Raw genomic sequence first — 72,089 nt, 5'->3', positions numbered from 1 at the left:
ACACACCCACCCACCTCCCTCGACTTCGATCTAGATCGGGAAGCCCCGGCCGCCCGCCTCTTCCTCTCCCTCCCGACCACGGCGAGCCCCCTTCCCCCTCCCTCACGCTAGATCCAGGGCATGAAGCCGTGGTGAGCTCCTTCCCTAACCCTCCTCACCGGATCCAGAGGAGAGCTGGTGACCACGTCCTCCAGCGAGGGCATTGCTCCGGGGTGTGGAGGCCGCCGAGCTGCAGGAGGAGGAGCTCCCCTCGCTGCCTCGCCGCCTCGCCGCCTCGTGCCGGACCGCAGCGCAGAGCAGCGTGGCCGTACCATCAATCCCACCATCCACCGTCCTCGCCGTCCTCTCGCGATTTTCTGTTCCTCTGTCGCGCGAGGCAAATCTCCCCCAGGCATTCCCGGAGCCGGCGCCGCGGCGAGAAGCGCGCGTCCCCAAGCCTTCGCTCTCCACGCCGGCGAGACCAAGAGAGAGCAGAGGCGAAGGGCCGGACCCGGCGGGAGCCTCGTCTCCTGGCGATCGGCGCGGCCAGCCGCCACGATGGATTCGGCTCGCCCCCGGAGGGTTCCCAACAAATCCCGCTGCCCGGACTGGAGAGAGGAGGTTCGTTGACTTTGTTCCATTCCCAGTCCATCTCGCCGGCGGCGCGGCTAGTTCTATGTTGTCATGCCACGCGCAGCAGGCCAGAGTCTGAAGCGTGATGCTACTGTTGGATTGCTGGACAACGGGTGCTGCCGCCATGCGTGCAAGGTGTTTGGTTGATTGCCTAGAACTGCCAATAGGGTGTCAGCTGTGTCGTGAAAAGCATTTTTCTGCTATTTTGTTAGGAACCATGAATCTTTAGAGTAGGTTTTGGACTGAACTGCCTCTAGGGTGCCATCTCGCATTGCCTGTCAGTGTTGCATGCAATCTTATAACTTTTATGTGCCTTCATCTTGTATTACTCATAATTTCTCCTTATCCCCTGTTGTCTTGATCCACAGCTTAGGGCAAATTGCATGACAAGAGTTTAAAATGAGAGAGTTCACTTACTCTGGAAGATGAGGAACCAAGGGCAGCCGCCTGCTAATGACATGGTATCTAAATATGGTGCATTTTCCTTCATAACATCTTGTGCAGATCCATGCAACTTATGTTCTTCTTATAAATAAAGGTTATGAACGAGGCTCCTTTACATGTCATCTACTCCATCAGTCCCATAATATAAGAGCGTTTTTCAAGCTATGTTAGTTTGGAAAACGCTCTTATATTGTGGGACGGAGGGAGTAGTTGCCACTTACCAGCACAAGATATTGGTATAAGCTACTGTTTTTGAAAAGGAATGCCGAACTCAAGGTTGATTAGTGTCCAGTATGATACCATTTCCAAACACTTGCAGTGTGTTTCAACCGGCACCCTGCAGTTTAACCATAGATTTTGATAGTTGGTGATATTAAACTTTCTAAGTGATTCTGTTGTTAGAAATTTTCATAGCTCTTTTTTTCCCAGTCTTGTTCATATTTGCAATACTGAACTGTTGTAGTTGAAATATGATGCAGTAACTTCACTGTAAGGGCATAGAATAAATGTAAAGTACTCCAGGATCATGCTATTAAGTATTGTTCCTGATTGCCCACCACATCTCTAATTATTGATAACCTATTCCGGTTCCATTCGTTATCATTATTTCCACAGTTTTTTTTGTTCAAACATATACACATAGTGAAAGTTGGCCACCGTAATAAAACTGAGTACACAACGATATCCTCAACGTCTGGAAGTAAGTCACCGGCCATCTGTTTCCTGATGAATTTTCTTTCTAGCTCAATGTGATTGGATCTGACTACTACGTTCAGATTTACTCTTGTTTTCTTTTCAAATAGTACTAGTAGTCTATATTCCATCTGTGCGACTACCTGTAGCCACTTAAACCGATGAGAATTCTTCAAGCCTACCTATAGCCACTTGAACAAATGTCTATCTCAGATCTGCTCATCTAAAAAATCCAAGTGGAGTAGTATACTGGTAGTATAGTATAATAATATTATCAAAAGGTAAATGCCCTGATTATTTAGCTCTGTCAGATAAATACTCGTCGAAAGTGGGCTCCTATCAAAATTCATTTCCATTATAATCTTACTCATACAATTTTCACACCATGTAATTCTGGAAATATATGCTCATATCTAGTTCTGCATAAAAATTGACAGTATTGACATGTTATAAATAGTTTGTTTGTGTTTCTGTTTATTTTGTTCTATTTTGCAAGGATAAAGTGAAGAAAAAGAAGAAAAGATTAGAAGATTAGTTTTAGGATTTTCTTTTATTTCCTTGCAATTTTCCTTTTATTGGAAACTTGTAAAGACATTGTAATATTCTTACTATAATAAAAATTATGATTTTATTTCATTTTTTGTTTTTAAATTATTTTTCCTTATAGGTTGTTTCCTGTAAATTTAGATTTTTTTTGTTTTCCAAATACATTACTAGTGGCGCATTAAGCCCTTATTAGTGGCGCACCTTCCTTTATTACTAGTGGCGCACCTATAAGGTTATTAGTGGCGCACCTGGAGGGAATACTAGTGGAGCACCGAATGGTATACTAATGGCGCACCACATGGTGCGCCATTAGTATCTGGTATACTAATGGCACACCAGTGGTGCGCCATTAGTAAAATATACTAATGGCGTGACACTAATGGCGCACCACTAATGCGCCATTAATGGCCAAATTAGGTGTGCCATTAGTAGGCCTTTTTCCTAGTAGTGTTGGCTCCGGGGGCAGGGGGTGGTGGTGGACGGCAACGGTTAGGGCAGCGGCGGCGGGCCTGGCTCCGGGGGGGCGCAAGGCGGACGCAGGGGGCCCGCGGCGAGCCTGGCTCCGGGGGCGGCGCGGGCGCAGGGGCGGCGGCGAGCCTGGCTCCGGTAGACATCAGGACTGATGCTGCTGCCGGGTACGACTACGCCTCTGATGACCAGACCTTTTCAACAGAGCTTCGAGGCAAGAACCCCCCCCTGATCATTGTGATATCTTCCATTCCATTCTCTCTCATGCTTCCATTAGATTTTGCTACTATATTTGATTGCTCCTATTGTGATGCATAGCCTTATTTTGTAACCTGCAATTGTTACCTTACTTGCTTATCCTAAACTGCTTAGTATAGGTTGGTTAGTGATCCACCAGTGACTCCTCACCTTGTCCCAGTTGCCTCTGCTCGATGACCGATGACTCGATCTCGATCAACGTGATCGACATCCAGAGACTGACATAGCACATCACTCCCCCCTTAGTTGCTCGACTCTCACTGGTACGCGTCGGTGCTATACAAACGGTTTTAAACCCATTTCCTCGACGGCATTTGGAACCATCATCTAGTGAGTGTAGGCGATTAGGGGGTCCTTCCCACACGACCGAGAAACCGTCGGGGATAGGGACCCTACAGTACTCCTTTTCATTTGTGGTCACATTGCCATCGTAGTCGGTATTCTGTGCTGCTATGTTTATGATGCCTGACCCATCACAAACGGTTCACTATTATAGAACGTGTATGATAAGCATACAATCACACACATTCGCTTTTCACAAACCGTATGCAATAACTAATTAAGAAGGTTAGCTAATCGTCGTACGAGTGTCAGATAGGATTACGAAATGTTGGACCATTGTAACATCGTCGTACACGACAACTATCGCACATGATATTCTGTGGTGCAACGTTTACAATGCATACTTCATTAGAAATAGTTCATGGTTGCGAATCATGTATGATAAGGCAACTATCGCACATGCTATTTTGTGGTGCAACATTTATGATGCATACTTCATCAGAAATAGTTCATGGTTGCGAATCGCGTACGATAAAAAAACTATCGCAAACGGTTAGTTTGCCAGCACCGTTTCTGATATTGTCTGACATCGCATACGCTTTGAAAACGGCAACTGTGTGCACGTTTGCACACGTTTCCTCTCTGTGAACCGTCTCGAATTATGGTGTATATCGCAAATGTTTGTATTTTACCAACCGTGTGTGTCGTAACAACCTGGAGAGCGTAATTTCACCGTAATTTAATTACTTCTATATCAAATTGAAATTGAAATTGAATGTATGCTATAGCTTTATTCATATCCATCAGGTTCAGACAACCAATGAATTATTCCATTCATAGGTAGACATCAAGAATTACGTAAGAACCAAATAAAAAATGATGAACCACAGTTGTATACTTGTACTATTAAAGACGGTAAAGAAAGAGGCGAAATACATTCTGGTTGCTGAACAAGGTGAAGTGGAATGCCCATATTGCGCCCTCCTCCAATGCAGAAGGCACGCATGATTCTAGTCCAACCCCTTGTGATGGCCGACCGCCCACCCTTCACGGTCTTCATGGAAACATCTAGATAATCATCGTGTTCTGGTAGAAATACATTAACCTTTCCATGCCCACCAATCATGTAGTTTGAGAGGTAATCTTTAGTAAACTGCTTTGGGAACAACTGCAAAGGAAAAAAAAATCAGATATTGTCATCTAACACAACTCATTATGGGCAGTAAAAAGAAGGCTGCAGAGTTCTTACTTACCATCCTGCAGTTCGCTGTTGTATTGGATAAAGTGTAAACAAATAGTTTAATTGCCATCTTTTGACCCATTTTACTAACAATCTTTATCAGCTTCCTCACTTGATACTGGTTCATCGATATCTCATTTCCCCATACGTAGAAAGGGTCGAAGCGCGTATCTTTACCAATGACATATGTACCTAAAGCACCAAGTTAATATTAGAAGATAAACACCAATTGCACAATGATGTAGTACAACACTTTTATATAATATCTTATAACATCCAATATACTCACATATTAGATGAATTAACATCTTATATTATGGGCCGGAAGGAGTTTATTGCATTCTTACAAATTATCGGCTGATTAACTACTGTTGTATCCATGGGTTAAAGTTAGTTTGAGCTAGTTCGGGCTCAAATAGCCCTAAAGTATATCTAAACATGAGGGCTAGTTTAAGCTAGTTGCATCTATAACCCACCCAAAAAACTATCAACCCCAGGAGGTGCTAATTGGAGCTAGTTCTCCTAATGCATTTATTGTCAATCTAAGTATCTAATCCTGTCATCCAAACACCTCTTTGGATGGAGTTAGTTCAGCGTTAGTCATGAGCTAGAAACTAACTCTAACCTCTAAGCTAAGTTGAGTATCCAAACAGGGCTGTGTTGTTGTTATTGTTGTTGTTGTTGTTGTTGTTGTTATTGTTGTTGTTCTTGCTGCTGCTGTTGCTGCTCTTCTACGTGTATCTAGACATCATCAGAACATTAGGGTAACACTCTTCCTTGTTGCTATGTAGCCTAGGATTGCATATATAGACATTAAGTACAGTGCATGTTGCTATGTAGCCTTAGATATATTACATATGGCCCTAGTCTATCTATCTATCTATTATATACTTAAAACGATAGAAAACGAACGGTGGTGATTTGACACTCTAAAACTAAGATGTATCAATGGTTAAGATTAGTCAAACATTACACGTCAAAAAACTGAAGTAAGACAAGTACTACACGTCAAAGAGAAAACTCTACCGGAATCCTAATCATACACGCTAGAAAGAATAGGCATGTTTTTCCTAAAAAAAGATTAGACAAGTAGTACAAACGTAAAAAAAAACTGAAATAGGCAAGTACCACACGTCGTACACGTCTAGAAAGATTATGCAAGTACAACACACGTACAAAAAACTGAGATAGGCAAGTGCTACACGTCAAATAAAATTCAACAGGAATCAGTGCTTCCACGGAGGCCCCACCGGAGCCTCTGGTGGTCCAAATTACTGCACCGGAGCCTCTGGTGGTCGAAATTACTTCATCGGAGCCTCCTCGCTACCCCGTGGACGATATAAAGGAGATGAAAGAATGTCATCTGTATTATCCTATCGGGAACATGTCCATGAAGGTAGCCATCGGCAGTGCTTTACCATGTTTACCTGGAGCACTCCACCACAACAACCCCATTCAAGATGGCTATGCTCGTGTCACGGTGGAGGACATAGTCCAAGGGTTTGAGGACCTGGAGATTGACATTGCTACACCTGAAGGGGAGAAAAGACTTGGAGATGTCAAGCGCCATTTCATTCTATGGCAAAAGAAGTTTATCAAGTTTCCAGGCGAGGCGCCAAGGACAACAAGTCCACCCCCCTACGGTGGTGGTGGTGGCGGTGGCGGTGGTGGTGGTGGTGGTGGTGGTGGCGGTTCACCTACACCTCCGTCACGTCAGCCGACGCCGCCCCCCAGTCCACAACGTCCGGCGGGTGATCAGCCGCCGCCCCCCAGTCCTCGTCCGGCGGGTGATCAGACGCCGCCCCCCAATCCACCTCCGGCAAAGAAGCAGAAGCAGTCCTGGATTATTAACCCGGACCCTTATGTACCTAAGACCACAAAGGTACCGGAGCCATCACTGAAGCCTCTCCCCACAAGGCCTTGGGAACGTAGTGCCGAGGAAGTCGACGCGGCCGCGGCTGCTGATTTGGAGAAATGGAAGGCGGACTGCAAGAAGAAAACAGAGCCCGAGCCCAAGCCAGTATTTTCTGATGAGCAAAAGAAGTGGGCTAAGTCATTTTTGAGCACACCGTCCCAAGCCGCGAAGAATCTGCCTAACGACTATGCACGTGAACTTCGCAGGCAGGCACTCATGTTCAAGGAGAACAAAGAGCGGGAGAAGGCCGAAAGTAAAAAAAGCGGGAAACAAGTTGCCCAGCTCGGGGAACAAAGTAAACAATTGATTGCCCCGCTTATAGTGGAAGCCTTCTGTCCTGATGCCCCCGAGATCATACAAGCTGCGGCAGCACAGGGATTGACTGTAACGAGTGCCAGAGAACAAGCGGCCAACTTAGGTATTACTCTTCGTGAACTGTTAGGCCTTGATGAGGCGCCAGTGAAGGAGGTAGTAATTACATATGTCAAGAATGGGCCTCTCGTCGAGCCTGCGGAGGAAAAGGATCTACCTCCACAAATGAAAGGTCTGCTGAAATGGTACAAGGGTTACATAAAAAATAAAAACGCCAAAGAATATATTTATGCGGAAGTTAGACATGAGCATCACTTCAAACATTACTATGTACAAATTGAACTGAGTGAATTGTTCCAGCTTTTCAATCTGCGCGAGCTCGATAAATCTATCATCAGTTGCTACGTTCTGTAAGTGATTTATTAATTTCTACCCCATCTCGTTCATATTGCCTGCACTATATATATGTCCTAACTATATTGTTGTGTCCGCTATTATACATGCAGAATGAAGATTAAGGAATGCAGAGTAAGGAACATCCATGATGTTGGGTTCATTGACCCACACATCGTTAATGGACATGTGTTGGAGCGTTACCCCGCCGACGTGGAGACAGACCTGTGGCAGTTTCTTACAAAGCAGGAACTCAAAAGTGATATTCTATTTCCTTACCATTTTGAGTGAGTGTTTCTGTCTTGAGCACATTCTCTTTTGTTTACTCCATGCATGGTATGTGGCCGGCTAATCGATGAGTTATGCATGACGTACTGTGCATGTATCGTGTCCGCAGGTTCCACTGGATTCTGCTAGTAATTAAAGTTAACACCTCAGAATGTCTCGTCCACGACTCTGTGAATATGGATCCAAAGCTTTGGGGCGGCATGAGAAGAATGCTGCAGAAGTAATTATTTTCATTCATTTGCGCTCTATATCGATCGGCCTATTTCGTTCATTTCCTAATATCAAGTAACTAATTAATAACTCTCTTGTTCATTTAATTTTCTTTGCCTCGTAGGGTTTGGAGACGGTTCGTAGATACAAAGGTCGGTGAATTCAAAAAAGAGCTAGAATTCAAAATGTTAAAGGCTAAGAATGCTGGGGATATTCAGCCACCGGAGACCAATCTATGTGGATACTATGTCTGTGAGATGATCCGGAGATACACCTCTGAGCGGGTTCCGAGTGATACCAATGCTAAGAGGAATAACCTCCGGTGGATGCTTAGTCCAGAAGCTCGCTTCCGACCACTTCAAGAGGAACTAGCTGGATGGTTCAGCAGGGAAGTCCTCCATCCTAAAGGAGAACACTATTACGAGGACGTAGAACTTTATATGCATTAAATCATGTATGGAAACTTGTTCAAAATTGTATATGGTCATCCGATGATATTGAATATATGTTGTATATTCCTCTTGAATTCTTTTTGGTTCTAATTTCAAATTTATTTGAAATTGTACATTCATATGCATGTATGTAGTACCGTAGAATATATGAAACTCCTTCAAAATTAAAATAAAGCACAAAAGAAATAAAACAATACAAATTAAAAAGAAAACAGGTTTAAGGGGGGAGGTTTAGGTGGGGGGGGGGGCTAAAACCCTAAACCTGCGGCGGCCTTTAGTCGCGGTTGGCCAGAAGAACCGCGACTAAAGGTCCTCCGCCCCGACGGCCACCTGGCGCCCACGTGGACGGGCCTTTAGTCGCGGTTCTTAAGCAACCGCGACTAAAGGGGGGGGCCTTTAGTCGCGCCCGGTCGGTCGCGGTTGCGCAACCGCGACTAATGGCAGTTGCGAACCGCGACCAAAGGCCTTTTTTCCACCAGTGCTACTTCTTTTAATTGGTAACATATGCTCGCTGTTGAGATCAAATACATCAGTGCCTACTTCCTTTAACTGGTAATATACGCTCGCTGTTGAGGTCAAATACATGGGTGCCATACGCAGATCAGCTGATGTGCCTCGACTGTATATGGGCAGTCGTTCTGTCCGAGGATTGCGGGGACATGAGGTTTCACTTGAGCGACTCTGAATTTGCCTCGTGTGGCAGCAGCTCTTGGCTAGTAAAATCTATGAACACTTGATGTGAAAACCTGAAAATTTCAGATTTGTGCTACAGACAGTAAAAAAATGTTCATCTTAAAAATGTACATCGTATATGTAAGAAAAATTATCACCATGTCTTAAAAATGTCCATCATGTATTAAAAATGCCTGTTGTGTATTTCAAAAGTTCGTGGTGTGCGCATCGTGAAATAAACTGTTCTTAGTGTGTATTTCAGAAATATTCATCGTGTATTAAAAATGCCTGTTGTGTTTTTCAAAAGTTCATCGTGTGCACATCGCGAACTAAACTGTACTTAGTGTGTATTTTAGAAATATTCATCATGTATCTTAAAAGCGGTCATCGTGTTTTAGAAAAATGGTCACTGTATCTTCAAAAAGGTTCTTCGTACTTTAAATATGTTCATTGTGGTTTTAAAAACAACGTTAACATGTATTCATATTAAATGGTTATCATGTTTTTCAAAATCTTCGTCATGTAATAAAAAACAGCTGGAGCGCCGTTGAGTCGCCGCCGCCGTTGGACATCCGCTAGAGTGCCACATAACCTTCGTCGGACCGCCGGAATAGCCGCCGGAGTACGGTCACGTCATCACCTACCCAATGTCAAATGTGTCCTGAGTATGTCAAATTGATCATTGGGGGAGATTTGTTGGGAACTGCTGGAGCGTCCATCCCCCAAAACCATAAAAATGTTAGTGAGTAGCCCCGATAGGTGATTATTGGGGGACCTTTTTTCTATGAACTTCTGAAGATGCTCTAACACGCATACGACTGCAAGACAATTCAACTGCTTGGTACCCAGCATTTGGCTGACGTTCTACTAAATGGATAGCAAGTTTGGACAGGCATATCAAGCAAACGTTCTCATTTGAACATCTTGGATTGCACGAAGGTACATGTGCATGCGCTGGTACGTCGCGTTGACTGAAATGGGATAGCACTTTTAATAAAAGAGAAATACGTTGGCTGGTAAATGGCAAAAAGGTAAAATACGAGCGAGTAATACACGTTTGCCAGCGTTTGCCACTGATCGCTGCCTAGCCTAGCGCGCAGGATAACGAGCGTCAGGCAGCTCGGTCTCCAAACGGCATTTCGCTACTAGCAATCTCTAAAAAAAACCTCTGCATGTACAAGCCTTTTTAAAAGGAGTACGCTGCTACACGTACATGTTTTTAAGGGAAAATCAAAACAGCTGCATGTACGTGTGAATTAAAGGCACTAATTTTCTCCTACTAATACAGATTGGACAATCCCAAGTTAAAGTTTGGAGGCAGCCATACATCCCTACATTGATAAAAAAACAGACTCCAGTTTCAAAAAGAAAAAAAATAGACTCCTACGCCCCCATAGATACCAGCGATCAGAATGCTGTAAAACATACTCACCCCCAAGTTAAAGTCCCGGACCGTCAAACAAAAAAGTTAAAGTCCCCGGCAGCCATACGTCCCTACTAAAAAAAAATAGTCTCTTACGTCCCTGTAAATACCAGTGATCGGACTGCGTAAAAAATACCGGACAGACTTTTCTGAAAAAAAAAATACCGGTAGGACTTTACCACCTATAGGTACTTACGTGTCTTATTTAGTTGAAAAATAGATACATGCAAAAAATACTTTCCGTTGATTTGAATTATAACGTTCAAGACTATATGATGGAAAAGCTACGTACGACATCAGTCGCGTACAAGTATGTTTTTTTTTTTGCGGGCAACACAAAAATAAGTCTTTTGATTTTTTTAGGGGTAAGTTTTTCTAACAAATGCACATATATTCATATTTGACTTAGATAGCTGAGCAGCAAACTTAATCAGAAGAAGATAATCACAATTGAAAGTACGCTGGCCATGAAATAGAATAAATAAAAACTGAAACTACAATACGACTAATGAGGATGTCCTGGAAGACAGAGGACACAAGGTTTATTGACATGCTATAAAATAGTAAGATTTAGAATAAGAAAATAGTAATATCTAACGTTTGCTGAAAATCTCCTAATAAAATGACGATTGAAAGAAATCAATGAATGAGCAGAGGAGGAGATATAAGGCACTCCCTCAGTTTCACTATACTTTTCCTAAGGCGATCATGGACATAGAGAAAGGAAGCAATAAATACAAGAGACATTTAATGAAAGAGTTAAGATCTTCAAAATCAACGTACAACCAGTCGGGCATTTTCAAATCAATTAAATATGGGTACAAAGTTAGTAAGGAACAACGACAATGTTACTGGTATTCTCTCCACAAATACAAAAGATTTATACCAAGAACCGTTTACATTTAGTGAGACCATTTTTCATAAATGTGGGGGAAATGTGTCTTTAATATAGTATGAACATATTTTATACTATTCTGAACATATTTTTGAAAAAATACACTTTATCCATGGCAAACACTACATGTTCATTTTCAAACTGTAATCATTGAAACAATTTTTTTGTATATTAATTAGATCCTTAACTCACATGATTCTAAAATACAGGAAAGGAAAATCACGTCATTACAATATTGTACCTACTCAATTTGTACAAGGCCGTGGTTGCACGAAAGTTTGTTTGGTTTCCCCATTGGACAAACAAAGGATATGACTAAGAAATCTAAGTGCATGGAAAAGTAAATATGAAATATAGTATGAAGGAAACCTTGGGAAAAAATATAGGATATAAACCTAGAAAACTCATTTTGAATCAAAGATACCATGGACTATTGAATCCGCTTTTTGTACCTCTGCTCTATCCCACGGTGTATTTTGTTCTGATTACTACAATATGTGGCATCATTGATACACATTAGTAGAATGATAATGTAGCATATTACAAAATATAAATTTAGTAAAGATAAATACCTTTAGTTAATAAAGTTACTATATTTAGAATATTTATAATAGTCAAATGCAAAAATAAAAATAAAAAATAATTTTAGTAGTGTGCAGAAGGGTTCTTTTTCTCCATTACATATTAATTTTCCCGATCTTCTATATTTTTGAAGTAAGGCGCCAAGTTGACAAACAATAGGTCGGGGTTGAAACGTTGATTCTTTTTTATATACTTAAACTAAAACATTTTTTGTTGGTTCAATACCCAGCTAAGAAATCATGCAGAATAAGTTATGAATACTATACTTATAAAACAAATTTTCCTATAATTGTCAAGGCTAACTAACTAATATACTACTGATGTAGACATGAGTAAAGGATAAAATATGAATACACAAGATTTAAAACATCTGAGACTTTCGATTATATCTTATATGAAAACAATAAACTGTGGGTTTGCCAGGTATGTATTTTGGCTACCTTTTAGCAACTAAACTTAAATCTTGCCGTGGTACTAAAAACTAAAGATGAAATTCCACAAAAATTAAAAATTGATTAGTAAGTAGATGGAATACAAAGAATTGACATGACAAAATTAACATCGTATATGGTGAGAGCTCTCTCACCAGTTGTGCACAACGACAACTGAGGGGAGACGGGAGGGCCATGCGTGACAATTACAGTGACACACTGTAGGGAAGCTGTCCATCCAGGCAAGCTGAAAGTCAAAGAGCATAATTGGTTTGATGCCAAAACTTGGCATGCCAAATTTTGGCTAGATATTGGTTGTTTGTCAATTTTCGTTGCCAATCTCACAAAAAGTTGCCAAATGTTGGCAACTTCTGATTTTGCCAAATGTTGGGTTGCCAAATATTGGCAATGCCAAATGTTGGTAGCAAACCAATTATGCTCAAAGTGCACTAGCCATTGGGAAGATATAACATAATACCATATTTAAAAAATAAATTTATTATATTTCAAAAAAAATCCAAACAAAATCATGAAATGTGCAGAAGACATGTTCCTACAAAACCTAAACATTTCAAATCCAAAATAGAAATATACATGGAAAAACAGAAAAGACAAATCCACATGTGAATAGTAACATTTCTGATTTTGTTTTTTTGTCACACTATTCATGCTGAATTTGTCTTTTTTATTTCTCAACGTGTACATCGAATTTGAATATGATTTTTTAGGGCTAGTAGACATATGTCTTGTCAACATATATAATTTTTCTTAGAATTTTTTGAAGCATGCAAATTTGATTTTTGTGACATGGTATCATGTGATGGTTGGTATCATAGGATATTTTCCCCTGGCCCATGGTGAGGCGCATCGCTAGGTAGCAGCAATGCAGATGCTGGGGGCGACAACAATGATGAGAGTATATTTGACAAATATCATGAACATTATTATTTTTACTGAAAGACATGATTATAAAGCTCAGCTATTCCTAGTAGAATAGCTCATTCTACAATTTTATTTTGAATGGCTGGTCCATATATGCATGTCAGTAGCAAAATTTGTGAACAATTGACCAAGCATGCATCATATAAAAGTAGTAAATTAATGAGAAAAAATGGTGCGATGCACCCAAAACTGAACACATGCAAAACAACAATCAAATCTGCCATCTCTGTTTAAAGGTCATCACGTAGCTGTAGACCAAACCTGGATCATGCCAATATTTCGCATCTGGACACCGTCGTCATCTCGTCATGCCTGCAACAGCCATCCTTCGCACCTGATCTTTCCCACACACATTCCTACATTTCAGGGAGCCGGCGCACCTGCTCCACCTCGTCACCCCTTCTCTTGCCGCCCTCTTCCACCACGTCCTTCCAGCTTCTCCTCAACCTCTCGCAGCAGGCCCCTATGGACCTCGTGCTCCTCGTCCAACTGCACCACCTGTTGACTTGCTGCCACCTTCTCGTCGATCTCCTCCTCCTTCCCTAGTTAGACGGGATCTCCTTGGAAGTGTCCAACGGCACGCGTCATCGAAGTAGGGTGCTTATCTCGGAAGATGTTCCCATCGTTGCCGCCCACCGACTGTTAGCGCCACCGTCATGCATTCCTATCGTCGCCACAGCCACCACAACCTCTAGCTTTAGGGTTCCTTATGTCAAGCTTGAGATCGATCGAATCGGCAAGCTTAGCTACCGGGTGGAGCGGGCAGCTTGCTTGTTTGGTCTTATTAGCAAGCGTTGGAACTCTTACGGCTACAAGCATAGTACATAGGTGCGTCGTCCATGCACGGGGCGGCATGATGTCCGTTGGACTGAGATTGTGACAAATATTCGGTTATGATTCTTCATTATAATTTATATGGTCTATCTAGGACACATCTAGATGTGTCGTAATTTATAAACATAGTCATTCTTTCGGATATTTTTGGTACTGATCTTTTTATTAGACGAGTCTGTTTATTTTAATTGGTAGATTTAATAAGGGATCCGGTCTGTGTCCAATATTTGCTGGAAAATGATGCAACTCATGGTTGATCGATGACCAATATTTGTGAAGAATATATTTTTGTTAGAGAATTAAGAATAGAATATTGAAAGGCATTACAAAACAATCATTATTTTACACAGATTATTATAAGAATCTTCACAGCCAGCCAGTAACACGACACACAGGAAAAGGCCCAAGCTGGCTTCGGGAGGCCCAGCTAAGGGTCGCTGGATGACGGGATGAATCGTTCGGCAATAGCGATCGTACTAGAACATTCCACCAACGACGTATGAATGGTGCGAACCAACCTGTGGTTGAGATGGTTAGGTGGACAGTGGTATCCCCAATCCATCAGGGTTCAAATGCTGGTGCTCGCATTATTTCTGAATTTATTTTAGGATTTCCGGCGATGCGCATTCAGTGGGAGGAGACGTTCCCGTCGACGACGAGGTGCCTACGGCGACTTCGTAAATTTCAAGATGATATGCCGGCTCAGTCTTTCGGAGGTGCTCATAGGGGTAGGGTGTGCGTGTGTGCGTTCATAGGGGTGAGTGTATGCGCGTGTATATGAGCGCTTGTGTCTGTACTGATGTTAAAAAAAATGACGTACGAACGGTTTTAAAAAATAATTATGAACGGACCAAAAGACCAAAAAAAATGAAGAAACAATCCTCCCTTTCATATTAGGTAAAGTTAAAGATAAAGACTAGCAAATAGGCCCGTGTGTTGCAATGAGAGAAAAAACAATGCACTCCGTAGCCGAATAAGCATGGCTAAACCATGTGAAGAGCGTCGAGGTTGTCCAACAGTGAAGGCCGTGTCAATGTCCATGTCCATGGCGACACCATGCTAGAAACCCAAGCAGATAGAGTAAGCTGTGGGCTGCACACGGAGAAGGCACGGGTATTCGCAAGAGGAGAAAAGGAAGTAGTTACACCGATATAGAGCGGCGTGGGGGACGACCAGCGACGGTCGGGAATTGGGGCCGATGAGGTTGTTTACTCTAGGAAGAGAGAGGCGTTGTAAAAAATATATATTTTTAGCATGGGGGTATGTATTAGAGATGTATATGCAATTCAACTCTCGCCAGAGAGCAACTGATATAAAAATAGCGATTACTTTTCTCACTTGTCGTTCATTGGCTTTCCCAATATCTCTATGCTCCCCCAGCACTTCCATCTACCATCCCAAGTCTAGCATGCTCATCTATGGATTCACTTTTGTGTTCCTCTATTTGTGTAGGCTGCTTGTTGATATTTCAAACAGCTTGTCAGCGTTTATGAATTGATGGAAATTGGTATAAGAAAGCAAGGTTGGACTATTTGACAAAAAAGAAGCATGCAGGGAGCTCCTAGTCAACGCCTTAAGCGCCGGCTAGGAGATCCAGCGCCCACGCGCCCAGCAAGTTGGGCCGGCCCACGAAACGCGTCGGCCAGTGAACTCGCGCGGAAAAATCCCAAAAAAGATATCTGCTACAGGATTCAATCTCAGGCCGTTCGTTCCTTGTGCGACCTCTCTAACCACTGGAGGTAACGTCCTTGAGCGATTTGTTACAGCCTGAAATATGTAATAACACTGCCGAAGCGCTATTTGCTGCACATAATCATGTACTGTATCGCTTAAATTTTTTGGAACAAAATCATGATAAGAAAAAGTTCATAGATTTTGAAAAAAAATCATCATTTTTGAAGAAAAGTTCATCAATTTGAAAAAAAAAATCACCGAATTTAAAAAAAGTTCATCGATTTTGAAAAAAGTTCACGAAACTGAAAAAAGCGTTCATGGATTATAAAAAAATCTACAAATTTCAAAAAAGTTCATCAATTTGAAAAATAAGTTTATATAATTCAGAAAAGTTTGTTGAATTTGAAAAAAAGTTCATCGAATCTGAAATAAGTAAATCAAAGTTGGAAAAAAGTTCATTGAAACTGAAAAAAGTTGAGCGAACTTAAAAAAAGTTCATTGATTTGAAGAAAAGTTCATGAATTATAAAAAATATCGTTGAGCCAGGCAGAAGAAAAAGAAAAAAAGAAAAACATAAACGAAAAAAGGAAAAAGGAATGTTAAACTAAGAAAAAAGGTAAGAAGATGTCGTTCATCACATTGGGCAAGGTGGCGTGATGGTTACTGCTGGTGAGCTTGAAGTAGACGTCCCTAGTTCGATCCCCCGCAAGGATGCTCGCGGACGAACGACAAACATAATGACGAACTAATAATGAGGAAGAAGCGATCTGTGTTATATATACTAGCAAAAGAGCCCGTGCGTTGCAACGGGAGAGAAAACATAACACACGCTTTTAACCCAACAACCATCACTCAAGACCACAATAGGTTCATCTTCTTTATTTTTGCGAGGCATCATATTTGTGTTGCCGCTTATCCTCCTTCTCACCCTCGCCGGCGAAGGTCTCGGTGTTCACACAAAACAAAACAAAAATGTGTTTGACTATGGTTAATCCTAAGGCGTCTCTCTCTCCCTCCCTCTCTCTCTCTCTCTCGCTATCTCTCACTCCCGTGATGAGAAATCTATTGTTTTCCCCTGTGACAATTTTCCGAGGTATGCATGTGTAGTTAGCGATGTTTTCTTCTCCCTATATGGTTATAGTGGGGTGTTTATTTGTAATCTGGATCGCCGCCGGTATGGAAAAAAAGGATCTTGCGCTATAAATTATAAGTTTGCTTCCAAAACAATATTTTAAAAATATTTAAAGGACAAATTAACAACATATTTAGATTTCACACATTTTCTAATAAAATTTCATATATAATATGTTAAAATCGAAGTTACGGTTTAAAAGATATGAATAATTTAGAAAATCATTTGTTTGACTTAAATATATTCCAAAATAATATTTAAAATACTTAGCAGGTAAAAATAATCTCATATTCATATTCTACATATTTTTCTAATCAAATTTCATATATAACATGTTTAAATCGGAGTTACGGTTTCAAAGATATGGATGATTTAAAAAAAGCATTTGTTTGACTTAGATATGATCTGCCGATGAATTATCTAAAACATCAGGGGGGGGGGGGTCGAAAAATGTAAAATAAAGGTTCGGGTGTGACTTAAATCTGGACCGCGGGTTGATTTCATCAAAACACAGGGACTTTTCTGAAAAATGCCATGATGGACGACCGAAACCTAATTTGCTTTATTATTAGGTGTGTATATATAAGGTTCCAGAGTGTGCTATCAGAGTGTGCTATCAGAACCTTTGGTTTGCATCAAGATCCGAACTTCTGTATGGATAAGGTTCCTAATTCTTGCATTATTGGAGATCGCATTTACAGAAGAGGAAAACATGTGGGGCTCTTTCTGGGGCTGTGGATGGAAATGTCAAGCTAGGTTCTAAAAAGGTAAGAGTTATTCGTGGAATGGGGGCAGCTCCTTTATAGAACCTGTCAGCTAGCATGCTCTATTTTGAGAAGGCTATTTTGTGGTTTTGTTTCGTTGCTAGCTTCGAAAAGTTCCATACATCTATATTTTTTTAGTAGGTTTTAGTTTGAAAGGTTTCATTCTATCTGATGCTAGGTTCGGCACCTTTTGCTTCTCCTACTGAAAAGTACTCCGTTTGTTTCTACATCCATGCATAGGTTGTGCATGACTCTGACCGGACACAAAGTAGTACTAATACACGTACTCATCTAGCACATGCAAACTAACTAATCTGAGATTAATCAAGATTATGCTATAACAGGCTAGGCAAACGGCGATGCCTTGGAGAGACCAGGTTGTGGACGCCGACGAGTGCTCAGTATCAATGCAAAGCGGCACCAATACGCTGTTTGATGACGTGCTGGAAGTGTTCTATTATCCAGGGATAATGTGAGTGTCGGTTTTTTGTGCTTTCATTTCCGAGTCGTTTTCCATTTTTTTGTGATGATTTTGATGACTGTCCAACCCCTAAACAGTGAGTTAGAGAACGGCCCTTCATCATGTCTGATACAAAGTCAAACTAGGGCAATTGCGGGCCAACTCAGGTTTAATCATTTTGTGTGCTTATTACTCACACCCGCCAAACACGATAATGTTTCAGGTCCGTCATTGGAGCTCTCAGTTTTTCGTTAATGCCATTGAACAAGCTAGTACACTATCTATCATTGCTTTTGTTTTCTTCTTCCCTTTCTTAGCTCGTTTTCATTTTTGCAAGTGTCCTTTCTCTACTCGTTGACTCTGACATCTCTGAACTTGTATGGACTGACGACTACCGAGTCTCCGTTCTTTGCCACTTCTGTGCGACAGTACATAGACCTAAACATTACCAGCATACTAAGTTCAACTAGTGCCCATAGGCTGTACATCAACGCTAGCATCTACTGACATGTTAAGTTCTAGCTGTTCTATTCCATGAAATCAGGGCACGCCTAAAGACTTTCTTGTTACAAGTGTTCTCCAATATGTGTCGCACTAAACACCGTTCGGTTCTAGCTAGGAAAATCTCGTCGCAAACGTGGCTGATGGACTTAACAAGGAGGCACATGAAACACTAATGTACTGCATGTCAGATCCGGCCGACGCAAGAAACTAGAGGGCAGCACCGCTTCCTTCAGAGAGGGTAGAAAACGAGCATGCGATAATGGAGACGGTGGTTTTGTGTTGCGAGCAAGATGCAAATTTTCTACTCTTTCTTTCTCGTTTTATTCACTGTATCTATAATTTACATCTAAATTATTAACTGTCTCCATGGATAGATTAGCCTTACAAGATACACATGCAAGCCAGTGAAGCGCTATGGTCCACTATTCATGCACAACCGTGTGTGTTAAAAAGAAAACAAGAGAACTAGTACACTGCTTTTGCCACAGATGTACTAGAAAGGTGTCATGTGCAACACAGCACTTAACACAAGGACAGCCATATACAAACAAGACGCCGCAGGACCATTATTTCATGTTGGCTGCAGGTGCACTGTCATCTTTAGAGTTCTAGTCTGCCACTTGTAAGATTACCATTTTGGTACGCTGGCACTACTTTCTACTTTTACTCGTCATAACCTGCAATTGAAGGACCGCGTCACACTGTCCATTGAACAAACACATGTGTGTCTTAATGTTTAACTAGCCAATTTTATTAAACTCTCATCCAATAAAAAAGGTATTGCATGTTCATGGCGCTTCTACATGAGAGACAAGCATGTAAAATATAGTTAAAGCAACTCTAACGCGCTGCCATTTCGTCCGCGTGTGTCCATTTGGGTCAAAACGAACACAAAAGTCGGCCCAACGTCTCGACCCAAAAAGGAGCGTGTCCGCTTTTTGTTCCCGGCCCAAATTTGGGCATCATTTGCATTGGGGCGGACACGAAGAGGGTTGCCCGGTTAATTAACGGAAAACCGGGTTGAAACCGTCACAACAGCCCACACAGGGCAACAACGGCCGACCTGGCCAACCACATAAAGATAGAACTACACTGCATAGAAGAAACACAAAGTCAAGGTCGTCACCAAGTGTCATCGTCACCACTCCTCCACAAGCCAGTGACTCCGACTTCACCACCGACTTCCACCAACAAAGTCCTTGTCGCTGCAAACGCGGGAACCCATGCCAACAGTCGGCCACCGACGTAGGCGCCAGACAACTCCGACTAGGAAAACCACCAAAACAGAAGAGAGATGGGCAGAGTTGGCGCCAACTAACACCTCCTCGAAGACCACTAGCCACTTGCCATCGTCATCGCCTAGGCACCTCCCGGATAGCTCCGACCCCACGACGGCACGATGAGATCCAGAAGAGACCTGACAAGCACGCCGGGTAAGGATCGACAACCGAAGCACTACCGCGACCTTACACCGCTAGCCATCATCATCGTTGCCAAACTGGACACTGCATTGCCACACTACCGGCCGGGCACCTACCTACCGCAGTGTTGTGAGCGTCTAACACATGGAGAGCGCGAACGGGAACCAATGCTCTTCAAGGCGTGCCCCCAAAGAGGGAAGCGACAATGCCGACGCCGTCGCCCGACCCGACCGGGCCTTAGGCTTTCACCTGAAGAGCTGGATCTGAGGGTGTGCAAGGGGGTGCACTCCATGGCGATGCCTCCATGGAGGCAACACGACGCCCACTGACGCCGACGCCATTAGCCGTCCAAAGCCGCTCAAAGCACCGCCCAACATCACAACTCCACGCATCACAACTCCAGTAGCCCACACACCACCCCCAACCCCACCACGCCAGCAGCACCAGAGGACCATCACAAACCACCTCATCGCTGACCAAAGCCAGCAGGCCAGATCCGGCAAGCCCGACTGGATCTTGCGGTCCCTCGCACCTGCCCCGCAATGGACCAGCCGCTGGCGCACCGACGCACCGCTAGGCGTGCAACACCCACCAGGAAGCCAGGGCGGCCCACCCCCTGCCACAACCGAGCGCAGCCAGAGAAGCCGGATGACGCAGCCGGGGCGCGCAACCGAGTCGGGCCAGGGGAGTTGCCTGCCATCGAGGAGCAGGACGCGGACTAGAGCCTCCCTCACCAAATGTGCGCACGGGAACGCGAGGAACTCCCTGCCGCCGTCCTCCCCGCGGGCTTAGGCCACCGGCCTCCTCCGGTGGCGGCGAGGGGGGAGGAGATGGATGGAGCAGCGGCGGCAGTGGCAGGCTAGGATTTCGCTCGAGCCACCGCGGGAGTGATAACGCGGGCGTGGGGTTATGTTTGCTGTTTTTTCCATTCCACATTATCAAGTTTGTAGGTGTGAGTTTTGGCTTCTGATTGTTTGATGTATGTTCTTACCAGACCTTTGTTGAATAATAATTAATAAATATGGTTGTATACATCTACCGATGCAGAGGCCACGGTTTCAACCTCCTTTCTCGAAAATAAGGAGAAAAAAAATAACACACTCGGGTACTGGCAAAATGGAAACGTATCTTGCCGTCTTTCATTGCTCTATCAAAGGACTGTAGATTCTCAAACTTCCTCGTGCCGTTCACCTCTCCCTGTTCAGCTGCGGGACCTTCTCGATCATAGTGGTTTTTACTATAGTTGCTCGGGCCCACTCATATACCGCTTCGAACGTGGAAAGGAGAGCTGCCAGTATACACCAGACAACTTCTGATCCTAGGATTCCAGGAAGTTTGGCCTTTGATGCACAGGCGTAGAGCGTCTAGCATTTTAATAAAATGAGTTTGAAAACTAACGAGAGTTATTAGTGAGATTGTAACACTCCATCTACTAGTTGTTTCCTTCTCAGGCATTAAAGTGGAAGGGTTTGGAAATGGCTGTAGGTGCCTCCCGATGCACCAGGCCAAGTAAATATTATCTTTATCTTTGTTGTGCACCTTGATGGCTTACTCTCTTTCTACACGTCTGGATATAAACTTCTTTTAAACACATGCAGGAATGGCGATGATAGCCAACGGTGGCATATGGATCCTAACTGCATGTACATCTGTTTCTACTTCATGGTTAGTTATAGAGAAATGTGGAGATAATGCGTGCTTAGCTATAGAGAAACGTGGGAAGGAGCGCTGACAAAATACCCAGACAACCTACGATCCCAGTATTCCAGGAAGTAGGTCACATCCCGTTCAGTTTGACATTCGATACACAGGTGGTCACAAGTCTGTAGTACTATTTCACAATGGTAGGCCACACTCGACGCATGTGTCCAGGTTTTCTTCTACCAAACACATTATATTAAACAAAAAATTACATTCAGACCATGCACCTTAACTCTTCATACCTCGTTTTTTAACAAGTATTTTACATAATGATGAAGAAAATAATCATTTTTTCAGCTTGATTGCAATCATTTGGAAAATTCATTGGTGTTTCAGTATACGAGCTGATGCTTGCACGCTTATGGGGGTGCTTTCATAATGAGCAAGTCAAAAATATGTGCAAATAATTTTGCAAAATAAAAAGATACGTGCAAATGAGTGTGTTGCTCCCGCGTGTGGTCTGGGAGGGAACCCTAACCGCCCGCTCGGGTCTGGGCGGCGCATGTCGGTCGATTCTACAGGGGGGTCGCGCTCAAGCAGACGCGCATGGAGTCGTGGCGGTTCGGCAAGCGCAGTGTTCTGGCATGTGGAGGTCCGAGGCTATGTGTGTGCAATGGATTTGGCAGCTTCGACGATGGCTTTGTGGGCTGCTGGTGCATGGATGTTCTTGCCTGTGGTTGTGAGGGAGGGGGTAATGAAGCTCGGGCAGCGGGGCTCGGAGGCCGGACACAACACTAGTTCGGCTTCATGGGTCAAAGCAAAGATGTGCGAGTGTGGTGGATTTGGTGTCTTCAATCTTCAGCATCCACATAGTTGCTTGCGCTGACGTGTCTCACGCAAGGCTGAGGCAGGAACCATGTTGGTTCTTATAGCAACTCTAACGCGCCGACACAAACTGTTTGCGAGTGTCTGTTTGGGTAGAAGCGGACGAAAATGTCGGCCCAAAACGCCGACGCAAATGGACGTCCCTGACCTATTTCGTGCCCAAATTTGGGTCGGGTTCGAACGCGGGCGACGCACGCCCTTGTCCTCCGCATGGCCGCCGATCAGTGGCATATCCACCCTCACCCTCATTATCCTCCCTTTCCCAAAACCCTCCCGCCCACTCGCCATGGACGGGCCGCCGAACCCCGACACAGCTGTCGGCCTTGCATCCACCGTCGATGGTCGTGGAAGTAATCACACTCAGTAGCTTCAGTGGGAGATGGTCGTCGAAGTAATTAGAAGGGAAGCATTTTCATTAGTATTGTAAGGTTGAAGATGGTTTTTTAGACATGGTCATTAAGAAATCAGATGGTCTTTCCAAACGATCAGTGCTAAGAACATACTCTCTTTGGAGCAAACCGGAGGCCTTTGGACGCGATGATTGACTAACAGACGAGACATACACATGCAAACACATATGATCCATGCACTGGCCCCTGATTGGCCCGTTTAAAATTTGATCCATCCATGCATGTTCAAGTACGTACCCATCACATTTCAAAAAAAAAAGGTACGTAACCATCGCCTGGCACTAGACCGATTAGAGTAAAAGCATAGACACAAGAGACTATGTATATTTTTTGTTTCTAGTAACAAATATTATCAGACCGGATCGCGGGTACGTGGTGGTTAAGCCAGCATTAAAGAACGCTGAAATGAAACCGGTGTGCCCATTTGCTAGGTCCAACATCATCATTATATAATAGGGCTCCCCTTGTGCGGGTAAGCATGGTTCCGACTATGCAAACTGGAAGTTCGTATGTAATGTAAACGTTGCGGTGATGGATGCAACGTCTATCTATGTATCGCTCCCTCTCTCTAGACCTTTACCATGTGATATAACATGCATGCACCATAAAAGTTTGCAGGAGTGTCAATTGGGGTCGATGGCTGCAACATCCACTTATATAGAAGGTTCTCGTGCACAATAAAAAGGTGCCCCCAGGGTGGGTGTGCATGGTTCTGATAATGCAAAATGGAAGTTTTACATGTGATGCAAGCGTTCCGGTGATGCATGGTTTCGACAAAGTAAAAACAGAGGTTCATGTGTAAATGCAAGTGTTCCGGTGATGCTATATCTATCTATCTTTTGCTCCCTCCCTCCCTCTCTCCCTCCCTCCCTCCCTCCCTCCCTCCCTCCCTCCCTCTCTCTCTCTCTCTCTCTCTCTCTCTCTCTCTAGTCCTTCAACACCTTATTTGACAAGAATGCTTCATGGAAAAACTATGCGGTACCGAATGGAGTGTCGGTGGGTGCAGCGTCCACCTTATAGATAGGGTTCTCGTTCACAAAAAAAGGGTGCCTTCCTGCAGGTATGCATGGTTCTGACAAAGTAAAATAGAGGTTTCTGTTTAATGTAAGTCTTGCGGTGATGCTATGACTAGCTATACATTGCTCCCTCTCTCTCTAGTCCTTTAACACCTGACAAAATGTATGATGGTTTCACGTGATAGGTCCAACGTCATCGTTATATGGAAGGTTCACGTTCATATGCAATAGGGTGCCCCTATTGTGGGTATGCATGGTTTCGACAATGCAAACTGAAGGTTCCTTGTGTAATGTAACTGTTTTCTAGCTATCTGTGGCTCCCTTTCTCTATAGACCATCTCATATAACACACATAAGAATACGTGTGTGTCTTGTGGATCTCATATTGACTGCGAGAGAATAAGTGTGTGTCCTGCGGATTTCATAATGAATGAGGTGAACTTTATGTTTGTGGATCGCGAACTCATTCCGAACAAGACCATCACCATGGTCATGGAGTTCTTTTCCGATAACTGTGTTTTGTAGATAATTGCTCCAGAATCAACAATTGCAATGGGAAGAGACTGGGAGAAGGAGAGATAGATAGCGAGATAGAGAGAGTGGGAGAGATATATAGGGAGGGAGAATGGTCGGGAGCGCCGTAGTGGAACGGTGTACCAAACCGTGGGTACAAATGTGAAGGTAGTGAAATAGTGTCTGGTCCGGATAGAAAGGGTGCACACATTCAAGTGTGAAGGGTTCAACACATGAAAAATGAAGGTTCCTGACCGAGAATGATAACACCAAGCGGGGGTGTGACATGCGTGTTTCTGATTGCAAACTGGCCGTTCGTTACTATTAATACCTCTTAAATAAGAGAGAGATGGAGGGCACAGTGGGTGCCCCCCTTTCCGACTCAATAAAAAGTGCACGCATATGAGTGTGTAAGGTTTGGTAGACGATGATGAAGGTTCCCACATCATTATGACGATTCAGCGATACAATAACGCCAAGCGGGGGGATATCCGCATGTTTTTCTGTTGTAAAATGCCCGTTAATATTAATGTTTCCTCTTACGAAAAGAGAGAGAAAAGAACAACAAAATAGAGAGTGGGCGGGAGACCGGCGGGAGCAAGGCAGTGCTCGGATGGTACACTGATAGTTGTACGATTAAAAGGTACCCGCCCCATATGAAAACAGGACATACCTACAATGGTGAGAGGCTTCATAAGGTTCCCATGTCACTACGACAACACGAGAACACCATATCAGAGAGATAGAACGGTCGGGAGCGCCGAGTGGGACGGTGTACCAAACCGTGTGTACAAATGACAAAGAAGCGAAAGAGTATCCAGTCCAGTTATAAAAGGTGCATACATACGAGTGTGAAGGGTTCGGTAAATGAAAAATGAAGGTTCCCGACCGAGAACGAATACGCCAAGCATGGTGTGAATAGTGTGTTTCTGATTACAAATTGATCGTTCGTTACTGTTAATGAATCCTAAAAATCGCTCGTTTTTCACCGTTGATTTTTACTATTCACTACTAGACTTTGTTGCACCTCGCACTGTTCGCTGGTGGCTACCAGTGGAACCATATAATCATTGGTCCACACGGCAACGAAGGGCTCGTCGAGTGGGTCCATGACCAATGACGATCCCGGTGAAAAAGCCCTAGGTCAAGTGGTCAAAATAGATCATGCCCTCCTCGATTCTTTCCACTCCCTCGACACCACTCCCCTCCACCTGGCGATGCCCCCTCCTTCCTCCCCACCCGCCTTCCTCCCCATCTGGTGGTGCCTCCTCCCTCCTTCCCACGGCCTCCTGCACCGCGTGCCACCAGCTAGCTGCACCACCACCGCATCCTCATATGTACTCTAGCCCGCTATGCCAGCGAGAGAGGAAGCTGCGGGAGGAGGAGAGCTCGTCCCGTGAGGAAGACATGGGGAGGAGCTCTACCCGTCTCAGCTGCCGGCCGGGATCTTGAAGAAGAGGAGACCCAGTGTTGGCGTCGGCTCTAGAGATGCGGGTTGATGGCCAGTGCAGGTGAGCGCGGCGTGTAGTGCGATGCCCTATACAGGTGGCGGTGGCTGTCAAGACAGGACCGGCGCCACGAGCGACGACCCTTGGTCTTCTTCAGGTGTGCGCCGTTCGTGGTGGCCGCTCGTGGGTGTTGGCTGGTGGCCGGAGGCGCCTGCGGCAGGTCGGTGCCCCTTAGCAAGATTGGCACGAACTAGGAATGCAACCGGTGTGTAGTATGATCCTCACCTCCTCCAACTTACGTTAGGGTAGCACATCTCACATTTCTCTCTCTCCCATCCCACAGATTGATTTTATTCTGGTGCTGTGAGATTTAGTTGCCTTGTATTAGGTTGCTAGTTATTTTGTTGCTGATAATTAAGCTACTAACTACCTAATTAGTTAAGGGTATTTTCGTCTAAAATTCTTTTCAATTATGTGCCTTGGTCACCGTGCTCAAAAGAATACACCTTACATAAAGGAACGGAGGGAGTATAAGACGTTCGTGCAGTTTAATTTAAACTGCCCAAACGTCTTATATTTAGGAATGGAGGTAGTATAACTGAGTGCAAAGTCATGCTTTGAAGTTTAAAACAAGTGACATATTTCCTTATTTACTTTATAATGCCCAACCAAACTGGGTACATGTAAATAAATATGCTTCCACTAGAAAGACTTGTGAAAAGCCCCACTGATCACATGTGGATGGTGTATGGACTGCCTTGTCGCGTGAACCGAGGGAAGACTGGCAGGGCTGCTGGCAGACGGTCCGTGGCCAGAAGTAAAATGTTTTGTTTGTTTGTGAGCGCTCAGAGGAACTGAAGCAAATTTCAGAGCGCCCTTTCTCGTGTACTCCTACCAGCCATGCGTGTTTGCTTATTGAGGAAACATGCATGCATTTTGTCCGGTGGGCTTGGCAATGCAAAGAGAAAGGGGGCATTGACCAGTTGAATTTGGGCGTGGTAGTAAGGCCTGGTTTGATGGTTTTGATCTGCTTGCCAAAAGTAATGCATGATTAGCTCTACACAAACAACATGGTAAAATGAGGATGAATGCATTGTTTTGTCGCACCTAAAATGCATTGTTTTGCCATCTAGTGAATCGAGGGTGTAACGTTCATGGTATCAAAGGTGCCCCATCCAATATAAAGAGTGAACACATATGATCGTTCAAGGTTCTCACAAATGGCGGAGAAAGGTTTCTGTGACACTAGACCACCATGAGGGGTATAACTTGCATGTTTCATTTACAATTGCAGAATGCCGCGAAGGTAATGGTGGCCGAGGCAGGTACAAGGAGTAGCAGAGAAAGCAGCCACCCACCATTAACTGAAAAAATGAAGAGTATTTGCTGAAATACTAGAATAAACAATGGTATACTGAAGACTGATGAAATAGAGACCGTCAGGCTGAAGATTGGGCTGAATTAGTGAAAACTGAAACTGATGTTACAGGTGCAAACAAAAACTATGAAATAAAACTTGTAAGAAATGTAAATAAGTGACACGGTTAGGAAGAAGTTACAGCTGTTTTGGTTATCTAACAAACTATTGCGCAGAAATGAGATACATATATAACAATTACTAACAATCGAGAACAATTTTTGGCATGAAAATTCTCATACTTACATGCATACTGATGGATTGGGTTGAGTCGTACCAGTGTTAGATTGTGTCACTGATTTGGAACAGGGATACTGCTTCAACAATATACCTACCTAATCATATGAGCACACTCCAGCCACCTTGAAAAATATGTGTACTCGACTAACAATTTAAGACTTGACCCATTCATAAAAGGAAGTAGCTTGGCCCAACAGGAATCAGAGTCTCAAGCTTCTTTTAATTCACTAGCTTGCATTCTTCTTCTGCTTCAAAAAATGAAAATAACAGAAGGTTCCTTTGTGAGTAGTTGCAGCAAAAAAATGATCAATGTACACTAACTTACAAAAACAACAGTAATTGCCTAGAGCATAAAATGAGTGTGACAAAAATGAACATTCCTGGGAGAAGAACACGCCCCATCCCCATGCTAACTGAACAAAAACATACCTACACATCAATGACCCTGAACCTTCACAAAAATGAGCAGGTGAAAGCAAACCCTCTGATCTATACACATGCTGCCCCCGCAGGTGACGATTCTGAGAAAATCGTTGAGCTATACCTCACTTTCATAACTGACCTCGTACTTTCAAGCAAAAATAATAAGGCAAAAAAGGGCGAAACTAATTATGAGCATCCCATTGAAATTAGTCTCAACCGAGTTTATAATAAAATCATGAGCATCCCACTGAAAAAATAAAATGTAAACTAGGAGAACAAAAACTACATTTCAGTTTTATTTCCAACATCTTTTCCAGGTTTCTATGAGCAGTTCTTTGTTTTCTTTTTCATCTCATGAGTGTGTGCTACCCAAGAAAAAAAAAGTGCATCTAGACTCATACAGTGACCACGAATGTGTGGCAGTAAAGAGGTACAAAAAACTGAAACTCTGCAAATTTCAGCTAAAATATTAGTGCTGAGCAGATTAACAAACCAATAATACTCACTGGAACAATCATACTTCAAGAAAAAACATTAGGCAAAAATAGCAGTACTAATAGCTATACTAAACAATCAAGAGCAGGTACCACAGGATGTTACCCTTACACAAATTCATCTGCTTGCAGCCGGTCACCACTGTCAGAGCAAAGGAGAGAGCACCAAGCACTAAAACAGGGGACTCCAATCCACCAGTACATCCAGTGTTGTTCCAGTCTATGATTTGTAGCAACCAACTCGACCTCGAAGCAACCACGAGTACAGGAGACCCGGCTTTACGCCGGCCTTCTCCATTTGCCTATGTCCGCGACCCCGTTGAAGTATTGGTGCACGAAGAGGACGACAAGCGCCAGTGCTACATCCCAACGCAGCCGAAGGGGGCGGAGAGATTTGGGGAGCGGGCAACAGCACCCCGCTCCGATGGCGACTGTAGACAGCCTGCACCGGAGCTGCTCCTTCCTTGGGCGTCGCGGCCGCATGGAGCTCCTCCTCCTCACGGAGCTCTGCTCCGTCGGCTCGACTTGATTTGTCGGTGTGCGGTGTCGCCTTCTCGGGCAGAACTCGGCCGCTCCAGAAGTGGTGGTCGTCCTGGTCGTGGCACCGTCGACGGGTCACAAAATGGGGGAGGAAGGTGATGGTTGGGGGATGGTGGGACGCTGCTGCTGTAGCACGGGTCGTAGGAGGAGGAGGTGAATGTAGAGAAGGCAGTGGTGGAGGTTGGCGTACCGGGAACGGTGCAGGAAGAAAGGAGCCCGATCCAGATCTACTCTGCTAGGGAGGAGAAATAAGATGTGCAGACGGCTGGGCTCCATGCTAGGGTGGTGATCGTGAGTGATGGAGAGGAGGGGCATAGGGGAGGCCATGCTGATCGGAAGGTGTGGCCGTGGTGTGGATCCGAACCGGCGAGGGAGTGAGAGAGAGGCATGAGCAGGGGAGAAAAACAGAGACGGAGAGGTGGCAGTCGGCACCGAATGCATCTGGGAACCTTTTCGTGGGCTGGGAACTGTAAGCGCACGGGCCGAGCACTGGCTCCCTGACGGCTTGCCAGCCTACTACTGGCCTCTACTGGGCTATAAACAAGGACCATGGTCCCATTTTGTCTATATGAGGAAATAACTATGCAATAGTTAAAATGAAGAAAATCGAAAGAGGGAAAGTATAGGGACCAGATCTCAATGAGAACATGTGGCTATGATTGCCACCTCCACAAGATTGTTGCATAGGTTTGCTTTTCCATATATATATATATATATATATATATATATATATATATATATATATATATATATATATATATATTCAATTATTCGGGCGCGGAGGATCTATACCCGAATATTGAAAGAACTCAAAATATTGATAAGGTGTTATCAATAATATGGGCGGGGTAGACCCATACCCATACCCAAAAAAAAGGTAGCAAGAATAATTATGCAAGAAGCACCATGCAACATCCGTATCAGGAAAGGTCCTCATTCAAGACAAGACCCTTCATCCAAGTTGCATGAAGACAATATTCAACCATGCATGGATAACTCATAGGACGGTGCATGCAAGAACAAGAGTTGCAATGAAGACAAGAGCTTCAGTCTGGACAAAATCATCTGTCAAGACAAAGATTCCAGTCAAGACAAAAGTTCCAGTCAAGACAAAATTCGCAGTCAAGACAAATATTTCAGTCTGGACAAAATTCTCAGTCTGGACAAAGTTCTCAGTCTAGACAAAAATGTCAGTCTAGCATCGGAATCACGCAAGGCTTGATGTCGCAAACACTGAGGCACTTCAGCGGTGCATAAGGCATGTCAAGCTACGAGATACCCCGGCCTCCAGCTATGACGCAGAAGAATAAAAGAGGGGAGCATCCAGCATCCCTCGCGCACTATAAAAGGAGGAGGACTGAGCGCGGACACGAAACAACAGTCTACACAACACCAGTCTCCAGAGCATCGCAAGCACCAGAGCACCACTTCCCTCACCCTCCTTAGTAGTAGTAGTAGTAGCCATCTCCAGTTTGTAATAAGCCTTTGAGGCATTGTATCATCCAGTGGTGGAGGTAGGCAGAAGGTAGTCCTCTTTTTCTCTTTGTAATCCCTTCGAGGTCTCCCGAAAGGGAAATCTGTATGTAAATTATGTTGTCGAAGTGAACAATTTCGGGTTTCACTTGGTTTTTATATTATGAATTTATGAGATGAGTTCTTACGCTAGGGATCCTATAGGAGAATCCTCTGCCGGTAGTTCTTTGTTTAGCCGATTTGTGGCATTCGAATGGGAACCTTGTGGCCGTAGAGAAGTGTTCCCTTCAGGTGAAACTGCCTGGGAAGACGGTAGGAATTTCTTCAAATAAATTTGCAATATAAACTTCAAGTGAAAGAACTTAGCTGCTTCTGAAGCAACATAGTGATAAATACAGAGAGTACCGAGTAGGATTAAGACAACTGCTGCATACCCGTAGGCTGTCTCGTTGGTTTCGCCAACCCATAAAAGATCTTGCATATTAATTAAGAATTAGTTAATTAAATAATTTCACAAAATTTAAATTACATAATAATTTAATAAAACTTAAAAAAAAAGTTATTTATTATATTTTGTGTGTTGGTATCCCAGCCAGAGTTTTAATCATTGAAAGATTAAAGTATTTGAATTTAGAAATTAGTACAGGTAGACTGATCTCTACCAAAGAAAATATTAGCATACGGTGCAGAATAAATCCTTCCGAAGAACATACGTGGCCAACTAAATTTAATTGTCGACCTCATTCATAACTTTTATATAACACTGGGAAAAAGACAAGATAATTTAGACCAAAAATATGAAAGTATGTTAAATGAACACAATAAGTTGGTACAAAAATACGCAGGCTTGAATAATAAAATCGATCTAGGTCTACAGAAATTAGAAGAATCGAAAGGTAGAAACCTTATAATTTGTAAGAACAACGACTATATTAAAGAAGAAGTTTTATCCATTGGTAAGAATCTAAGTGGTGTCGTAAATAAGAATAAAGATTCATTATCAAGTGCTGGAATAAGACGCGATATACTTGAAGTTAAAAGGTTAATACAAGAAGTAAAGACTCTAGTTGTATCATAACTTGAATGAGTGAATATAGCCAAGCATTAAAGGAAGTAGAAAAATATGTAACACCTTCTTTCGGATTTTCAGATCATGATTCACCAAAAGAAGATTTCAGAATAATTATAAGGCAGAATAACACAATTCAACAACTACTAGTCCAGATTGTGGAAAAGCAAAATACTAAACGAGGTAACAACGAGTTGATATTATCTTCATCCGGAATAGTCTCATCCTCTAAAAATATTAATTCTGAAAAATGGAACTATCTAAAAGCATCTCTAGAAGAGACAAGACCATCCAGTTAATAAGGCAAGATTCTAGGCCGGTAACCATGATGAATAGGATATCATGCAGAAGTGACGACATAGATAATTTAGAAGAGGTTATAGACATGGAACATGAATTAGAAAGATATCAGAGAGACACGTAATAAAAATAAGACCGCAACAGGTATATCACATGGGCATATTTGAAAGTAAAAGCGGATTATACAGAATATCTAGAGAAGTAGAATTAAGTGTGTTAACACATCTGGTTGATTTAAGAATTGTCAGCAGAAATATTGAGAATGAACTTAAATATTCATGTTACAAATATATTCACCAAGGGATATATATTATAGGAGTAAAAGGAATGACAAGAAAGAAATTAGGAACGAAGGTATTAATTACATTACTTGATAAAAGATGGGAGTCGGTAGACAAAGGATCATTAGGCTTTATGGAAGGAGATATGAATGAAAATAGATTAATAACATATATAGCTCCAGACTTAATGATGCCTGTAAAGGAATTTATTGAGAAAATGAGCTTTGGGTTTCAAACCAAAGAATATGAAGATTTTAAAGGAACAAATTTGTTAGTAAGCATTGAATTCATAGGGAGACTCACGAATAAAAGCAGCTCTAGATACAAAGTAAATGTAAATGACGTAATAGAGAGCATGTAATCTAAAGGCATAAAATTTATGAGACCTCTTAAAATTGGTTCTAAAGAGAGAGCAGGAGAGGAATGGAATATAAGCGAATTAATAGAAAAGAAAGAGTTGAAGAAGCCAGAAAATTATATAAGCTACCAAAATAGCGAAGGAACTAGTAGCATTAGATTCTTGAACTATAAATCCGCAGCCGTAGACGAAATAGAACCTCTTTTGTCAGAAGCAGAGAGTAGTGATAGTAGGAATAAAGGAGTAAAAGAATGCATGGAAAAGGCAGACTTAGAAGATGAATTAAAACATTGGGAAGAAAAATTAAAACACATAAACTGGGAATATAATAATTCAATGACATCAGATTGGCCTAAAATAAGAGAAAGAGAATTATTCTTTATTAGAGAAATTTCGAGAATAAAAAGGTTAATAAAGGATAAAAAACCAGTCATTAGTAACCCAATGGTGCCAAAGATTAATATTAAACGCGAAGAAAATACCGATATTAAGAATAAAGCCGAAAGTCATAAAGAGAAAGCCATAAGTGAAGACGATCAATGGGATATCAATAATAAGCTATTATTAGAAAGTTATGAAGAAGAAGAAGAACCATGGGATGAATATGACGATAAAAATTATATTGATTCCGAGCAAAATGCTGATTTTATAAACTCATTAGATGACGAAAGTCTACATAATTTAGAAAATGCGATGGAAGCCATGGAAGTAGATTTAGGTGGTCATAAAAGAAGAAGAGGATATGGCGAGTCTTCTGTAAAAAGAGAAGGAGAAAGAGAGAGACCTACTCGATCTGCTGGAAAATGGCCTCCTGAAAAAGATGATTATCAACCTACATATATTCCTGGACAATATACATTTATGGGTTCTAAAAGAAGAGGTTTTGAAAAAGTAGTGCAGTTCCAAAACTCTAGGAATGACGGTGCAATTCTGAATTTAGCAGCCCATGACCCTGTAGATAGGCCGAATATAATTAGTGTTTGGAAAGGATTAATAGTCCAAAAATATATACAAAATCAATATAATATAGGGAATAAGGTGGAAGATATGATAACATATCTTGAAACATTTTTGGGAGAATCAGTAAAAATATTATGGGAACAATGGGTAGAGACATATCCAGACCAATACGAAGAACTAAAAAGAGCTGGAAGTAATCCTAATAACTTTGCTAATGTCATATCAAATATGGTCATAGCAGAAGATCCAGAATTGGGTCATACCACATTGCAAAATGAAAGGTTGAGAGAAATAGAAAAATTAACTTTAACAAGTTGGAAAGGTATAAAGGAATTTTCTCAACATTATTTATACAATGCTACCACAGCTAAGCAAGGCTACAATAAAGGTGTGGTTGAAAGGTATTTTAATAAGTTACCAGATCCATTAGGATCAATAATATTTGAAGAATATAAGAAAGATACTGCGGGCATAGACATAAATATATCTCAAGCTATAACTTTCGTGTTTAAACATCTTAGAAAGGTATGTACAAGTATACAGGACCAGAGGTCTATGAAGAAATTCAATTATAATTTCTGCAATAAAATCATCCAAATACCACTAACATATGGCGAAGAAAGACACAAGAGTAAGAAATATTATAAAACACAAAGAGATAATAGAAATTTTAGAACAAAGAAAAGATATTTCTTACGAAGATCAGATAATAAAGCCCCATTCTTGCATAAAAGAAATGTTAGAAGATATAATCCTAGAAAATCATATAATAAAACATGTAGATGTTTCATATGCAATTCACCTGATCATTTAAGTAATACTTTCCCTAATAAAGATCAGAAAAGGTACTCTAGTAAATATGAAGAGCAAGAGAGAGTATTAATTATAGATAGTGTTAATGAGAATATACTAGTATGTGATGATGAAATAAAAGATGACGAGTCAATATACTCCATCATAGAAACAAATGAAATAGAAAATGAAGAGCTAGAAGAAGAATCTAGTGAAGATGAAATAGATTTAATAGATGATCTATCAGGATTAAAAGTAGAGATGATGAACCAGGTAGATTGTGAACATGATTGGATTAGGGGAAAAGGAGATTATAATATAAAATGTGCCTTTTGCATATATTACCCCAGCCAAGAGAATAGGTATACATGTAGTTTATGCTTAATACAAGCTTGTAACTCATGCCTAAAATCTACGAATCAAAGGTGGAGACAAGAAATATAATATGAACCTGAAGATAGAATATTATCTAGCAGAGTTAGAAATCTAGAAATAGACTAAATAAGTTAGAGGCAGAACTAGAGGATCTAAAATCTAACTTAGAAAACAAAGCAAATACAGAGGAAGAGAACATTGTAGTTGAAGGCACTGAAATGAAAGAGCAAATGATAACAGTAAGAGATAAAAATGGAGATAGATTAATTCAATTAAGAGATGCCATAACCAACTTTGGAAATAAATATATAGTGTGGTTGCCATTTAAAGAAGTTCTAGGAATAAGGATTCCGGTTAGAATAGTATTAAAACCAAATATTTCCTATAAGATTTAGCCTTATTAGATACAGGGTGCACAAAAAATATCATTCATGACAAGTACTTCGTTAAGTGTCCTGAAATAGTAAAAACTATAGATGATAATAAAGCTGAGGTATCTACAGATATGTCAGGTATAAAGAAAATCCATAACCAGTTAGCATATAACATAGAAACATATATTAATGGTACAAAATATATAATAGACAAAATCACACTTAGAGATTTATCAGTAATAAATGATGACATGATATTAGGATTAAGATTTTTACAACATTCTCTCCAAACCACTATTATACATGAAGAAGGTGTTATATTTGTCCCGTATCAAGATAATGTCCCATACATATCTGAAGTACGAAAACAAAGAAAGGTTGTACAACTAGCTGAAATATCCAACACAAAAGATGAATATGATACTACAACAGAATCCCCTAAAACCTGCAATGAAGAAGATCTTAGTGAAGCTATAGAAGAATATCATATAGAAAATACTTCCACAGAGTGCATAGGACTACAATCATTTGCACCAAATTGGTATAGAGATATAAAGTCCAAAAAGGATATAGACAAGATTGTGCAAAGGTTAGAAGATATACAAATTATAGGAGAAATACCAATGAAACATTGGGACAAGAACTCCATAATTTGTAAGATAAACATCATAAACCCAGATTATATAATCAAATCAGGCCCAATAGAAGCTACACCAAAAGATATAGAGGAATTTAAGATGCATATTGAAGAATTGTTAAAATTAAGAGCAATCAGAGAGAGCAAAAGTCCTCACCGTTCAGCTGCATTTATAGTTAGAAATCATGCTGAAGAAGCTAGGGGTAAGTCTAGGATGGTAATTAATTTTAAAAGACTTTAATACAGTAGATGATGCCTACAATATACCTAATAAACAAGAATGGATAAATAGAATCCAAGGGAGCAAATATTTTTCAAAGCTTGACTTAAAAGCAGGATTCTGGCAAGTAAAGATGGCAGAGGAATCCATTCCTTGGACAACTTTAACTTGTCCACTAGGCCATTATGAATGGCTAGTAATTCCATTGGGTATAAAGAATGCACCTGCATTATTTCAAAGAAAAATGCAGAACATATTCAATGAGAATCAAGCATTTATATTGGTATACGTAGATGATTTGCTGGTCTTCTCAAAATCATATAAAGAGCATATAGCTCATCTTGAAGTCTTCTTTAGAAAGATAGAACAAAATGGACTCATACTATCTAAAATGAAAATGGAAATTTGTAGAGAGAAAATAAATTTCCTTGGTCATGAAATAGGAGAAGGAAAAATATATTTACAAGAACATATTGCAAAGAAAACTTTGCAATTCCCTGATAATCTGAGTGATAAAAAGATATTGCAGCAATTCTTAGGAATTGGAAATTATGCCAGGAATTATATAGATAACCTAGCAAAGCTTGCTGGACCTTTATATGCTAAATTAAGAAAGAATGGTCAAAGATATTTTAACTCACAAGATATAAAACTAGTAAGGACCATTAAAGACAAGGTCAAGAATTTGAAACCTTTAGAATTACCATTTGAAGACTATTACTTTATAATTGAAACCGATGCCTCTAAAGTAGGTTGGGGAGCTATATTAAAGAAAAAACCCAACAAATATTCTCCCAAAACTGAGGAGAAAATATGTAGATATGCTTCAGGAAGTTACAAATTAAAGACAGTAAATAATATTGATAGAGAAATTCTTGCGGTAGTTCACGCAATTAATGCTTTTAGATTATATTTTGGATTTAAGGAATTTACAGTACGAACAGACTGTGAAGCAATATGTAGATATTATAATCAGATTAGCAAGAAAAGTTCAACTAGAAGATGGGTATTATTCGAAGATACTATAGCAGGGAATGGATATAAAGTAATATTTGAACATATCAAAGGTAAAGATAATAGTTTGCCTGACATATTCTCTCGCTCCTCAATTTTATAGCAATGAAGAAAGGATCACTTCCTGGAGGACATGAAGCATACATATTTGGAGAAACGAATAAGCTCAAAGTATTTGCACCAGGCACTTGAACTTCAAGCCTAAAAGTCATATCAAAATTAATGACACCCAGAGGTGCATATTGGACAATTTCTGGTTTCAATACACCAGAAAAAGAGAAGACCAAGGTTACATGCTAGCAATCCTTAATAGCCTAGCTGAATACATTAATGAATTAAATCAAGGCATCCCCAAAGCGCCACCAAAGGAGATGCAAAAAGAAAAGACTCTATATATAATATTTGATGGAAATAAGCCAGGAATATATATGAGCTATGAAGATATTGTAAAAGAGAAATTTGAGGCAAGACGGAAGAAAGAAGACTTAACATGGAAAAAATATGATGATTACAATGAGGCCCTAAAATGGGCAAGAGAACTAATTGGGCAAGATTATTATATAGACCCAAAAGCCAAAGAATATATCGAAAGATGAAGAGGCATAAGTAGCAATATAACCACTCTACCACTTCCTAAATATACAAAGGGAGAAGCATCAAGCTCCCAGAAGGCTAAAGAAGAAGAATCCCCTAAATATGAGACATACAAAGAATGCCTTATCAAAGGAGTTGATCCTTTGGACGGAGAATACATAGAATTGAAGATAGATGAAAAACTTAAAGAAGTTGCAAAGACAATGAAGGCAGAATTAAAGGAAGAAATTTTAAAAGAATTACGATCAGAAATGAACGAAAATTTTGAAGAGCTAAAGAAAGAATATGATCAAAAATACGATTTCACTATTTCTGAGGCAGACCATATGGATATTGCCGGGAACAGGCAACCAATTGAATAAAAGAAGGAAAGTAATAATCAAATATACCTGAATATGAATTGATATGAATATCAATTATTCGGGCGCGGAGGACCTATACCCGAATATTGAAAGAACACAAAATACTGATAAGGTGTTATCAATAATATGGGTGGGGTAGACCCATACCCATACCCAAAAAAATTATGAAAAAATAAAAAATGAAAAAATGATGGTAGCAAGAATAATTATGCAAGAAGCAGCCATGCAACATCCATATCAGGAAAGGTCCTCATTCAAGACAAGACCCTTCATCCAAGTCGCAGGAAGACAATATTCAACCATGCATGGATAACTCATAGGACGGTGCATGCAAAAACAAGAGTTACAATGAAGACAAGAGCTTCAGCCTGGACAAAATCATCTGTCAAGACAAAGATTCCAGTCAAGACAAAATTCATGGTCAAGACAAATATTCCACTCTAGAAAAAATTCTCAGTCTGGACAAAGTTCTCAGTCTAGACAAAAATATCAGTCTAGCATCAGAGTCACACAAGGCTTGTTGTCGCAAACACTGAGGCACTTCAGCGGTGCATAAGGCGTGTCAAGCTACGAGATACCCCGGCCTCCAGCTATGACGCAGAAGAATAAAAGAGGGGAGCATCCAGCATCCCTCGCGCACTATAAAAGGAGGAGGACTGAGCGCGGACACGAAACAACAGTCTACACAACACCAGTCTCCAGAGCATCGCAAGCACCAGAGCACCACTTCCCTCACCCTCCTTAGTAGTAGTAGTAGTAGCCATCTCCAGTTTGTAATAAGCCTTTGAGGCATTGTATCATCCAGTGGTGGAGGTAGGCAGAAGGTAGTCCTCTTTTTCTCTTTGTAATCCCTTCGAGGTCTCCCGAAAGGGAAATCTGTATGTAAATTATGTTGTTGAAGTGAACAATTTCGGGTTTCACTTGGTTTTTATATTATGAATTTATGAGATGAGTTCTTACGCTAGGGATCCTATAGGAGAAACCTTTGCCGGTAGTTCTCTGTCTAGCCGATGTGTGGCGTTCGAATGAGAACCTTGTGGCCGTAGGGAAGTGTTCCCTTCGGGTGGAATTGCCTGGGAAGACGGTAGGAATTCATCAAATAAATTTGCAATATAAACTTCAAGTGAAAGAACTTAGCTGCTTCTGAAGCAACATAGTGATAAATACGGAGAGTACCGAGTAGGATTAAGACAACTGATGCATACCCGTAGGTTGTCTCGTTGGTTTCGCCAACCCATAAAAGATCCTACATATTAATTAAGAATTAGTTAATTAAATAATTTCACAAAATTTAAATTACATAATAATTTAATAAAACTTTTAAAAAAATTTATTTATTATATTTTGTGTGTTGGTATCTCAGCCAGAGTTTTAATCATTGAAAGATTAAAGTATTTGAATTTAGAAATTAGTACAGGTAGACTGATCTCTACCAAAGAAAATATTAGCATATGGTGCAGAATAAATCCTTCCGAAGAACATACGTGGCCAACTAAATTTAATTGTCGACCTCATTCATAACTTTTATATAACACTGGGAAAAAGACAAGATAATTTAGACCAAAAATATGAAAGTATGTTAAATGAACACAATAAGTTGGTACAAAAATACGCAGGCTTGAATAATAAAATCGATCTAGGTCTACAGAAATTAGAAGAATCGAAAGGTAGAAACCTTATAATTTGTAAGAACAACGACTATATTAAAGAAGAAGTTTTATCCATTGGTAAGAATCTAAGTGGTGTCGTAAATAAGAATAAAGATTCATTATCAAGTGCTGGAATAAGACGCGATATACTTGAAGTTAAAAGGTTAATACAAGAAGTAAAGACTCTAGTTGTATCATAACTTGAATGAGTGAATATAGCCAAGCATTAAAGGAAGTAGAAAAATACGTAACACCTTCTTTCGGATTTTCAGATCACGATTCACCAAAAGAAGATTCCAGAATAATTATAAGGTAGAATAACACAATTCAACAACTACTAGTCCAGATTGTGGAAAAGCTAAATACTAAACGAGGTAACAACGAGTTGATATTATCTTCACCCGGAATAGTCTCATCCTCTAAAAATATTAATTCTGAAAAATGGAACTATCTAAAAGCATCTCTAGAAGAGACAAGACCATCCAGTTAATAAGGCAAGATTCTAGGCCGGTAACCATGATGAATAGGATATCATGCAGAAGTGACGACATAGATAATTTAGAAGAGGTTATAGACATGGAACATGAATTAGAAAGATATCAGAGAGACACGTAATAAAAATAAGACCGCAACAGGTATATCACATGGGCATATTTGAAAGTAAAAGCGGATTATACAGAATATCTAGAGAAGTAGAATTAAGTGTGTTAACACATCTGGTTGATTTAAGAATTGTTAGCAGAAATGTTGAGAATGAACTTAAATATTCATGTTACAAATATATTCACCAAGGGATATATATTATAGGAGTAAAAGGAATGACAAGAAAGAAATTAGGAACGAAGGTATTAATTACATTACTTGATAAAAGATGGGAGTCGGTAGACAAAGGATCATTAGGCTTTATGGAAGGAGATATGAATGAAAATAGATTAATAACATATATAGCTCCAGACTTAATGATGCCTGTAAAGGAATTTATTGAGAAAATGAGCTTTGGGTTTCAAACCAAAGAATATGAAGATTTTAAAGGAACAAATTTGTTAGTAAGCATTGAATTCATAGGGAGACTCACGAATAAAAGCAGCTCTAGATACAAAGTAAATGTAAATGACGTAATAGAGAGCATGTAATCTAAAGGCATAAAATTTATGAGACCTCTTAAAATTGGTTCTAAAGAGAGAGCAGGAGAGGAATGGAATATAAGCGAATTAATAGAAAAGAAAGAGTTGAAGAAGCCAAAAAATTATATAAGCTACCAAAATAGCGAAGGAACTAGTAGCATTAGATTCTTGAACTATAAATCCGCAGCCGTAGACGAAATAGAACCTCTTTTGTCAGAAGCAGAGAGTAGTGATAGTAGGAATAAAGGAGTAAAAGAATGCATGGAAAAGGCAGACTTAGAAGATGAATTAAAACATTGGGAAGAAAAATTAAAACACATAAACTGGGAATATAATAATTCAGTGACATCAGATTGGCCTAAAATAAGAGAAAGAGAATTATTCTTTATTAGAGAAATTTCGAGAATAAAAAGGTTAATAAAGGATAAAAAACCAGTCATTAGTAACCCAGTGGTGCCAAAGATTAATATTAAACGCGAAGAAAATACCGATATTAAGAATAAAGCCGAAAGTCATAAAGAGAAAGCCATAAGTGAAGACGATCAATGGGATATCAATAATAAGCTATTATTAGAAAGTTATGAAGAAGAAGAAGAACCATGGGATGAATATGAAAATAAAAATTATATTGATTCCGAGCAAAATGCTGATTTTATAAACTTGTTAGATGACGAAAGTCTGCATAATTTAGAAAATGCGATGGAAGCCATGGAAGTAGATTAGGTGGTCATAAAAGAAGAAGAGGATATGGCGAGTCTTCTGTAAAAAGAGAAGGAGAAAGACAGAGACATACTCGATCTGCTGGAAAATGGCCTCCAAAAAAAGATGATTATCAACCTACATATATTCCTGGATAATATACATTTATGGGTTCTAAAAGAAGAGGTTTTGAAAAAGTAGTGCAGTTACAAAACTCTAGGAATGATGGTGCAATTCTGAATTTAGCAGCCCATGACCCTGTAGATTGGCCGAATATAATTAGTGTGTGGAAAGGATTAATAGTCCAAAAATATATACAAAATCAATATAATATAGGGAATAAGGTGGAAGATATGACAACATATCTTGAAACATTTTTGGGAGAATCAGTAAAAATATTATGGGAACAATGGGTAGAGACATATCCACACCAATACGAAGAACTAAAAAGAGCTGGATGTAATCCTAATAACTTTGCCAATGTCATATCAAATATATATGGTCATAGCAGAAGATCCAGCATTGGGTCATACCACATTGCAAAATGAAAGGTTGAGAGAAATAGAAAAATTAACTTTAACAAGTTGGAAAGGTATAAAGGAATTTTCTCAACATTATTTATACAATGCTACCACAGGTAAGCAAGGCTACAATAAAGGTGTGGTTGAAAGGTATTTTAATAAGTTACCAGATCCATTAGGACCAATAATATTTGAAGAATATAAGAAAGATACTGCGGGCATAGACATAAATATATCTCAAGCTATAACTTTCGTGTTTAAACATCTTAGAAAGGTATGTACAAGTATACATGCCCATAGGTTATGAAGAAATCCGATTATAATTTCTGCAATAAAATTGTCCAAATACCACTAACATATGGCGAAGAAAGACACAAGAGTAAGAAATATTATAAACCACAAAGAGATAATAGAAATTTTAGAACAAAGAAAAGATATTTCTTACGAAGATCGGGAAATAGAGCCCTATTCTTGCATAAAAGATATGTTAGAAGATATAATCCTAGAAAATCATATGATAAAACATGTAGATGTTTCATATGCAATTCACCTTTTCATTTAAGTAAAACTTGCCCTAATAAATATCAGAAAAGGTACTCTAGTAAATATGAAGAGCAAGAGAGAGTATTAATTATGGATAGTTTTAATGAGAATATACTAGTATATGATGATGAAATAAAAGATGACGAGTCAATATACTCCATCATAGAAACAGATGAAATAGAAACTAAAGAGCTAGAAGAAGAATCTAGTGAAGATGAAATAGATTTAATAGATGATCTATCAGGATTAAAAGTAGAGATGATGAACCAGGTAGGTTGTGAACATGATTGGATTAGGGGTAAAGGAGATTATAATATAAAATGTGCCTTTTGCATATATTACCCCAGCCAAGAGAATAGGTATACATGTAGTTTATGCTTAAGACAAGCTTGTAACTCATGCCAAAAATCTATGAATCAAAGGTGGAGACAAGAAATAGAATATGAACCTGAAGATAGAATATTATCTAGCAGAGTTAGAAATCTATAAAATAGACTAAATAAGTTAGAGGCAGAACTAGAGGATCTAAAATCTAACTTAGAAAACAAAGCAAATACAGAGGAAGAGAACATTATAGTTGAAGGCATGGAAATAGAGGAGCAAATAATAACAGAAAGAGATCAAATATTAGAACCAAATATATAGCAAGATAGGTTCTACCAGAACATGGAAGACAGCATAACAGAGAATAGATATAAAGTCATACATGATCGTATTAAAGGCAAATAAAATAATTTACCTAACTTATTTCTCTGATCATCATTTCTACAGGAATGAAGAGGAACACACTTGTAGGAGGAAGTGAAAGCTACATATCTGGAAATAACACCAGAATAAGGATATTGCCGCCAAATACATTCAATTTCCATGTTTATGATATGGAAAGATGCTTATTGGAGATTTAGGACATAATCAGAAGACAAGAAAAAGGTTATATGCAATCTAATATCAATAACCGTGCAGTATATTTGACACCAAGACCAATATATATTATGTTCGATGGAATATCTATGACATTGTAAGAAATACAAATAAGGCGTGATGAAATCAAGTATGCCGCAAATTGGGCCAAGATAATGAAAGGTTGTTATTTCGAGTATCGAGAACTGATAGAAAGAATATAAATGAAGTAAATTCTTCAAAATATCAATCATACACAGAATGTCTTATCAAAGGAGTTGATCCTTTGGACGGAGAATACATAGAATTGAAGATAGTTGAAAAACTTAAAGAAGTTGCAAAGACAATGAAGGCAGAATTGAAGAAAGAAATTTTAAAAGAATTATGATCAGAAATGAACAAAAAATTTGAAGAGCTAAAGAAAGAATATGATCAAAAATATGATTTTACTATTTCTGAGGCAGACCATATGGATATTGCCGGGCATGGGCAACCAATTGAATAAAAGAAGGAAAGTAATAGTCAAATATACTCAAATATGAATTGATATGAATATCAATTATTCGGGCGCGGAGGACCTATACCCGAATATTGAAAGAACTCAAAATATTGATAAGGTGTTAAAGAACTAGAAATATTGATAAGGTGTTATCAATAATATGGGCGGGGTAGACCCATACCCATGCCCAAAAAAATTAAAAAATAAATAAATAAATAATGGTAGCAAGAATAATTATGCAAGAAGCAGCCATGCAACATCCGTATCAGGAAAGGTCCTCATTCAAGACAATACCCTTCATCCAAGTTGCATGAAGACAATATTCAACCGTGCATGGATAACTCATAGCACGGTGCATGCAAGAACAAGAGTTGCAATGAAGACAAGAGCTTCAGTCTGGACAAAATCATCTGTCAAGACAAAGATTCCAGTCAAGACAAAAGTTCCAGTCAAGACAAAATTCGCGGTCAAGACAAATATTCCAGTCTGGACAAAATTATCAGTCTGGACAAAGTTCTCAGTCTAGACAAAAATATCAGTCTAGCATCGGAGTCACGCAAGGCTTGATGTCGCAAACACTGAGGCACTTCACCGGTGCATAAGCCGTGTCAAGATATGAGATACCCTGGCCTCCAGCTAAGACGTAGAAGAATAAAAGAGTGGAGCATCCAGCATCCCTCGCGCACTATAAAAGGAGGAGGACTGAGCGCAGACACAGAACAACAGTCTACACAACACCAGTCTCCAGAGCATCGCAAGCACCAGAGCACCACTTCCCTCACTCTCCTCAGTAGTAGTAGTAGTAGTAGTAGTAGTAGTAGTAGTAGTAGTAGTAGTAGTAGTAGTAGTAGTAGTAGTAGTAGTAGTAGTAGTAGTAGTAGTAGTAGCCATCTCCAGTTTGTAATAAGCCTTTGAGGCATTGTATCATCCAGTGGTGGAGGTAGGCAGAAGGTAGTCCTCTTTTTCTCTTTGTAATCCCTTTGGGGTCTCCTGAAAGGGAAATCCGTATGTAAATTATGTTGTCGAAGTGAAGTAGTTTCGGGTTTCACTTGGTTTTTATATTATGAATTTATGAAATGAGTTCTTACGCTAGGGATCCTATAGGAGAAACCTCTGACGGTAGTTCTCTATTTAGCCGATGTATGGCGTTTGAATGAGAACCTTGTGGTTGTAGAGAAGTGTTCCCTTCGGGTGGAACTGCCTGGGAAGACGGTAGGAATTCATAAAATAAATTTGTAATATAAACATCAAGTGAAAGAACTTAGCTGCTTCTTAAGCAACATAGTAATGAATACGGAGAGTACCGAGTAGGATTAACACAACTGTTGCATACCCGTAGGCTGTCTCGTTGGTTTCGCCAACCCGTAAAAGATCCTGCATATTAATTAAGAATTAGTTAATTAAATAATTTCACAAAATTTAAATTACGTAAGAATTTAATAAAGCTTTTAAAAATTTAATTTATTATATTTTGTGATACCAACACACAAAATATAATAAATTATTTTTTTTAAAAAGTTTTATTAAATTATTATGTAATTTAAATTTTGTGAAATTACTTAATTAACTAATTCTTAATTAATATGCAGGATCTTTTATGGGTTGGCGAAACCAACGAGACAGCCTACGGGTATGCAGCAGTTGTCTTAATCCTACTCGGTACTCTTCGTATTTATCACTATATATGTTGCTTCAGAAGCAGCTAAGTTCTTTCACTTGAAGTTTATATTGCAAATTTATTTGATGAATTCCTACCGTCTTCCTAGGCAGTTCCACCCGAAGGGAACACTTCTCTATGGCCACAAGGTTCTCATTCGAATGCCACACATTGGCTAAACAGAGAACTACCGGCAGAGGTTTCTCCTATAGGATCCCTAGCATAAGAACTCATCTCATAAATTCATAATACAAAAACCAAGTGAAACCCAAAACTACTTCACTTTGATAACATAATTTACATACGGGTTTCCCTTTCGGGAGACCCCTGAAGGGATTACAAAGACAAAAAGAGGACTACCTTCTGCCTACCTCCACCACTGGATGATACAATGCCTCAAAGGCTTATTACAAACTGGAGATGGCTACTACTACTACTACTACTACTACTACTACTACTACTACTACTACTACTACTACTACTACTACTACTACTACTACTACTACTACTACTACTACTACTACTACTACTACTACTACTACTGCTGCTGCTACTACTACTACTACTACTACTACTACTGCTACTACTACTACTGCTACTACTACTACTACTACTGCTACTGCTCCTGCTGCTGCTGCTGCTGCTGCTGCTGCTGCTGCTGCTGCTCCTGCTGCTGCTCCTGCTCCTGCTCCTGCTGCTGCTGCTGCTGCTGCTACTGCTGCTGCTACTGCTACTGCTACTGCTACTGCTACTGCTACTGCTACTGCTACTGCTACTGCTACTGCTACTGCTACTGCTACTGCTACTGCTGCTGCTGCTACTGCTACTGCTACTGCTGCTGCTCCTCCTGCTGCTGCTGCTGCTGCTACTGCTGCTGCTCCTGCTGCTGCTGCTACTACTGCTACTGCTACTGCTACTGCTACTCCTCCTGCTGCTACTGCTGCTGCTGCTGCTGCTGCTGCTGCTGCTGCTGCTACTGCTGCTGCTACTGCTACTGCTACTGCTACTGCTACTGCTACTGCTACTGCTGCTGCTGCTGCTGCTACTGCTACTGCTACTGCTGCTGCTACTGCTACTGCTACTGCTACTGCTACTGCTACTGCTACTGCTACTGCTACTGCTACTGCTCCTGCTGCTACTGCTACTGCTACTGCTGCTGCTCCTCCTCCTGCTGCGCTGCTGCTACTGCTGCTGCTCTGCTGCTGCATGCTACTACGCTACTGCTACTGCTACTGCTACTCCTCCTGCTGCTACTGCTGCTGCTGCTGCTACTGCTGCCTGCTGCTGCTGCCTGCTGTGCTACTGCCTGACTGCTACTGGCTACTGCCTACTGCTACTGCTACTGCTTGCCTGATGTGCTGCTACTGCGTATGCTACTGCTACTGCTACTGCTAATTGCTACGTGCTACTGCTACTGCTACTGCTACTGCTACTCCCTCCTGCCTGCCTGGCTCCTGTGCTACCTGCTGCTGCTCCTGCTCCTGCTGCTGCTACTGCTACTACTCCTGCTGCTACTGCCTACTGCTGCGGGCTCCTGCTGCTGCTGTGCTCCTTGCGCTCCCTGCTGCTTACTGCTACTGCTACTGCTTACTGCTACTTTGCTCCTGGCTACTGCTCCTGTACTGCTACTGCTACTTGCTACTGCTACTGCTACTGCTACTGCTACTGCTACTGCTACTGCTACTGCTACTGCTACTGCTACTGCTACTGCTACCTTATCAATATTTCGAGTTCTTTAACACCTTATCAATATTTCGAGTTCTTTCAATATTCGGGTATAGGTCCTCCGCGCCCGAATAATTGATATTCATATCAATTCATTTTCGAGTATATTTGATTATTACTTTCCTTCTTTTATTCAATTGGTTGCCCGTGCCCGGCAATATCCATATTGTCTGCCTCGAAAATTGTGAAATTGTATTTTTGATCATATTCTTTCTTTAGCTCTTCAAAATTTTCATTCATTTCTGATCATAATTCTATTAAAATTTCTTCCTTCAATTCTGCCTTCATTGTCTTTGCAACTTCTTTATGTTTTTCAACTATCTTCAATTCTATGTATTCTCCGTCCAAAGGATCAACTCCTTTGATAAGGCATTCTATGTATGATTGATATTTTGAAGAATTTACTTCATTTATATTCTTTCTATCAGTTCTCGATACTCGAAATAACAACCTTTCATTATCTTGGAACAATTTGTGGCATACTTGATTTCATCACGCCTTATTTGTATTTTTTCCAATGTCATAGGTATTCCATCGAACATAATATATGTTGGTCTTGGTGTAAAATATACTGCAGGGTTATTGATATTAGATTGCATATAACCTTTTTCTTGTCTTCTGATTATGTCCTTAATCTCCAATAAGCATCTTTCCATATCATAAACATAGATATGATCTTTTGGTTTGAAATTGAATGTATTTAGCGGCAATATCCTTATTCTGGTGTTATTTCCAGATATGTAGCTTTCACTTCCTCCTACAAGTGTGTTTCTCTTCATTCCTGTAATAATGATGATCAGAGAAATAAGTTAGGTAAATTATTTTATTTGCCTTTAATATGATCATGTATGACTTTATATCTATTCTCTGTTATGCTGTCTTCCATGTTCTGGTAGAACCTATCTTGCTATATATTTGGTTCTAATATTTGATCTCTTTATGTTATTATTTGCTCCTCTATTTCCGCGCCATCAACTATAATGTTCTCTTCCTCTGTATTTGCTTTCTTTTCTAAGTTAGATTTTAGATCCTCTAGTTCTGCCTCTAACTTATTTAGTCTATTTTCCAGATTTCCAACTCTACTAGATAATATTCTATCTTTAGGTTCATATTCTATTTCTTGTCTCCACCTTCGATTCGTAGATTTTAGGCATGAGTTACAAGCTTGTCTTAAGCATAAACTACATGTATACCTATTCTCTTGGCTGGGGTAATATATGCAAAAGGCACATTTTATATTATAATCTCCTTTTCCCCTAATCCAATCATGTTCACAATCTACCTGGTTCATCATCTCTACTTTTAATCCTGATAGATCATCTATTAAATCTATTTCATCTTCACTAGATTCTTCTTCTAGCTCTTCATCTTCTATTTCATCTGTTTCTATGATGGAGTATATTGACTCGTCATCTTTTATTTCATCATCACATACTAGTATATTCTCATTAACACTATCTATAATTAATACTCTCTGTTGCTCTTCATATTTACTAGAGTACCTTTTCTGATCTTTATTAGGGCAATTTTTACTTAAATGATCAGGTGAATTGCATATGAAACATCTACATGTTTTATCATATGATTTTCTAGGATTATATCTTCTAACATTTCTTTTATGCAAGAATGGGGCTCTATTATCCGATCTTCATCAGAAATATCTTTTCTTTGTTCTAAAATTTCTATTATCTCTTTGTGGTTTATAATATTTCTTACTCTTGTGTCTTTCTTCGCCATATGTTAGTGGTATTTGGACGATTTTATTCCAGAAATTATAATCGGATTTCTTCATAGACCTCTGGGCATGTATACTTGTGCATACCTTTCTAAGATGTTTAAACATGAAAGTTATAGCTTGAGATATATTTATGTCTATGCCCGCAGTATCTTTCTTATATTCTTCAAATATTATTGATCCTAATGGATCTGGTAACTTATTAAAATACCTTTCAACCACACCTTTATTGTAGCCTTGCTTAGCTGTGGTAGCATTGTATAAATAATGTTGAGAAAATTCCTTTATACCTTTCCAACTTGTTAAAGTTAATTTTTCTATTTCTCTCAACCTTTCATTTTGCAATGTGGTATGACCCAATTCTGGATCTTCTGCTATGACCATATTTGATATGACATTGTCAAAGTTATTATGATTACTTCCAGCTCTTTTTAGTTCTTCGTATTGGTCTGGATATGTCTCTACCCATTGTTCCCATAATATTTTTACTAATTCTCCCAAAAATGTTTCAAGATATGTTATCATATCTTCCACCTTATTCCCTATATTATATTGATTTTGTATATATTTTTGGACTATTAATCCTTTCCACACACTAATTATATTCGGCCTATCTACAGGGTCATGGGCTGCTAAATTCAGAATTGCACCATCATTCCTAGAGTTTTGGAACTGCACTACTTTTTCAAAACCTCTTCTTTTAGAACCCATAAATGTATATTGTCCAGGAATATATGTAGGTTGATAATCATCTTTTTTAGGAGGCCATTTCCAGCAGATCGAGTAGGGCTCTCTCTTTCTCCTTCTCTTTTTATAGAAGACTCGCCATATCCTCTTCTTCTTTTATGACCACCTAAATCTACTTCCATGGCTTCCATCGCATTTTCTAAATTATGCAGACTTTCGTCATCTAACGAGTTTATAAAATCAGCATTTTGCTTAGAATCAATATAATTTTTATCTTCATATTCATCCATTGTTCTTCTTCTTCTTCATAACTTTCTAATAATAGCTTATTATATATATCCCATTGATCTTCTTCACTTATGGCTTTCTCCTTACGACTTTCGGCTTTATTCTTAATATCGGTATTTTCTTCGCATTTAATATTATTCTTTGGCACCACTAGGTTACTAATGACTGGTTTTTTATCCTTCATTAATCTTTTTAGTCTTGAAATTTCTCTAATAAATAATAATTCTCTTTCTCTTATTTTAGGCCAATCTGATGTCATTGAATTATTATATTCCCAGTTTATGCGTTTTAATTTTTCTTCCCAATGTTTTAATTCATCTTCTAAGTCTGCCTTTTCCATGCATTCTTTTACTCCTTTATTCCTACTATCACTACTCTCTGCTTCTGACAAAAGAGGTTCTATTTCGTCTACGACTGCGGATTTATAGTTCAAGAATCTAATGCTACTAGTTCCTTCGCTATTTTGGTAGCTTATATAATTTTCTAGCTGCTTCAACTCTTTCTTTTCTATTAATTCGCTTATATTCCATTCCTCTCCTGCTCTCTCTTCAGAACCAATTTTAAGAGGGCTCATAAATTTTATGTCTTTAGATTGCATGCTCTCTATTACGTCATTACGTTTACTTTGTATCTAGAGCTGCTTTTATTCGTGAGTCTCCCTATGAATTCAATGCTTACTAACAAATTTGTTCCTTTAAAATCTTCATATCCTTTGGTTTGAAACCCAAAGCTCATTTTCTCAATAAATTCTTTTACAGGCATCATTAAGTCTGGAGCTATATATGTTATTAATCTATTTTCTTTCATATCTCCTTCCATAAAGCCTAATGATGCTTTGTCTACCAACTCCCATCTTTTATCAAGTAATGTAATTAATACCTTCATTCCTAATTTCTTTCTTGTCATTCCTTTTACTCCTATAATATACATCCCTTGGTGAATATATTTGTAACCTGAATATTTAACTTCATTCTCAATATTTTTGCTAACAATTCTTAAATCAACCGGATGCGTTAACACACTTAATTCTACTTCTCTAGATATTCTGTATAATCCGCTTTTACTTTCAAATATGCCCATGTGGTATACCTGTTGCGGTCTTATTTTTCTTAACGTGTCTCTCTGATATCTTTCTAATTCGCGTTCCATGTCTATAACCTCTTCTAAATTATCTATGTCGTCACTTCTGCATGATATCCTATTCATCATGGTTAGCGGCCTAGAATCTTGCCTTATTAACTGGATGGTCTTGTCTCTTCTAGAGAGGCTTTTAGATAGTTCCATTTTTCAGAATTAATAATTTTAGAGGATGAGACTATTCCGGATGAAGATAATATCAACTCGTTGTTACCTCGTTTAGTATTTAGCTTCTCCACAATCTGGACTAGTAGTTGTAGCCATCTCCAGTTTGTAATAAGCCTTTGAGGCATTGTATCATCCAGTGGTGGAGGTAGGCAGAAGGTAGTCATCTTTTTCTCTTTGTAATCCCTTTGGGGTCTCCCGAAAGGGAAATCTGTATGTAAATTATGTTGTCGAAGTGAAGTAGTTTCGGGTTTCACTTGGTTTTTATATTATGAATTTATGAAATGAGTTCTTACGCTAGGGATCCTATAGGAGAAACCTCTGCCGGTAGTTCTCTGTTTAGCCGATGTATGGCATTTGAATGAGAACCTTGTGGCCGTAGAGAAGTGTTCACTTCGGGTGGAATTGCCTGGGAAGACGGTAGGAATTCATCAAATAAATTTGTAATATAAACATCAAGCGAAAGAACTTAGCTGCTTCTGAAGCAACAAAGTGATGAATACGGAGAGTACCGAGTAGGATTAACACAATTGCTGCATACCCGTAGGCTGTCTCGTTGGTTTCGCCAACCCGTAAAAGATCCAGCATATTAATTATGAATTAGTTAATTAAATAATTTCACAAAATTTAAATTACGTAAGAATTTAATAAAGCTTTTAAAATTTAAATTAATTATATTTTGTGTCTTGGTATCTCAGCCAGAGTTTTAATCATTGAAAGATTAAAGTATTTAAATTTAGAAATTAGTACAGGTAGACTGATCTCTACCAAAGAAAATATTAGCATACGGTGCGGAATAAATCCTTCCGAAGAACATACATGGCATACTAGTCATAGCCAACTAAATTTAATTGTCGACCTCATTCATAACTTTTATATAACTTGGGGAAAAAGGCAAGATAATTTAGACCAAAAATTTGAAATTCCGTTAAAAGAACACAATAAGTTAGTAGAAAAATACGCAAGCTTGAATAATAAAATTGATCTAGTTCTACAGAAATTAGAAGAATCGAAAGGTAGAAACCTTATAATTTGTAAGAACAACAACTATATTAAAGAAGAAGTTTTGTCCATTGGTAAGAATCTAAGTGGTGTCATAAATAAGAATAAAGATTCATTATCAGGTGCTGAAATAAGACGTGATATACTTGAAGTTAAAAGGTTAATACAAGAAGTAAAGACTCTAGTTGTATCATAACTTGAATGAGTGAATATAGCCAAGCATTAAAAGAAGTAGAAAAATACTTAACACCTTCTATCGGATTTTCAAATCACGATTCGCCAAAAGAAGATTCTAGAATAATTATAAGGAAGAATAACACAATTCTACAACTACTAGTCCTGATTGTGGAAAAGCTAAATACTAAACGAAGTAACAACAAGTTGATATTATCTTCATCCGGAATAGTCTCATCCTCTAAAAATATTAATTCTGAAAAATGGAACTATCTAAAAGCCTCTCTAGAAGAGACAAGACCATCCACTTAATAAGGCAAGATTCTAGGCCGCTAACCATGATGAATATGATATCATGCAAAAGTGACGACATAGATAATTTAGAAGAGGTTATAGACATGGAACGCGAATTAGAAAGATATCAAAGAGACACGTTAAGCAAAATAAGACCGCAACAGGTATATCACATGGGCATATTTGAAAGTAAAAGAGGATTATACAGAATATCTAGAGAAGTAGAATTAAGTGTGTTAACGCATCAGGTTGATTTAAGAATTGCTAGCAAGAATATTGAGAATGAACTTAAATATTCAGGTGACAAATATATTCACCAAGGGATGTATGTTATAGGAGTAAAAGGAATGACAAGAAAGAAATTAGGAACGAAGGTATTAATTACATTACTTGATAAAAGATGAGAGTCGGTAGACAAAGCATCATTAGGCTTTATGGAAGGAGATATGAATGAAAATAGATTAATAACATATATAGCTCCAGACTTAATGATGCCTGTAAAAGAATTTATTGAGAAAATGAGCTTTGGGTTTCAAACCAAAGAATATGAGGATTTTAAAGGAACAAATTTTTTAGTAAGCATTGAATTCATAGGGAGACTCACGAATAAAAGCAGCTCTAGATACAAAGTAAACGTAAATGACGTAATAGAGAGCATGCAATCTAAAGGCATAAAATTTATGAGCCCTCTTAAAATTGGTTCTGAAGAGAGAGCAAGAGAGGAATGGAGTATAAGCGAATTAATAGAAAAGAAAGAGTTGAAGCAACCAGAAAATTATATAAGCTACCAAAATAGCGAAGGAAGTAGTAGCATTAGATTTTTGAACTATAAATCCGTAGCCGTAGACGAAATAGAACCTGTTTTGTCAGAAGCAGAGAGTAGTGATAGTAGGTATAAAGGAGTAAAAGAATGCATGGAAAAGGCAGACTTAGAAGATGAATTAAAACATTGGGAAGAAAATTTAAAATGCATAAACTGGGAATATAATATTTGAATGACATCAGATTGGCCTAAAATAAGAGAAAGAGAATTATTCTTTATTAGAGAAATTTCGAGAATGAAAAGATTAACAAAGGATAAGAAACCAGTCATTAGTAACCCAGTGGTGCCAAAGATTAATATTAAACGCGAAGAAAATACCGATATTAAGAATAAAGCCGAAAGTCATAAAGAGAAAGCCATAATTGAAGAAGATCAATGGGATATCAATAATAAGCTATTATTAGAAAGTTATGAAGAAGAAGAAGAACCATGGGATGAATATGAAGATAAAAATTATATTGATTCCAAGCAAAATGCTGATTTTATAAACTCGTTAGATGATGAAAGTCTGCATAATTTAGAAAATGCGATGGAAGCCATGGAAGTAGATTTAGGTGGTCATAAAAGAAGAAGAGTATATGGCGAGTCTTCTGTAAAAAGAGAAGGAGAATGAGAGAGACCTACTCGATCTGCTGGAAAATGGCCTCCTAAAAAAGATGATTATCAACCTACATATATTCCTGGACAATATACATTTATGGGTTCTAAAAGAAGAGGTTTTGAAAAAGTAGTGCAGTTCCAAAACTCTAGGAATGATGGTGCAATTCTGAATTTAGCAGCCCATGACCCTGTAGATTGGCCGAATATAATTAGTGTGTGGAAAGGATTAATAGTCCAAAAATATATACAAAATCAATATAATATGCGGAATAAGGTGGAAGATATGATAACATATCTTGAAACATTTTTGGGCGAATCAGTAAAAATATTATGGGAACAATGGGTAGAGACATCTCTAGACCAATATGACAAACTAAAAAGAGCTGGAAGTAATCTTAATAACTTTGCTAATGGCATATCAAATATGGTCATAGCAGAAGATCCAGAATTGGGTCTGTCGGTGTACTAGAGTAGGGGTACCCTAGTATCCCGAACTTGTGCACGGGCAGTTGCAGCACCCCGCGGCAAGGCTTGCCGGGTGACTGCCAAGGTCCTCCGTGGTTCCTTTGGAGCCATTCAAGAACAAAGTATTCAAGCCAAGGAGACAAGGCCCCGGCAAGAGGAGCTTGCCGAGAAGGCCAACCGAGGCATCTCAACGAACTTGCCGCGACGCGCCACGCATCCCGGCAAGGCCCGGTGAGCGACAAGCTTCGGGACGCGACAAGACAACGACCGCGGCAAGGCGCTTGCCGCGGCAAGCTGCCACTCTGTACCCGCGCTCCAGCGCATCCACCAACGTGTCGCCCTGGGACCTTTCCAGGCGCGCGTGGCAAGAGGTTGTGCAGCCAGCGGTGCGCAGTGGCATGCGGCACTGACAAGATTGCCATAGTGGCAAGCGGTGGCGCCCCTGACAGTCCCTTTTTGCACTGTTTGGGCGATGCAGACGGGCATTTAATGCCTTTGTCCCCTGCCGTCAGGGTTAGGTATGATACATTGTACAGGTAGTTGTACCAACCGCAACACATTTTTCCATTTTTACCCTTGCCTGCGTTGCCACCTGTCGGTGACCCCTTGAGCATATAAAAGGAGGCCCATGCGCAACGTAGGGGGGGTTCGAAGCCAGAAAAACACTCATGCTCGGTCTCGTTAGCAGCTAGTGTGTACTGTAGCACTTTGCGCTCCCGAGCAAGAACTCAATACACTCAGACATGCAGCAGTAGTAGTATTATCTCTCCGGAGAGCTCTGAAGCTGGGTAAACTGCTCGTGTGCTTCGCCTCGATCCGCTCTTTGCGCGACCTCCGCCCCCCGCCGAACCGAAAGGGGCTCAGTCCGCCGGTCCCATAGGTGTCCGTGGATCAGCTTCCCCGACATCTTTGGCGCGCCAGGTAGGGGACGTCGAGGTTGTGTGAACCTGATTGGCGTTCACATGAGCTAGATCTTCATCTTCTTCATCGACATGCCGCCGAAGAAGAAGGCTTCGGAGGCAGCTATTCCGTCCACGTCGATCCCATCACCACCGGAGCAAAGGATGGTGGGGTAGACGCCGGCGGAAGAACGGTCGTCGACGAGGGAGCTCACGGTGCTGCCAGGTCCAAGGACAAGGCTGCGCAGACCTCGGCGTCCGTACATGCACCGTGCCCGTCTCAGGAGGCGCGGGACCGACAGCGTCATGGTACTCGCGGTGCCATACATTCGTTGGACCCAGATCGAGCTGGTGGATCTCGAGATGCTCAAGACCAGCATGCATGCCAACATGCTGGCACGAGCAAGACACGGTCGCCTGGACGGGATACTGCTCCTTCTAACATAGTTAGAAGTCCGAGCATATCCCGCTCCTCGCACCGTTCGCCACTACCACCCACCACTCCAGCAGAAGCTTTGGCGAGAGCTCAACTGCTCTTGGATTACTCTCCAACGGCAGACAAGATCGACGAATGGAGGGCCACCATTCAGAGTCTCATCGGCTTCGCCAACGGCGACACTCCACGGCAGCCGAGTACATCGCAGCCGCGGCAAGACTGCCAGGCACGAGCCGATGGCGACAAAACTGGTGGGGGTGCAACCATCGTGCACTCTCCACCCTGAAGGCCAAGATCGCCGACTCGCCGGATCTACCTCGACAACGACTCCACCGCGTCATCAGATCCACGAGCTCGTCGTGATCAGCACCAAGTTCTTCACGAACGACAGCAAGAAGACGCTCGTACTCGCATCGAGCGCCGGAGAGAAGCGCGGCGTCAATCGGACCAGCGCACCGGGCCCTCTGTCGACATGCATGCGCCAGGGGAACCAGGCGACTTGCCGTACGCGGTAGGTTGCCCTGCGTTCACTCGTGAGCTGTGGCAAGTCCAGTGGCCCAACACGAAGAATTTCAAGCCAGACGTACCAGAGAAGTATGATGGCAAGTCGCATCCGTCGGAGTTCCTCAGCATCTACACCATCGCGGTGCAAGCTGCCGGGGGGCGGGACGACAAGATCCTTGCCAACTACTTCCCGCTGGTGCTCAAACCCAATGTCAGATCCTGGCTCATGCACTTGCCGGACAACTCCATATCCTCCTGGGCAGACCTATGCCGTCAGTTTGTCGGCGCCTTTACAGGCGGCCACAAGCCTCATGGCCAAGAGAGCGACCTTCATCTGCTCGCCCAGAAGGAAGGAGAGCCCCTGCGCAAATACATTCAGAGATTCAGCCGTGTACAACACAACATCCCAGATGTCCACCCTGCCGCGGTCATCAGCGCGTTCCATCAAAACGTGCGAAACCGCAAGATGCGGGAAGAGATGGCGATGTGCAAGATCAAAGATGTCAGTGAGCTATATGCCCTGGCCGATAAGTGTGCACATGCCGAGGAAGGGAGGAAACTCCCCGGAGAGAATACAGAAGCAGGAGGATCTGATAGCGAGGATGCTGCCCCGGCAAAGAAAAACTGGCGGCGGAACGACAGGAAGAAGAAAGGCAAAGATGTGCTAGTCGTTGAGCAGTCCGGCAACGGAGGTGACGCCAAGAAAGCCGAAGCTACCAACAGCCAGGCTGTGGTGGTCGCCGACAAGCAGGACGGCACCAACAAGCAGTACTGTAAGATCCACCGCACCAAGGGCCATGACCTCCAGAGCTGCAAGAAGGTCGAGCAGCTTGTTGAGCAGAAAAAGGCTGAATACGAGCGACGCGACAAGGAAAAGGCCCAAGAAGGTACTGGAGGATCCGGCAAGAAACATCCCGGCCGAGGAGGACGCTGCGGCAAGGCCAAGCAGCGGCAAGGAGACAGACCTCCCTGCGGCCGCGACAAGGATGAAGATGACGACGACGATGAAGACATGGATGACGACGAGACCGATGAGCAGGAGTTCCAGAAAGCCACAGAGGTCCTGTGCGTTGACGGCGGTGCTTCTCTGCATACTTCACACCGCCAGCTCAAGCAGTGGGTGCGGGAAGTCAATGCGGCAGAACCACCCGTCGAGTCATGCAAGCCTCTGAAATGGTCCAGCACGCCTATCATCTTTGATATTGAGGACCATCCTGATCGCATAACTGCGGTCGGGTGCTTGCCGATGTTGGTTTCACCAACTATCCGCAACCTCAAGGTCACTAAGATGCTAGTTGACAGCGGGGCCGGCTTGAACCTGATCTCCTCCGCGGTACTCCAGAAACTCCAGATCCCTGACAGCGAGCTCGAAGAGACCGGCACATTCCAAGGAATCAATCCGGGAAGGAGCAAGCCGAAGGGAAAGATCACGTTGCCGGTGACATTTGACAGCGAGTTAAACTTCAGGACTGAGAGGGTCACTTTTGACGTTGCTGACTTTCCATTGCCTTACAATGGGATACTCGGCCGTCCAGCACTCGCCAAATTCATGGCAGCCTCTCACTATGCGTACAACATGTTGAAGATGCCAGGCCCGATAAGTGTCATCTCTGTCCCTAGCGACAAGAAGGACGCTCTTATCTGCGCCGACAAGATCTACCGGGAAGCAGTAGCCGCAACAGATCGCAAGTCACTTGCCGTTGAAGCTCCCGGGGGGAAGAAGAAGACCAAGTCCGGCAAGAGTTCTGATGCCCACTCCGGCAAGCGCACCTCTTCGGAGTGCTGCGCTACCATCGAGGACGCACCATCGAGCTCCACCGGCAAGTGTAAGAAGACAATGGCTGCTCCGCCAGAGACCAAGAAGGTGTCCGCCAAGGAGGACGGCACTGGTGGTACCTTCACCATCAGCGCCACTCTCGACCCTAAATAGGAAAGCGCGCTTGTTGCTTTCCTGCGGGCGAACGTCGACGTGTTCGCGTGGCAACCGTCTGACATCCCCGGTGTTCCCAGGAAAGTAATCGAGCACCATCTTGCTGTCTGTCCTCATGCGCGGCCCGTCAAGCAGAAAGTCAGGAAACAAGCAGTGGAGCGCCAAGAATTCATCGCAGAAGAAATCAAGAAATTGAAAGCAGCAGGCCTTGTCAGAGGAGTGCTCCATCCTACGTGGTTGGCCAATCCTGTAGTCGTGCGCAAGGCAAACGGGAAATGGAGGCTTTGTATCGACTTTACCAATGTCAATAAAGCTTGTCCCAAAGACCCATTTCCCTTGCCGCGCATTGACCAGATTGTTGACTCCACGGCCGTATGCGACTTGCTTTCATTTCTTGACGCATACTCAGGATACCATCAGATCTTTATGGCAGAAGAGGATGAGGAGAAGACCGCATTCATCACTCCATGTGGCACATACTGTTTCATATGGATGCCTTTCGGTTTAAAGAATGCTGGTTCAACATTTGCAAGGGTAGTCCATGACACTTTTGAGCCACAAATACACAGAAATGTGGAAGCCTACATGGATGACATAGTTGTCAAGAGCAAGGACAAGGCAACTCTGATTCAAGATTTAGACGAAACCTTTGCAAATCTGCGCAAGATCAACCTCAAGCTTAACCCCGAGAAGTGTGTGTTTGGAGTCCCCTCCGGCAAGCTTCTCGGGTTCTTTGTGTCTCAGCGGGGAATTGAAGCCAATCCCGACAAGATCAAGGCCATTGAGCAGATTGAAGCACCAAAGCGCGTCAAGGATGTACGAAGACTTGCCGGTTGCGTGGCTGCTCTCGGCAGGTTTATCTCTAGATCTGCTGAGCGCGCCCTGCCATTTTTCAAAATATTGGAAAAGGCTGGTCCAATGAAATGGACTCCGGAAGCGGAGGTTGCACTGCAAGACTTGAAGAGATACCTGTCCTCCACTCCAACACTTGTCGCACCTAAGCCACAAGAGAAGTTGCTGCTGTATATAGCAGCAACCAATCAAGTGGTTAGTGCTGCGTTAGTAGCGGAGAGGGAGGCGGATGATGAGCTAGCAACCACGGCAGATGCATCCAGCGACAAGCAGGGGACTTCACCGACAAGCTCTGGTCCCAACAAAGATGGATCTGCGCAGGCGCGTGAGGAGGTGCAGAAGAGAATGGTGCAGCGCCCAGTTTACTTTGTCAGTTCCCTTCTGCAGGGGGCTAGGTCGAGGTACTCTGGTGTGCAGAAATTGCTTTTCGGCCTTCTCATGGCCTCGAGAAAGCTGCGCCATTACTTCCAAGCACATGAGATCACAGTTGTCACTCGCTTTCCGCTGAAGAGGATACTGCAGAATCCAGAAGCAACAGGCAGGATTGTCGAGTGGGCACTGGAACTGTCCAGCTTTGGCCTCAAGTTTGAGAGCACTTCAACTATCCAAAGCAGAGCATTGGCAGAATTCATAGCAGAATGGACGCCAACACCAGATGAAGAAATTCCAGAAACAAGCATCCCCGTCAAGGAAGCAAGCAAAGAGTGGCGGATGTACTTTGATGGTGCCTTCTCGCTGCAAGGCGCCGGTGCAGGCGTACTACTTGTTGCGCCCATCGGAGAGCACCTCAAATACGTAGTCTAGATGCACTTTCCCAAGGAGTAAGCAACAAACAATACCGCAGAGTATGAAGGTTTGCTTGCCGGTCTCAGGATCGCAGCAGACCTTGGGATCAAGAAGCTCATTGTCAGGGGTGACTCACAGCTTGTCGTCCACCAAGTGAACAAGAATTATCAGAGTCCGTTGATGGAAGCCTACGTTGATGAAGTGAGAAAGTTAGAAGAGCACTTTGACGGCCTACAGATGGAACTTGTTCCAAGAGCTCAGAACGACATTGCCAATGGCCTGTCAAAGTGCGCCACACTTAAATTACCTGTGGAACCAGGGATCTTTGTGCTCAAACTGACTCAACCATCTGTAACGCCATCAACTAGACGGAGCAAGAAGAGGAAGTTGATTTCTGGTGACTATTTTCCGGTAGAGCTCCCCGAAGCCGCCGCCAAGAAGGTACCCAAGATTAACACCAAGAGTGCTGACGAGCAGTCTGCTCCGGCAAGCCCTAGGGTTTGTTCCGTCGAAGCAGACGCTCCCGACAAGTTTTGCTCCGGCAAGCTTGCGGGGAACGCCAAGCTCCGGCAGAGCCGCAGGTTCTCACCGTAGAACCGGATGTTCCCGCAGCAGCAGATGTGCCTTTAGTCCTTGTTGTCGAGCCGCAAGCTCCAGCATGGGCACAACAGATTGTCCGTTTCCTTCAGACAGGAGAACTTCCCGAAGAGCAAGAAGAAGCGGAAAGAGTAGCCCGGCAGTCAAGTATGTACCAGTTTGTTGATAACACACTGTGCAGAAGAAGACAAAATGGTGTGAAATTGAAGTGTATTCACCGGGAAGGCGGACAAAAGCTGTTGGCAGAGATACATGGAGGTATATGTGGTCACCACATTGGCGCAAGAGCACTTGCCGGCAAGGCATTCCGGCAAGGTTTCTTTTGGCCGACGGCCCTGCAGGATGCAACTGCACAAGTAACCAAGTGTGAAGCGTGCCAGTTCCATTCCAAGCAGATACACCAGCCAGCTCAAGCTCTCCAGACGATCCCTTTATCCTGGCCATTTTCGGTCTGGGGGCTCGACATCCTCGGCCCCTTTCCCCGAGCTGTCGGGGGCTTTGAGTACTTGTACGTTGCAATCGACAAGTTCACAAAGTGGCCGGAAGTGGAACCAGTGAGGAAGGTGACAGCACAGTCAGCAGTCAAGTTCTTCAGGTCGATTGTTTGCCGCTTCGGGATCCCTAACAGGATCATCACTGACAACGGCACGCAATTCACGAGCCGCACCTTCATGCAGTACGTCCAAGATCTTGGCGCCAAGGTCTGCTTCGCTTCTATTGCTCTTCCGAGAAGCAACGGTCAAGCGGAGAGGGCAAATGCTGAAGTGCCGCGCGGGCTCAAGACCAGGACTTTCGATAGGCTGCGCAAGTGCGGAAAGAACTGGATTGAGGAGCTGCCGGTGGTTCTTTGGTCGATTAGGACGACGCCAAATTGAGCCACTGGCCAGACACCTTTCGCTCTAGTCTATGGAGCAGAGGCAGTTCTCCCCACGGAACTCGTATACGGGTCGCCTTGAGAGCTCGCTTATGATGAGCTTGAGCAAGAGCAGCTGCGACAAGATGACGCGCTCCTCCTTGAGGAAGACCGTCTTCAGGCTGCTGTACGAGCTGCTCGATACCAGCAAGCTTTGGGCCGCTACCATAGCCACAAAGTTAATGCCAGAAGTCTCGAGGAAGGCGACCTTGTTCTTCGGCGCGTTCAGTCCGCCAAGAATTCCAACAAGTTGACGCCGAAGTGGGAAGGCCCTTACCGGGTGAAACGAGTCACTAGGCCTGGCGCTGTCCGCCTTGAGACCGAAGATGGCATTCCGGTGAGCAACTCCTGGAACATTGAGCATCTTCGTAAGTTTTACCCGTAAGGTGCGGTTGCCGGAACCCGTTCCGGCAACCACCTTTTGTACAAGCCTTGCCGCTGTTGCATGTAACCCTTTGTACAAAGCCGGGCGCAGACCCCGTGCATAAGTAAAGCTGATGTGCTCCGCACATCTTGTCAATTTCATGCTTTCTATTTTTTGCATGTGTTATCTGACACTTTGTGCAGCACCTACCCCCGGTAAGAAATAACGAGCCGTAAGGCTCCATATCTTTATTTTCTCTTCTTTCTTTTTCTCAAAGAAAGGAAGGTTCCCTCGCCCACAAGTTTGCCGGGGGGAAAGGAGAAGATAATGGTGTGGACCAGGCGTCGTTCAAGAAAGTTTCGCCTTACCGGGAAGCAAACAACAGAAAAGCTAAGTTGCCAAAGTTTGAGCAATCAGTTTTAAATTTTAAGTTATCTTCCTCGAACGACCGTGCTTTGTATGGAAAACCTGTGCGCGGAGGAACCAACTCGTAGCTAGTTGCGCCCTTACTTTGTTTCGAGTCCGCTCAACAACTTAAGTGAGCTGCGACTAGTTGCGACAAGGTTTCTTGTCGGTAGCGGCACCGCCAGCAGGCTGCTGACGTCCCGCACTCAGCGCTCGCGGCTAAGGCGCCTGCACCGGCAAGTTCCCTAAAAGCGTAGGGCAAAAACATGCAAAGGAAGGAATCAAGTAGAGGAAATAACATAGCAATCGATACCCAACATAGAGTTATATTACAAGATAGCTTGTCGCAGCTCTAACAGATTGTTTTCATAACATGACCAGCAGCGACAAGAAAAGGAGAAAACGGGCGGCCTAATCTACGTGATCGCCCTCAACCCTCTTAATCTCGCTCGCCTTGTCCACAATGGGTGCAACAAGGGTCTTGAGCGCTTCCAGATCAGCCTCCGGCGACAAGGTCTTGAGGACATTGGTGAGGTTGAGGCCTGGGTTGCGGAAGGCCACCTTCATCAACACCTTTTGAAGAACTCCCGCGCAGATCATGCGCGACTCGTCGGCCAGCTACTTTGGGATCTTCTCCTGGAGTCGCTGGAGGGCTGTCGCCACGCCTTTGAAGAACAAGCTGAGCTTGGCGCTGGGTTGGAGGTTCTCATCGGAGGGATACCCGAAATCCTCCATCCCCAGCTGCGCCAGCTCCCTGTCGATGGCTGCGGCAACATCCACAAGACCCTCCGTCCAGTGCTCTACATTCTCCCTAAAAGTGTTCTGGGTGGCGGCAGCACTCGCCAGCAGTGCCTCGTCGGCCTTGATCTGCTTCTTCAAGGCCACCTCCTGCTCCCTGGCGCTGTCCAGCGTCTTGGTCAAAGTAGTCAGCTTCAACTCAAGATCTGCGTTGGAGTCCTTGGCGGCGCTAAGCTCCTTGCCCTTCTCGGCGAGACTACCTTGCAGCTCGCCAAGAGTGTAGGCGTCCTTCTCGCGCTCACGCTTGAGCGCGGCAAGCTCTTCGCCGCTCGCCTTGAGATCGGCCTCCAGCTGCGCCACCTTCGTCTCCAGCTTCTTCTTGGCGGCCTCGGCAGCTGCGGAAGCATCCTCTGCTTCCTTGAGAGCCCCGCCGAATGTTTGCTCGCGCGCAGCAAGCTCCTCCTCATGGCTGTCAAGATTGACCTTTCGCTGCGCCAACTCGCCCTCCCGCGCAAACAGCTCCTCGGCGGCAAGCCGCTGCTGCTCTTCAGCTTCGGCCTTCTCGAGGAGGAAGGCTTTCCGCGCCTCGGCGAGTTGCTCCCGCTCCGCCGCCAAGGACCGGAGATTTTCCTGGTTAAGATCCCGGAGCTCCTCCATGCGCTTCTCGATGTCCACTCCCGCCTTCGCGACAAGCGCTTCTCGGGATTCCACCTTGGACTGTCGAGCGCGGTAGAGCGACACCAGCTTCCGCAGCAGCCGCTCCTCCTCAGACTCGCCACTGCTGCTGCTCGGCGCGACAACCAGCGTCAGCCCAGCGGAGGCGAGCACTTCTCCATCCAAGGTTTCGCCTTCGACCGGCGCCCTGGAGCTCTACTCCCAGGGGAGTTTGATGAAGACGCCATCGCCGGCCTTCAAGTAGGCCCCGGGCTGGGGCTCTTCGGAGCCTGACGCTGCGGCAGCGGCGGGGGGATCGGCGGTCGGCGTAGCGCATGTCGCTCCTGCGGCCTCAGGGCCGTCAGTGCGATCGCCAGATCCCTCGCCAGCTTCTGCGGTGGCAGCTTTGGCGGCCTCTTCGCCGGCGGGCTCATCAGTGTCAACTGCTTCTTCGGTGGCAGTGGCGTCGTCGGTGTTGCCGCTCGCGTTCTCCTCGCCGGCGACCTCGGTCTCCATCGGCTCCATAACAGGGGGATCTGACGGCCTGAAGAGGGAGAAAAGTCAAGCAAATATCCAAAAATAAAATCAGAAAAAGAAGAACCCAAGGGAAGTTTTCAAGCAAGAGGATTACCTGTACTGGGCTCCACATTTGTGGTTTCCACCACTGGGGGGTCGTTGGTGCTGTCCCTTGCCGGAGAACTTTCCCTTGCCGGAGACTTCTCCCTTGCCGGAGAACGCTCCCTTGCCGGGGAATCCTCCCTTGGCGGTGTAGTCGAAGTAGATGTCATGTCGGGGGCGGCTTCTAGGCGCTCCTGGTGAGGCTGCTCTGCTCCTACACAAACCAATAGTCAGATATCAGCAAAGAAAGGGCACCCATGCGCGCCTAACAGCGGGAAGTAAACCATCCACTTACGCTGGGGGCTGCGCTGGGGGCTGCTTTGGGGAACAGTTGTCGGGTCCGGCAAGGTGGTCTCGGGCACGCCCCCACTATCGCGGTGGGTTCGTCCTCGATGACAATCACCGGGACCTTGGCTCTCTTCGCCGCTCTCTGGGCCAGAGTCCGGAAAAGGAATGAGTTCGGAGTAAAGCAAATCAGACACAAGACAAAACAGCAAGAATTGAAGAACTACAAGTACAGCAAAGAATCTTACTCTTCTTCTTCCTCGTCGGAGCTGAGCGCGGAGAGGTCGAAGTCCGGCCCACCTTCGGCGCGACGAGGCGGAGGAGTGGGTTCCCTTAACCGCTTGGCGGGGGCAGCGGTAGGAGCAGAAGCGGTGGTCTGGGAGGACCCCGCTCCAGTTGTCGCAGCGGCGTGAGATGCTCCCGCGGTAACAGTGCTTGTCACGGTGGAGCGTGTCGCGCGGCGCGGCGGCTGTTGACTCGTTTGCCGCCCCGCTACGTCCCCAACCTTGCGGAGACGCCTTCTTGGTGGAACTGGGGGCTCTGCTTGCGGCGGGCTGTCTGAAGACGAGGAGGAAGAGGAGTTGGTCTCCAACGAGCCGCTCGCACCCTCGGCGGGATCGCCCGACTCGACTTCAGGCCCGGCAAGCTCTCCCTCGCCGACAAGCTCTCCCTCGCCGGCAAGCTCTCCCTCGCCGGCAAGCTCATCTCGCTCGGCAAGGCTTTCCGCCTCTGCTGCCTCTGCCTCCTCCACTGTGAATCCAAACTCGCCCGCGGCAGTGGCTGCTGCCGCCTCTTCCGCTCTAGTGGTGATGCGCTGCATCTCCGCATCGGTGGTGTCGCGGGTGAGGCTTTTCTGCTCATCAAAGCGGACCAGCACTTCTACCAAGCCATCGAAGAACTCCTGCATGACGTCGTCTGCATGCTCTTGCCAAGTTGGGACAATTCCATGCGAATCGCACAGCGGCATCATTGCACGGATGCGGTCGAGCGAGGAGTTGTTGCACAGCGGAACGACACCCTTCGGCAACCTGAACCATTCGGGATGTTGAGGGTCGTGTTTGAACAGTTCCTTGAGCATCGCGTCCAGTTCCAGGACAGTGAAGTTGAAGTTGAGGCCCGGGCGCAGCCTCATGATGTCCGCCGCACCACTGAACTCCCAGCCGGGTCTCCTCCTCTCCTGCAGGGGGGCGATGCGGCGGCGAAGAAAATCTGCGCCAATGGCGCCTACAGTGAGCCTGGCAAGCCTGAGGCGCAGGATTCGGGTGACGGCAATCTTCAGCCTATCGTCTTCCGGGGCCACGTTGCTCCAATCGTTGCCGCGCACTACTGGGGCTTGGCGCTCGGCAGTAAACGGCTGCGGGTTCTCCTCAACAATCCAGCACCAGTCTGCTCTCCATTCCTCCCACTTGCCGCGGAGCTCTCCCTCCAGATAAGCTTCCTTCTTGCCAGCTCTCGAGATCCAGGCGATTCCGCCGGATAAAGGCTCCCCTCTCTCAACTCGGGGCATAAAGAAGTGGCGGAAAAGAGCTACATTTGGATGGACTCCGACAAAGTTTTCGCAGAGATGTGCGAAAACTGCCATGGTCAGAACGGCATTGGGGGTGAAGTCAAGGAGGTGGAACCCGTAGGTGTTCATAATGTCGCAGAAAAACTCAGAGAAAGGCGGGCAGAGCCCGCAGTAGAAGAACAACGCGAAGAAGGGATATCCATTCGGAGCCCGTTTCGAAGCGGCGGCGGAGAGTACCTTCGTGCGCGGATGCGCTCGCGTCTCCGTCGACCAAAAGAGGTAGTAATACTCCCTCAGCTCCTTCGCGGCGAGCTTGAGGGGAAGGTTGTCCGCTCCTTTCGCAGCGCCGCAAGCCGCTGCACCTCGGTCGACTTCATGCCCTTCCCCTTGCCGGCTTTCGGGGCCATGGTGGAGGTGGTGGAGGAGATCGACGGCGTTGGTGGTGCTGGTGGCGATGGGGGGCGGAGCGCTGCTCTCTTTCGGCTTTGAGAAGAAGGGGGGAGCGGCGGAGGATTTCTGAGATTGGATGAGCAACTGGCGAGATGGGCGAACTGCCCCTGTTTCCCCTTCTTATAAAGAGGGAGGGGCGAATGTTCCGTCTTTCCGAATAAAGAAACCACCCACGATCTCTCCCACGACGCCGCATTCGACGCATGCCGTTCGAGGAGGGCGCGGTGGATACGGAGTAAGATACGGCGTAACCCAGGCCACGCGTGCCCGTGCCCTATTTTGGGCCTGGCCCAACAGCGCTCGGCACTGTGTGTAGCCCAGGCCCGGGGGCTCCTGTCGGTGTACTAGAGTAGGGGTACCCTAGTATCCCGAACTTGTGCACGGGCAGTCGCAGCACCCCGCGGCAAGGCTTGCCGGGTGACCGCCAAGGTCCTCCGTGGTTCCTTTGGAGCCATTCAAGAACAAAGTATTCAAGCCAAGGAGACAAGGCCCCGGCAAGAGGAGCTTGCCGGGAAGGCCAACCGAGGCATCTCAAGGAACTTGCCGCGACGCGCCACGCGTCCCGGCAAGGCCCGGTGAGCGACAAGCTTCCGGACGCGACAAGACAACGACCGCGGCAAGGCGCTTGCCGCGGCAAGCTACCACTCTGTACCCGCGCTCCAGCGCATCCACCAACGTGTCGCCCTGGGACCTTTCTAGGCGCGCGTGGCAATTGGTTGTGCAGCCAGCGGTGCGTGGTGGCATGCGGCGCTGACAAGATTGCCATCGTGGCAAGCGATGGCGCCCCTGACGGTCCCTTTTTGCACTGTTTGGGCGACGCAGACGGGCATTTAATGCCTTTGTCCCCTGCCGTCAGGGTTAGGTATGATACACTGTACAGGTAGTTGTACCAACCGCAACACATTTTTCCATTTTTACCCTTGCCTGCGTTGCCACCTGTCGGTGACCCCTTGAGCATATAAAAGGAGGCCCATGCGCAACGTAGGGGGGGGGGGTTCGAAGCCAGAAAAACACTCACGCTCGGTCTCGTTAGCAGCTAGTGTGTACTGTAGCACTTTGCGCTCCCGAGCAAGAACTCAATACACTCAGACATGCAGCAGTAGGAGTATTATCTCTCCGGAAAGCTCCGAAGCTGGGTAAACTGCTCGTGTGCTTCGCCTCGATCCGCTCTTCGCGCGACCTCCGCCCCCCGCCGAACCGAAAGGGGCTTGGTCCGCCGGTCCCATAGGTGTCCGTGGATCAGCTTCCCCAACAGGGTCATACCACATTGCAAAATGAAAGGTTGAGAGAAATAGAAAAATTAACTTTAACAAGTTGGAAAGGTATAAAGGAATTTTCTCAACATTATTTATACAATGCTACCACAGCTAAGCAAGGCTACAATAAAGGTGTGGTTGAGAGGTATTTTAATAAGTTACCAAATCCATTAGGATCAATAATATTTGAAGAATATAAGAAAGATATTGCGGGCATAGACATAAATATATCTCAAGCTATAACTTTCATGTTTAAGCATCTTAGAAAGGTATGTACAAGTATACAGGCCCAGAGGTCTATGAAGAAATCCGATTATAATTTCTGCAATAAAATCGTCCAAATACCACTAACATATGGCGAAGAAAGACACAAGAGTAAGAAATATTACAAACCACAAAGAGATAATAGAAATTTTAGAACAAAGAAAAGATATTTCTTACGAAGATCGGATAATAGAGCCCCATTCTTGCATAAAAGAAAAGTTAGAAGATATAATCCTAGAAAATCATATGATAAAACATGTCGATGTTTCATATGCAATTCACCTGATCATTTAAGTAAAACTTGCCCTAATAAAGATCAGAAAAGGTACTCTAGTAAATATGAAGAGCAAGAGAGAGTATTAATTATAGATAGTGTTAATGAGAATATACTAGTATGTGATGATGAAATAAAAGATGATGAGTCAATATACTCCATCATAGAAACAGATGAAATAGAAAATGAAGAGCTAGAAGAAGAATCTAGGGAAGATGAAATAGATTTAATAGATGATCTATCAGGATTAAAAGTAGAGATGATGAACCAGGTAGATTGTGAACATGATTGGATTAGGGGAAAAGGAGATTATAATATAAAATGTGCCTTTTGCATATATTACCCCAGCCAAGAGAATAGGTATACATGTAGTTTATGCTTAAGACAAGCTTGTAACTCATGCCTAAAATCTACAAATCAAAGGTGGAGACAAGAAATAGAATATGAACCTGAAGATAGAATATTATCTAACAGAGTTAGAAATCTAGAAAATAGACTAAATAAGTTAGAGACGGAACTAGAGGATCTAAAATCTAACTTAGAAAACAACGCAAATACAGAGGAAGAGAACATTATAGTTGAAGGCACGGAAATAGAGGAGCAAATAATAACAGAAAGAGATCAAATATTAGAACCAAATATATAGCAAGATAGGTTCTACCAGAACATGGAAGACAACATAACAGAGAATAGATATAAAGTCATACATGATCATATTAAAGGCAAATAAAATAATTTACCTAACTTATTTCTCTGATCGTCATTTCTAAAGGAATGAAGAGAAACACACTTGTAGGAGGAAGTGAAAGCTACATATCTAGAAATAACACCAGAATAAGGATATTGCCGCCAAATACATTCAATTTCAAACCAAAAGATCGTATCCATGTTTATGATATGGAAAGATGCTTATTGGAGATTAAGGACATAATCAGAAGACAAGAAAAAGGTTATATGCAATCTAATATCAATAACCCTGCAGTATATTTTACACCAAGACAAACATATATTATGTTCGATGGAATACCTGTGACATTGGAAGAAATACAAATAAGGCGTGATGAAATCAAGTATGCCGCAAATTGGGCCAAGATAATGAAAGGTTGTTATTTTGAGTATCGAGAACTGATAGAAAGAATATAAATGAAGTAAATTCTTCAAAATATGAATCATACACAGAATGCCTTATCAAAGGAGTTGATCCTTTGGACGGAGAATACATAGAATTGAAGATAGTTGAAAAACTTAAAGAAGTTGCAAAGATAGTGAAGGCAGAATTGAAGGAAGAAATTTTAAAAGAATTACGATCAGAAATGAACGAAAATTTTGAAGAGCTAAAGAAAGAATATGATCAAAAATACGATTTCACTATTTTTGAGGCACACCATATGGATATTGCCGGGCACGGGCAACCAATTGAATAAAAGAAGGAAAGTAATAATCAAATATACTCGAATATGAATTGATATGAATATCACTTATTCGGGCGCGGAGGACCTATACCCGAATATTGAAAGAACTCGAAATATTCATAAGGTGTTAAAGAACTCAAAATATTGATAATGTGTTATATATAATATAGGCGGGGTAGACCCATACCCATACCCAAAAAAATTATAATGGTAGCAAGATTAATTATGCAAGAAGCAGCCATGCAACATCCGTATTAGGAAAGGTCCTCATTCAAGACAAGACCCTTCATCCAAGTTGCATGAAGACAATATTCTACCGTGCATGGATAACTCATAGCACGGTGCATGCAAGAACAAGAGTTGCAATGAAGACAAGAGCTTCGGTCTGGACAAAATCATCTGTCAAGACAAAGATTCCAGTCAATACGAAAGTTCCAGTCAAGACAAAATTCGCGGTCAAGACAAATATTCCAGTCTGGACAAAATTCTCAGTCTGGACAAAGTTCTCAGTCGAGACAAAAATATCAGTCTAGCATCAGAGTCACGCAAGGCTTGATGTCGCAAACACTGAGGCACTTCAGCGGTGCATAAGGCGTGTCATGCTACGAGATACCACGGCCTCCAGCTACGACGCAGAAGAATAAAAGAGAGGAGCATCCAGCATCCCTCGCGCACTATAAAAGGAGGAGGACTGAGCGCGGACACAAACCAGTAGTCTACAGAACACCAGTCTCCAGAGCATCGCAAGCACCAGAGCACCACTTCCCTCACTCTCCTCAGTAGTAGTAGTAGTAGTAGTAGTAGTAGTAGTAGTAGTAGTAGCCATCTCCAGTTTGTAATAAGCCTTTGAGGCATTGTATCATCCAGTGGTGGAGGTAGGCAGAAGGTAGTCCTCTTTTTCTCTTTGTAATCCCTTCGGGGTCTCCCGAAAGGAAAATCCCTATGTAAATTATGTTGTCGAAGTGAAGTAATTTCGGGTTTCACTTGGTTTTTATATTATGAATTTATGAAATGAGTTCTTACGCTAGGGATCCTATAGGAGAAACCTCTGCCGGTAGTTCTCTGTTTAGACGATGTATGGCGTTTGAATGAGAACCTTGTCGCCAACCCATAAAAGATCCTGCATATTAATTATGAATTAGTTAATTAAATAATTTCACAAAATTTAAATTACGTAAGAATTTAATAAAGCGTTTAAAAAATTAATTTATTATATTTTTTGTGTTGGTATCTCAGCCAGAGTTTTAATCATTGAAAGACTAAAGTATTTGAATTTAGAAATTAGTACAGGTAGACTGATCTCTACCAAAGAAAATATTAGCATACAATTCAGAATAAATCCTTCCGAAGAACATACGTGGCATACTAGTCATAGCCAACTAAATTTAATTGTCGACCTCATTCATAACTTTTATATAACTTGGGGGAAAGGCAAGATAATTTAGACCAAAAATTCGAAAGTCTGTTAAAAGAACACAATAAGTTAGTAGAAAAATACGCAGGCTTGAATAATAAAATCGATCTAGTTCTACAGAATTAGAAGAATAGAAAGGTAGAAACCTTATAATTTGTAACAACAAGGACTATATTAAAAAAGAAGTTTTATCCATTGGTAAGAATCTAAGTGGTGTCGTAAATAAGAATAAAGATTCATTATTAGGTGCTGAAATAAGAAGCGATATACTTGAAGTTAAAAGGTTAATACAAGAAGTAAAGACTCTAGTTGTATCATAACTTGAATGAGTGAATATAGCCAAGCATTAAAAGAAGTAGAAAAATATTTAACACCTTCTGTCGGATTTTCAGCTCACGATTCGCCAAAAGAAGATTCCAGAATATTATAAGGCAGAATAACACAATTCTACAACTACTAGTCCATATTCTGGAAAAGCTAAATACTAAAGGAGGTAACAACGAGTTGATATTATCTTCATCAGGAATAGTCTCATCCTCTAAAAATATTAATTCTGAAAAATGGAACTATCTAAAAGCCTCTCTAGAAGAGACAAGACCATCCAGTTAATAAGGCAAGATTCTAGGCCGCTAACCATGATGAATAGGATATCATGCAGAACTGACGACATAGATAATTTAGAAGAGGTTATAGACATGGAACGCGAATTAGAAAGATATCAGAGAGACACGTTAAGAAAAATAAGACCGCAACAGGTATATGACATGGGCATATTTGAAAGTAAAAGCGGATTATACAGAATATCTAGAGAAGTAGAATTAAGTGTGTTAACGCATCCGGTTGATTTAAGAATTGTTAGCAAAAATATTGAGAATGAACTTAAATATTCAGGTTACAAATATATTCACCAAGGGATGTATATTATAGGAGTAAAAGGAATGACAAGAAAGAAATTAGGAACGAAGGTATTAATTACATTACTTGGTAAAAGATGGGAGTCGGTAGACAAAGCATTATTAGGCTTTATGGAAGGAGATATGAATGAAAATAGATTAATAACATATATAGCTCCAGACTTAATGATGCCTGTAAAAGAATTTATTGAGAAAATGAGCTTTGGGTTTCAAACCAAATGATATGAAGATTTTAAAGAACAAATTT

General features: G+C 42.4%; 1 protein-coding gene and 2 long non-coding RNA genes across 5 annotated transcripts; 2 read left to right on the top strand and 1 right to left on the bottom strand.

Moving 5' to 3' along the window:
- Positions 1 to 26,383: 26,383 nt before the first annotated feature.
- LOC123163062 (uncharacterized) lies at positions 26,384 to 29,366 on the bottom strand. 3 transcript variants are annotated; one of them, XR_006481691.1, is made up of 3 exons: positions 28,441 to 29,366; positions 26,868 to 27,662; positions 26,384 to 26,787 (listed from the first exon to the last, which is right to left on the bottom strand). It is a non-coding gene; the product is annotated as an uncharacterized lncRNA (long non-coding RNA). The 3 variants fall into 3 exon arrangements; XR_006481689.1 differs by having other exon boundaries at positions 26,384 to 27,662; XR_006481690.1 differs by having other exon boundaries at positions 26,384 to 27,662; positions 28,447 to 29,366.
- An 894-nt stretch (positions 29,367 to 30,260) lies between these two features.
- LOC123162047 (uncharacterized) lies at positions 30,261 to 38,614 on the top strand. The gene is made up of 2 exons (XR_006481008.1): positions 30,261 to 30,399; positions 36,831 to 38,614. It is a non-coding gene; the product is annotated as an uncharacterized lncRNA (long non-coding RNA).
- LOC123162045 (uncharacterized) lies at positions 32,377 to 44,695 on the top strand. Its single transcript, XM_044579853.1, has 2 exons — positions 32,377 to 38,507; positions 42,991 to 44,695. Exon 1 carries the CDS (start codon positions 32,377 to 32,379, stop codon positions 34,549 to 34,551), a length of 2,175 nt encoding a protein of 724 aa, XP_044435788.1. The 3' UTR covers positions 34,552 to 38,507; positions 42,991 to 44,695.
- Positions 44,696 to 72,089: the final 27,394 nt, after the last annotated feature.

This window comes from Triticum aestivum, chromosome 7B (assembly GCF_018294505.1).
Source record: "Triticum aestivum cultivar Chinese Spring chromosome 7B, IWGSC CS RefSeq v2.1, whole genome shotgun sequence".
Classification (NCBI taxonomy): Eukaryota; Viridiplantae; Streptophyta; class Magnoliopsida; order Poales; family Poaceae; genus Triticum; species Triticum aestivum.
This window is presented reverse-complemented; position numbering and strand designations above follow the sequence as displayed.

What these genes read in the sequence shown, in the direction of transcription:
- LOC123162045 (XM_044579853.1), top strand. Translation starts at nt 32,377, where the DNA reads ATGAGACCTCTTAAAATTGGTTCTAAAGAGAGAGCAGGAGAGGAATGG.